At 38.6% G+C, this 72,089-nt stretch overlaps 1 protein-coding gene across 1 annotated transcript; it reads right to left on the reverse strand.

Annotated features, from left to right (window-relative positions):
• Positions 1–2,524: 2,524 nt before the first annotated feature.
• On the reverse strand, positions 2,525–46,989 carry glra4a (glycine receptor, alpha 4a). Its single transcript, XM_079352289.1, has 9 exons — positions 46,221–46,989; positions 19,721–19,851; positions 18,941–19,008; positions 17,108–17,331; positions 15,593–15,675; positions 11,670–11,807; positions 11,155–11,369; positions 9,472–9,621; positions 2,525–3,441 (listed from the first exon to the last, which is right to left on the reverse strand). The coding sequence occupies exons 1-9, from the start codon at positions 46,286–46,288 to the stop codon at positions 3,142–3,144; spliced, it is 1,377 nt and encodes a 458-aa protein (XP_079208415.1). The 5' UTR covers positions 46,289–46,989; the 3' UTR covers positions 2,525–3,141.
• Positions 46,990–72,089: the final 25,100 nt, after the last annotated feature.

A 72,089-nucleotide genomic window follows, 5' to 3' on the forward strand; every position in this document is an offset into this window, starting at 1 on the left:
AGATCCCCCTGGGCTGCTATTTCTTATTCCACCAGGCATCTACCAGACTACAGCTCCTGAGGATGCAGGCACATTTCAAATTTTTGTATCTAAATCTAAAAATGAAAATCATGTACATTTCTGAATTACTACAGCTGTGCATATTGTTTTTGTTTTTGGCAAACAAGTTTACCAATTTTCCTTAAAACACTGAGTATTCTTTTTGCATCTACATTTATGATTCTGTTTTCATGTGTGTAAAAAGGTAAGATGCTGACGCTCTAAGGGACAGTAGTATTGATTGCAGGTCTTTGGCTGCTTTCTCAACGCTCACACATCAGTTTTAGCTGTGACACCACTGACATTCAGCTGAAACGAGGAGGAGGGAGAGCATGTTGATTCCCCACAAGGGAGACAGCAAGGGCAAGCTGGGGCCATGATGACCAGCACCTATCAAACATACATTCTTTACTTTTCCCTGCATATTGTATGTTCATTTGTATACAACCTGATGACTAAAATGTTTACGTCTGATTCATGAAAACAACATTTGTTGAGGAAGGTCTTCAAATGAAACAAAGCGTCAAGGTCTGTAGGTTCTCTGGTCAAACCTTTCTGGACCAGAATCTAAATTTAGAAGGTTGTACTGGCTGCTAAATTGTTGACAGAGAAGCCATAACTTCAACATAGCTTGTTTCCTTAATGTCTGATGATATAGTAAGGTCATTTTTTTTAATTAGTTCAATAGATAGCTTTAATATTGGTCCTTTTAAAATGACACTTTAAAGAGCCACAAGAGCAAAGTAAACCAGTCCGAAATACTGATTGGGCTAGTTTTAGCTTTGTGTTAATTAATAATCCAGTCATGATGCTCATGAGCTATTTTAGTCGCTTCTTTGTTGAATTAAAAAAAGTATTTTTTTATATAATAAGTGGTCAGATTCACTCTTTTTTTTCTGCATGAACTAAGGAGAAAAATGGTCAAGCTGAAGAATAAGAGATAATTTGTAATTTTCAGAGCTATGCTACACAAACGTTGTTGGTACTGATGAGCTCTTGCTAGTCTGAAAGGCCTTTAAACATTTCCTATAACCAATGAATGAAGTCATCAGTGACCACTTTTAAAGTCCCCATGAAATGGCAAAAGAAATGTTCTCAGTGTATTCCAACGTTCCAGTGTTAGATGTTCATTCATCTGCTTAATATATATCAATATAACATTATCTGAGTACTTTTACATTAAAATAACTGTATTTTGTCTTCTTTAAAAATGTTTTAAATGTGTGATGACTCATCCTGCACTAAGGGGCGTTTATCCAATCAAATTAATCACGTTAGGTCCTGCTGTCTATTTTTTCATTGGTTCTATCTCGTTTCAGTAGTACCATCATTATTAATGATTGCATACTTAAGTTGGGTTTTTTGTATCCGTTCACCTAAAAATATATACTTATCTAACCAGTCTATTTGGAGATATGTTTTTACAAAACAGTCTGTGGAAAATAAAGCCAGAGACAAACAGCTTGTCTTTTTGACATCTGCATGGTTACACACTCTGTTTTCTAAATCTTCTTAAGCTGTCAGAAGGACTTCAGAGAATTTGTCAAGCCACTCTGTCCGTACTTGGCAAATCATCGGCTCACTGTGGATAAAGCCAACTCCTCTTGTTTGTCTTTATTTATGCTGTAAAGGTGTGTGTAGCATACACTTTTATACTGCTACAGTTCATTGGTTGTTGACTCTGAACAATAATACGGACCAGTGGATACGTTTAAAAAAATCTATATCGATATACCTGCAGAGAGAGGATAAAAGAGAAACATAGGCATGCTTGAAAACCCACATTCCCTTTTAACACACGCACACCTTTTCATTACCTGGGGAACTGTACAATACAGGGGAGTTGATTAGGATTGCCGACAAAAGGACAGTGGGCTACAGCTGCCTCTCTGAATTTCATTGTCATTAGCTGTGGAACACCAAACCCTTTTCAAACTCATTAGTTGATAAAACAACCCTCTGATTTCCCATTAAAAAACCCATTCGTCCTCCCTCGCTGACTGCCCCCCTACCCCTCCACTGCAGCCCTGCATTGCCTTCCTTTAAAGCCACTCTGGGGAAGAAATATCAGCTCTTATGCAATTTTCTCAACAACTTTGTCCCGATTACGCCAAGATGTATTATGCAAGTGCATTGTTTTACAGCTAATGATGAGACTCCTGAAAAGCAATACAAAGTTCGAGAGCCACTGATGCGAACTGATTACTTATTTTGCATCTGCGGCATTTTCAATTTGCTTTATTGTTGCATTTGATATCCACATTTAGTATAGGCCCTGTCCCTTGATCTGGTGGGATTTGGGTCTGATGGAGGCTATTAAAGGGCTGAATTAGAAAAGTAGCTGTGCAATCAGTTACTCTGTGAATGAATTTCTTTGTCTTCTGGATAACATTTCTATACTGTATCCTTTTTTTTTTTTTTTTTTTTTAAAGAAATCAAGTGAAACTTTAACAAAAGGAGGAACAATTCACTTCAGGTTTCCTGGCAGAATAACAATTTATTTAAATGTAGACAAAGGAAATACATATTTGTGCTTTGTGCAGTTTTAATGAAGCGCTTTGTTTATGTACACTTTATACACAGTTATATATATATATATAATCTAAATTGAGTTATCACCACTTGTTAAATATGAACAGATATCAAAGACCCAGACCTCCCCCCTCGCACATATTTATATCTAATCTAAAGGTGTAAAAAAACCCATAATCTTTTAAATTTTCAAAAACATTCATTCAAAGATGCTTAGTGTCAAAATTCAAGTCAGTATATCTCTTCCAGCCAGGATCAACGCCAACTCCTCTGAACTCGCAAACAAGTCATGTACCCACAAAGAACTATCAGTGTCTCTGTTGTAATCCACTCGACTCTAAAACCAAGACAGAAATGAACAAACAACCCCAGACTGAATCCAGGCAGCTTAACTGGACTTTCTCACTAATCGCTCCTCATCTGAGATCCTGAAAGACGCACCTGAGCACAACGTTTTTAGCAGTTGTTTTTAGAAGCAGATAAAGCCTCTTAACACATTTCTTCACTGTTATGTAGCTCTGACAGGCAGTTTCGGTTCTGAGAAGAAAAAAACCCTTAAAATGTAGCTTTTTACAAATTAGCGTGGATGTCCTCATGTCGCAGCACTTTGTAGGTGATCCAGTAGAAGATGTTGAATATGAGGAAGCTCAGGGGAAACACGGCTCTGGAAATGGTGTCTATGCGTTTGGCCCGGTCCACAAAGCGTTTGTGGAGCACCTCCCCATCGTACGCGGTGACCGGAGGAGGCGGGGGAGGAGGGGTGAACACTGTGGACGCCTCCACAGCGGTACCGTCCTTGGTCTGCAGGCAGTGACCCAGTCCATAACCTCGGAAGTAAAAGCCGCGGCTCTCCCTCACCAGTTCCTCCTCCTGTGGAGTCAAGCAGAGGGAAAAAAGATTGGCCTCTCTCTGACAACATGAATTACTTACAGCTTTTTACATTTTCTCTCAGTAGCTCATTCCCAAATGCATTGGGTTGTAGAGGCACAAAAGGGCAGCAGAGTGCATCATCCAGCAGATCTTTTTTTGATTTAAGTATTTGAATAAATGAATAAAGCTTTTTAATGCAGAAGAGGATTTGTCAACAATGGGTCGTGAAACAGAAAAATACTTTGTATTGATATATAGATCATAAAATGTCATGTTGTATACAAATCAGAGGAAAGTTGACCTGTTTGCTAAATTGTGACTAGAATGTTTACTCCGTTATATGGAACAAATGAAAAATAGTAAAATTAATGATTTTGTATTATTATTATTTTTTGACCACAAGGTTGCAACAATATTTCCCTATCCATTTTCCTCAGTATGTTGTTGTTGTGCAGCAAGTAGTGAAGAAGAGCCTCTGAGTTGAAAATAAGACACCATGACTTAATAATTAGTGTTGTTAAAAGACTTTAGAAAATCAGCATGCTATGATGGGCACTGGTCTTCTACATGTTTTTAGAATCTTCTCGGCTATTTGAGATTTCTTTGACACAGAGAAGGGGTTAAGAGGCCGTCACCATTAGAGGAAACAAAATAAATTATAACTAGGAAGTTTAACAAAATAATTAACCTCCATCTCTCCTTTCTGGCTCTTTTTAAAGTTGCAGAATGACAGACCTTTTCAAAATGCCTATTAATAAAAAAAAGTCATGATCTCAATTGTTGAAAAAAAACCCCATTGCACTTGGCATGATGCTTTGATGAATGGAGAGGTGGCTTGGCACTGTTTTTTCTAACAGTGAATTAGACACTGTCCCGCCCTCTGAAGAGAATATTAATAGACATGCAGCTTAAGTCTGACAGCTGCTCTGACACTTTGAAAGATTCACTTTAGCAGGGGGAAGTGAAGATGTAGGATCTAAATTGGATGATTAGTAGTCAAAGTGAAATGCCCTTAAAGCTCTGTTTCTCTCTCTTTGACCCTGACGGCTCTCTGGTACTCTGCCGGACTTGGCACATTGATGCTGGCTGGACTTGTCAGTGACGGATGCTACCAGCTTCTGTCAAAGGTCCAATACCCCTTATATATCTCACCTTGCTATTTGTTTTACTTACAGACTAGTCCTGCACAGTATTTAAAGTCTAAAAGCATCCTTGTTGTGAATAACTAGATTTTCTAACTAGTTTCCTCCCAAATAACAAATTACTCCAAACAACAGCAACTTTGGAGTTGTAACTCTTCCAGCACAGCTTAATTATCCCTCCCACTTCTTCCTAAGCAATACAATACCTCATGTGCTAAAGGCTAATGGTGCATTCTTCTAAAGATAATAGGTGCTCATCGTTACTGCTGTCAGCAGTAGCAAAACTTTGGGATTTTTGGTTAGTGATTGTGATGACTTATTAGTTTGATGTTTAAGACATTTGTTGCTTTCCTTTTTCTTTCCAATCGCAAGTCAAACCAATAGCCCATAAAACTTTATTTCAGATGTTAGATAGATGTTAAATATTAGATTAGATTAGTGCAGCTTAAATACAGTTTTTTCAAATTTGTGTTCTGCACATCGGATTTTGCACAGATTCAACAAACAAGAAATAAATGATTAATCTGGACTTTTTTTGTATTAACCAAAGCTAACTAGCTACCAGCTGCTACTTGACGCTTTATAATCACAGTACATGCAACAAATCTTTTCATAAAATTCTTATTGAGAAGCATCCATATACATTTTCAAGATAACACATTCATTTACCCTAAAAAGATAACTTTAGAAAATGCACAAATCAAAGAAAATAGTTGCTCCTTTTTTTAAAAACAATAATGGTAAAAAAGGAGGAATAAAAGTTTGACAATGAGTGAACATCCCTTCCTCCATTATCAAGACTGCTAAGCAGTCACTCACAGGGCTGAAACAAAGAACCAACCACACTCACAGTAACACCTACAGACCCACCAATTAACCAAACAAATATGTCTTTAGACTGTGGTTATAAAAAGCCAGAGTACCTAGAGGGAACCCATGCACGATAGGAGAACATGCAAACTCTTCACAGAAAGGCACTGCTGGAAGGGGATTTGAACCAGGAACCTTCTTGCTGTGAGTTGACAGTTATAACCACTGCTAAATGCACAACTGCACCATGTGCAGCACACGAGAAGTGAACTGAAGAAATGTTGCATTTATACCAGCCTTAAAAAAGGAACACACTGGATAAGCTTAAAGGGCAAACATTTAAAGTAAGAAATGTTATTTTAAAAGGGCAGAAGGTCAAAAAGACAGGGTGACAGGACATAATCAGCACAAAGTGGGTTTAGTTGCGGGAAAGTTGCCAGGAAATATTCTCGTTTGAAGTGAAAGTTGCACAACAGAAATTGGGTTTAAAGGTCAGGGTTCACATTTTTTGTTACCCTAGCACAGGCGCTGCAGTGCTGACTCAGATTCCTGTAGGTTGAGTTGTTATCAGGGATGTCATTCTCTTTCCGCAACGACTCAACACTCCCAGGCTGACTGGCATACACCTCCATTGGAAAGGAAGGTAGACAAGTTAAAGTAATAGTTATTTCACTTTATTTATCTCTATTATAAAGAAAGAGTTTGGCATCATTTTCCCTGCAGTTTAAAGAAAAATGAATGTTGAATTTAAGGAAAGTTTTGGACAAGTGCCTTCTTTTTTTTGCAGTGAAAGAGTCCTCCCTGCCTAATTTAAATAAAGAACCTACCTATGCTATGCCAAGTCATTAGAAGTGCAAACTTACAATTCACACAACAAACTCAAGCAGGCGTTCTGCGACTTAATTAAAATGGCACTACAAGTGTGATAATACAGGACATTATTTCTGGCGGTTAGTTTAGAGAGCTGGCTTTGAAGATGAATAAAACATCCTCAAGGTAAAGTTTGAGTTATTTCTGTAAAGACTATAAATGGAAGCTTTTTTTCTTCTTTCTTTCTAGTTTTGAAAGGTGTGTGGAATTACTTGCTGGAGCTGGTTTGGCTTAATAGCAGCAGAGTTTGAGGTGTGTATTGATTGAATTGGTCGGTCTGGGATTTGTACACTCCTTCTGATTCCCAGTCTCAGGTCAATACCCCTCAGATGGATAGTTTGTTGTCTGTAACATCACAGTGGAAGTAATTGTGCAACTGATGTGGACTAGGGAGGTCCCTTCCTCCACAGACCATCATTTTCTCTCTCCTGTATTGATGCAGGAGGACAAACTGCCCGGTAGATCGGCTGTACTCTTCTGCACAGGGAACTATGCCATGAGTCTGCTGCACACTCAGTGAGCTGTTTAATGGGTTTTTCAAGATGTCCTGGGATTTTCAAGACAAACCTCTCTATGTCACAAAAGGTCTGTCACCTCTATGGGAAGCCTATTATTTGTAAACCTATATGCTGCATCCACTCATAAAAGGACTACGTCCTTAGAAGACACGATAAAAACAAATTTTAATAGGTGTACTTTTTGAGGCTTTCATATATGTCAAGCCTGATAGCAAATAGTCTATTTGGCAGACAACAACCTCTATAATTAGACCCTCAATTTGGATCAAAGAAATGAGCCTTTAAAGGGGAAAGATTCCATGACTGACAAACGTCCAACATGGCTAAATGGCAAAATAACAGGATGGATAACCTGGATGTCAATACTATAGGCTCAAGCTGTAGCCTAAAGGCTTTCAAGGGGTACCAAACTAATATAACCTCCTCTCCACCAATATTACAGAAATTAGGTAATAATTAGGCGTAATTAGGTTGCTTAAATCTAAATAAATATTGTTTTAATGTTTAAAGTTTAGTAATAAAGAAATTATAAGAACCACCTCTAGATTTAAAAATGATGTAAATAGATCTTACATGTATATACCATAACATACATCAAATAGTGGTTTCAGTAAGGTCTACTGCCATTCAGATAAAAGAACTTAAGTGATTGTGCTTCTAAACTTCTTTATGAAATAATGAAATTTATTGTAAGAGCAGTGTAGTCGTATTTGGCACCTGCTGTGTGTGTGTAGTGAGAGAACACTGAACTGAAAGGTGACTGGTGTGTCCTCTCCTCTCCCAGGCTGCATCACTGATGGACTTCAGGGTAACAGTAGAGCTGATGGGCACCTAAATATCTGCACAGAAAACTTTTGTTCATCACAGTTTCCTGTCTTTTAATTTAGCTTTTGGCTCTCTGGTTTGAAGTTGGCGGGTCTCAAGTAAAGAAAGGGGATATCATGCACTACTAAAGATTATACACAGGATTTTGACATTATGTAAACAATCCTGGCAAAGCATTAAAGCTGAAAGTTGAGTGATTTAAATCTTGATGGTGATGACATGTTTCATTCCCCCTCTGCACCCTGAACACCTGCTCTTTCCCTATGTAACTTTAGTTGTACGGATATGATTTCCTGTGAGAAATGTGTAACGCTTACACAGCTTGATGAGGCTTTCTGGCAGAGGGACATGGAGGCAAACTTCTCTGGTTACTGATTTCAGTGTAGTATTCTTTGTATGGACATCTTGACAGAGGCAAAAGATGAAAACTATTACTTTTGGGGCACTTGCTTAGCTCTATTGGTATATGCAGAGGCCTAAATATGAACAGAAAACTCCAGGGTCGCTGCACACTCAAACTAGGCAATCTGTACCATGCCCAAGCAGTTTGAATACTGCAGTTCACTTCCTTGGCCCTGGCACAGTTGTTTGTGCAGAACAGTGCTTTAGCATGGTACAGTAAATTCACGAGCACGGACATGAAGCATGGACAGGACAGTCTTCCATTATCAAGATGTCCTGGAGAGTTATTGCTGTATCAGACTAAATGACTCAAAATACACCAAAGAGTCGGTAATAGCTGTCTCTGTGCTGCTCTACGATGTGCAGCCTTGTAGTCAACTGCATGGCCTTTTTAATTTATTGCATATGCCTGCCTTGTAAACCATGAACGCTTCATGATCATGTAAAGGCATGCATGTGTTGTATTACGACGTTATGTACAAGAGGTAACCGTGCTTAGGCCCAGTTAGTCCTGGAGCAGTGTGAGCGCAGGCCAGTGGGAGGGGATGGGGAGGGGGGAGAATCATGCTTCAGCACAGTACAGGACAACAGGGCCTAGTGTGAGTGCGCCCTGAGACTCTTGTCCAATTCCTGCATGTCCTTGTGTGGATTATAGAGACGTCTTTTGACGAAGCTAGATATTTATCTCTTTGCTGATCTTGTTATGTACACTCGAATTGTATTTCCTGACAAAAAAATGCTATTCTAATTTAAATGTGTATTCACATTTTAAAAAAAGTCTTCAGCATACGGTTAAAAAAATTAACCTAAAAATCATCACGCTTTCTACTCACTGATGGTCTGGTTTGAAAAGAACACAGATTTTTGTTTCGCCAACCAAAGCAGTCTGTGTCTGAAGCTTTAACAATCATAACAATATTTGTTTCCCTGTAAACATTAAACTAAATGTGTGCCTGTATTGTCACGACTATATTTACTGCTCCACGCGCACACACACACACACACACACACACACACACACACACACACACACACACACACACGCACACACACAAAAACAAGTAATCAAGATCTTAACATGAACAGATTAAAATACAGCCCTGTATTAACATTGCAGTTTGAGCGCGGGTTTAGTGTACCCCACTGCCACAGGGTTGTTATTATCATATGCTGTTGCTGCGAATGATATGCAGTGACAGGGGAAAAAGATCACAAAGGCTCCTCACAGGTTAGCTGAACAGAAATGAGGAGATCTTCCTCATGTTATATGACAGCCAGCTGTAGTTTGTGGATGTTGTCAGTTCCTGAATATACTGCATGCCATAATAACAAGAGGCATAAGTCAATGTTATAGAGCCTGACAAGGTCTGTAGTGTGTGTGTGCGTGCGGCTTTTTTGTTCTTTTAAGGATCTAATACAATGTGTGTCTGTGTGGTATATGTGTGTGTATGATATACACTTACTATTCTTTGCTGCCGCTGCTTTTTCCTCAGCCTGATGAACTCCTTGTGTTGCCTTGAGACAAAGTTAACGGCAGCGTACTCCAGCAGGGCAGCAAACACAAAGAGAAGGCACACCGCCATCCAAATGTCAATGGCCTTCACATAAGACACCTGGGTGAAAAAAAAGACAGGGCCAAGGTGTCATTGACAGCCAATCAATAAGGATAATGTATAATCTGTGGGTTGTTTACGATCTACACATTCCTCAGCTGTGGCATGTAATGACACACTTCTTTAGGATGAATATGAATGAGTCAGATGGATGTGGGCAGTTGACACATAGCTTAAAGACAGGTCACTGCTCTGCCTGGGTCGTTCATGAAGGGAAGATATGCCACAACAAATCAGCAACACCCCCTGAGCAAGTTTTATGTGGAAACTTTACTCAACTTAGCAGCAGTTTGCACACTGTTGCAGACGCATGCACCAAAGTAAGGGATCACTTACTAACACTGAGGAGCCATTTCACGCTGTATAGCCTGGCGGTTATAACATGCACCCCATGTGCAGGGCAAGGACATACCCTGATATGGGTTGAATTTGACCTGGGCCCATTGCTGCATGTCACCACCACTATCTCCTAACATTTCCTGTCTCTTTTCAGCTGTCCTGTCCAATAAAGGCTGAAATGACCAAAACATAAAATATATTTAGTGGCTTCAGTGCATGACAGTCGCTACTCCAGCTGTCACACATATGACTGTGTGTACATGCTATTTAATTTAAGCCTTTACAATTCCTCCTTTTTGTTACTGTAAAACTAGAGAAAGGAAGTAAATGTACACAAATGTTGTGCCTATTTGCTGCTTAGTAGGTGACAGATAAGACATAATTGTTCTTAGCAGATTGGTGTCAATGTGTGAAGGTAGATAGTCTGACAATGTAAAAAAAATGCATACAAAATGCAGTCAAACTCTACAACCATTGTAAGTATTAACTGGTGGTGTAGAAGCAGCCCGGAGTGCTGTTGCTATGGTTACCAGCAATCTAATACACCTTGTGCACTGATTCAGAACATTGGCTGGAACTGAGGTATTATAAAACACTCATTCTGATTGGATGGCAGGTTTCCATTAAAAATGTATTTACCGTAGTGTCAGTATCATGCAGCCTGTTTCTAACCCTGTCTCCTGCTCTGCACGGTATGTCTTTCACATGCCAGAGCACAGTGCCCTCATCTCACCTGGCCTCATAGTTTCTGCTCCCATGTGAGTCTCTGTCCTAAACCAGAATGTACATCATGCAAAGTCAGCATTTCAAGACCAAATCTGCTGTAATAGGTCATCCCATTCTGAAACCTCCTTCAAATGCCTCTTTTATCCATCTGTGGAAGAACGCACTTTTTCCAGTCCTCAGTCACAAATATCCATCGAGTATAGAATTTGTCTTAAACTTTTCAAAATGTCCCTATCTCAGCTTGCCTTTTTAGGGATATCTGGGATTACGTTTTTTTTTTCATTTAGTCTGAAATTTTGTTGATGAGATTATGTGACACCTGTACTTGCTTGTTGGATATAGAAAACTATATGCTTCATCATAAGACATGTTTATTTACCTCTACAATTAATATGACTTATTCTTTTAGTATAATTGTCAGTTTGTTGTTTGGCTTTTAGCAGCCAGGTAACTTGTACCGAAACCCACCTTGGGCAGTGAGGCTCTTGAACCAGAGCTCTGTGTGGTCATTGTTAGCACTGTGGTAATGCCCAGACCCACTCTGGCTGGTGCAGCATCCATATTTATCCAGAAAGACACCCAGGAGAGGATGACAATGAGGAGGGAGGGGATGTACATCTGGATTAGGTAGTAGCCCATTTGACGTTCCAGGTGAAACTTCACCTCAATGCAGGTGAATTTACCTGCAGACACATATTTACATTATAAAGGATTGTTTTGTTTGATTACACAGTTGGAGAGTCTAAAAAAGGACATGTGAAAAATATAGGATTTAGTTGTGGCATTATGACATTTTAGTTAAACCAACTGTTATTTTAATCATACTTAAGTCTTACGTTAAAGCCAATCAAAAAATCCACTGCACTCATAGACAGGTTTAGCAGATGAAACCAAGGTAACCCCAAAATAAAAATCAGCTGAAGGATTCAATTACATTTTGTGTTCACTTGGTTCTCAACACCTCAATGGACTTTAAGTTGTACCTGTGTTGTAATACTTAGTGCAGTAGCCCAAATCCTTCTCCTCTTTTAGCACAAATTGGGGAAGGGTGAGGTCATCCGCCACCTGAACAGGATTCTCAGACAGCCATTCAAAGATCAAGTCATTCATGGTGTAACCAACTGTGAACAGAGAAAAGAGAAAGTAAAGGGGTGAGACAATACATGGTGGAAATATGAAAGAAATGTCTTCTTGTGTCTCTTTATCTAGATTACATTGAACAGATAGATAGATAGATAGATAGATAGATAGATAGATAGATAGATAGATAGATAGATAGATAGATAGATAGATAGATAGATAGATAGATAGATAGATAGATAGATAGATAGATAGATAGATAGATAGAGAGATGTGTTTTCACAATAAAATGGTAAAATGGTAGACATCAAAATGAGGTACGCTGTTCAGTCCATACATCAAATAAGTTAAACAATGAACCAGCCGTGAAATATTCACTCTTGCTGTCACCCCCCTCTTCCTTCCTCACCTTCCTTTTCTCATCCACTCTTAAAGACTCTTGTTACCATGGTATAAAATCTATGCATAGGAAACATGAAGAACCTTGGCTAATGAGACACCGAGAGAAGACAAGAAGGAAACTTGGAAGACTGTGCTCGTATAATGCAGCTTTTGCCCATCTGTCGAGCTACCAGCTTCCCTCTGCCATCATGTTTGTCACAGTAAAGGTCACCCAACACAGCTACAGTCATGTTGGGGGGATTTTTTTGAAGGTTACACAAGAAGCGGGGACATGAGGAGAATATCTGTCTACGACCAAGGTAGAATAAAAGTGCCCTAATATACATTAAGGTGTTTTCACAATAATACACATGTGCATACATAGTAATGAACATACTGAAACAATGGAATCTATTCCTATATCTACAAGTCAGTCACTATTTTGCTGCCCTTTTAAAGGCTTGCACTCCTTGACACATCCTCCTGACTATAAGTAAATTAAATATGCATGCCACATGCAACAAGAAAGAAGGAATCCTCCCACAGCTGGATAATACTGATGTCTACTGGGACCCTTTAGGGCCTGTGTAACAAATGCATCAATTATTCAAGATGTTATACCCTATCCCGCACCGCAGGACTGAAAAAAACAACACCACTAAAACACACTCATCTTGTTCATGAGAAGAATTCACTGTCATTCACACACCCTGCTGTGACAAGTGCGGAATACCAATGCTTCCCTGAGATAATAAAGCGGCCTTCTTCTCTTCCACCAGATACAGCTTAGAGGTGTTAAACTGTAAGTGTCAAAGGTGGAGTAAAAGAAATGAATTTCTTGGGGCAGATTGTGTGGAATATCCTTGAAGAGCAGCGTAATGAGAGTAAATATCATAAAGCAGTCCACTTAATGAAAGCCACTATCTTAATGTGGCTAGGGTCTTGCATTCGATTTGCTTTCATGCTTTTCACTTACAGATTTGAGGCTACTGGACACTATTGGCTCAAGGCAAAGTGGCGCAGTATAAGCTGCGTATACAGAGCTTTGATGTGTCTGAGTGAGGCAGGATCAGGTGGTTTCTTCTATTTTTATATATCTGTATAGGCCAAGCATGGAGGCCCTGAAAAGACGATTGGCCTTGGCTTTCTCAAACCTAAAATATTCACTACTTGCCTTTTCACACTGAACAGACTGTACAGACTCACTGAACAGACTCCAGCTGTGGTAGTAAAACCTATCAAGTCCTCCTTCACTTTGAGCACTAGCCAAGGTGATCACACCCTTGGGTGGTGTCCTAGCACTTGTCAACACAAGGCCAATTATCCTCACTAGGCCTTTAATCAGAAATAATTACATCTCCTTTATTGGTACTGTGATGTGATACACTTAAAAACAGAATCACACGTACATTGCTGCTTCAAACACACATTTGTCTCACCGTATACTCTTATAGGGTTACATTTTGTTTTTTATTTTGCATGTCTCCCCTGTACACTCAATTTATTGGATTTGTTTTATACATTTGTCCCTGGGTCAATTTGCAGAAATAAATCTTGATGGCTCTTGTAAAATGAGTAACTATAGTTCTATATAAAACAAATAATTTGTTATTAAATCAGATAATGGGTAGAGATACCAGCATTCAGCTTGACTTGTTTATTTGCAAACTGCTTCAAAATATGCAGTGACTTAAGGGTACCATAGTCTTTTTATCTATCTTTTGATGGACTTAAATCATTTTGTCCTGATGATGGGAAATGAGGTCACCTCAAGGCACAGGAAGTGGGTCACATATAATAAAAGAGACACAAAATTAAAGTTTTATTATTTATATCCTGAAAATTGGTTTCATGAGGGCAGTTATGATCCCTTCTAGGGGCGAGGGAAGAAAAAGGAAAACATTTAACTCTTCACCTACCAGTTTATCAGGGTTATCTTAAAGGTTTAGAAACAAATTTTGTACATTTCTTGTTAACATTTTCTATTTGAAAAAAAACATTAAGTCAACATGAAAAAGAATTGGGAATGGTAAGCACTTTTCTGTTTGCTTTGACTCATTACCCCTTTGAGGTCGCAACAAAGCTCAATGTGAAGTTTTGTTTTACCACTCTATTCGTAGTAGTGTATGGTTTCGAAAAAAATTGTAATGACTTAAAACACTGATAAATAAAGTAAGGGTTCCCATGTGTCGCCTACCCTTTACGTATTTATTGTGTCTGTAAGTTGTAGCTAATTGAGCTAACACAGGTTTATTAGCTTGTGTTAGCTTAATTACCTGCAAGCTGTATTGTTTGAACACCTTTTGAGATACAGTTGATGTGAACAGCTGACCCATTTTAAAGTGTCAGAAACACTAGCATATGCTCTGACCAGGCGGCAACCTCTGGTGTTGACAAGTGAAGCCAACGCGCAACTGCCACACTTTTCTGACCTGTTATGTCTTGCCACAAAACGAATTGCCCCTTGTAGACAAATAAAGTTTAAGTTGAGTTGAAATCCTGCAGTTTGTAACCCCTTGAGGCTGCATGGCTCCAAGAGCCACGGAAGTCAAATACACAACTCATTCACATATGCCCGTTTTTACAGCAGAAATGAAGGTTAGATACTTAAAGGGATACTTTATCCATTTTCATTAAGCTTTCTATCATTAGAAACCTGGTACTATTTTTGAATGGTCACGTAGAGGGTGTCAACTACATTGTGAGTTCCTCATATTTTCGACCACTGAAGCTACAGACCTATCACAGATTAGAAGGTTGGACCTCACTGCCAGAATAAAAACTTAATGTCCTCCATATTGCTGGGAAGCTATGCTAATAGGCTCGATTGAGAAAGCTGATAAGAACCTAGAATGGCGGAAAAAAGTATGATTCAACTTCAAACTAATATGGATAAAGGGGATTTTTAAGGTCTTGTGCTTGAATTGGTTGTTTGTGGCTATCTCTGACAGCCACAATATAGAGGGAAGGAGACTTCTGGCTGTCGGCTGCTGTGACGTCAACGAGCCTGGGCTGACTCGAGCTGGGTCAGACTGGTGGAGTATGTGCGCTCACTGTTTGCCTATGGACACAGACATAGAATCCATTTTCTGCCAGGAATTTCCAAGATGCCAATTCCTTCTGGAAAAAATCTCGTAATCAGTTGAGGAAACGCCTGTATGTGTTGTAGTAAATGTCTGTAGAGCACCGCAGCTACAGTGGGAGTAGTCTGTGGTCCGTGTGCATTCTGTGAGTTGTTTTTCATCCACATAAGCCAAAACCATACTTTCTGCCTTTTCTCGGAACGTACCAGCTTCAAATGTTACTTCATATTTTTACTACCTATATGACCCAATTTCATTAAAGATTTATGTTTCAATGGGTGAAGTAACCCTTTAACAAGAAGGTAGAAAATCACAAAAAAGAAGGCGATTAAAAGAGGATAGAGACTAGACGGAAGACTCACAGCTTTCAAGCTGCATGGTACAGGTCTGAATGTCCATGGGGAAATTCTTCAAGTCCATAGGGCAGGACAGGGTAAGAGTCAGCCTGAGATAGAAAATAAGATTGGAAGAGAGAAGAAAAGCAATAAGGGATGTCAAAAGACATGAAAAGGCTCAGGGAGAAAGTACTAACACAAGTAGAAATAATATAGGTTAAGAGATGAAAGAACAGTGAAATACATCAGTGCCAAGCAACTTCGTTTTGCCCACTTTATACTGAAGGCCAATGCAACATAATAGAGCAAATAAAACAACAGAACAGATTTTCCTATAAAAACAGTAAATTGGAAAGCTTATTGATTTAGTTACTCTGCCATTTCATGACTCGACGCACCCCAGTAATTGGAAATTAATTGGGTTAGGTCTCCCTACTTTTATTTGTTGTGGTGTTGATGCATTAAGCCTTCAAGAACCCTCAAGGAAGAGAAAGGGAAAAAGCTATTTGGGACTCTGTGTGTAATTAACTGCTGTAAAGCATCGCCCAGAGGCGAGACAAAGGACGCCTGCAGTATACACACAGGCAGCCATTTGCCATTGTGTTATGATGACACAATATCTTTTTCACAAGCTGAAGAACAAACTACAAATACCCAAGTGATTGACTCTGCAAACATTGACAAATTATGTCATGTGAGAGGTTTGATCCATAATTACAAAAGATATTTAGTAAGCAAGGAAATCTAAAGGATGCAGGAAAAGCAGGGAGGTGGGGGGAGGCGGTGATGAACTGTATTTGAAAAACTGAGTCAGAGTACAACAGAGGATTTATGTTGGATGTCTTTCCCTTTTCTCTCAAATGTTGATGCTCTCAGTTAAGCAAACACTAAAAAATAACTAAATCCTATTGAGAGTAAAAACAGATTAAAAAAATATTGCAAAACTTTTGAAAAGAGCCAAAGAGGGGGCTTCATATTTGCAAGCTTGGAACCAGAATAATGTATTGCCCTTGCATTCCTCACTGAAATGTGCAATTATTTTCAAACATCTTTAGTCAATTGTCAATGTGTGTACAATCTAAAAATGAATCAATGGAGGGTACAATTTGACAAACTGTAACACATAAAAATGGGACTTAAAATAGTTCGACAAACTATGCTGAGATTAAAAAACGACATTCTAACTCACAAACTGTGAGACTTTCATTGAAGAAGTAATCAAACACTTGCCATGAGAAATTGATGTGTATTCGCCCTGCACTCTTTCAATGTGTTGCTGTGGAATTATAGGCAGAAAGGTGTGGTAGGGGGTTGTGATCGGCAACTGGGCTTTCTGCTACAATTGTCTTCAAGAGGTCATGTATGTTAAAATCAGTTTACGATCTTCACTTTATGATCAGCACTAGTTTATACTTCACTCTCTATACTTGGGCAGAAATATGCCCTTAATAACCTCTATGTGTATTATGTCCCATTTTTCATGTTCAAACTCAAATCTTAAAGAAAAGCAACATTTGATGTTGTAATCTTAATCTTAATTACCTGATGCTGTACAGAACGCTGCCATCTTGGAAAATCCTCAGCAGCTTGTTATCAGTGGTAACCTCGTGGAAATTGGCTCCTTTCTCGTTTGCAAAGAATAAATCAGGTTTCCAGATAGAGTCCAACATGGAAGGATCCAGATCAAGGGAGTCATCTGGGTATTCTCTATACGCCAGACGGGGGTCATTCCATTTCTGCCGTAGAAATACATTGAGCCTGTAGTCCTGTGGAGGAACTCAGGGTGGTTAATGGAAAATATAGTTATGTCTATTGTGCAGATATAAAGTTCAGACAGATAATTCTACAGTGATATAAAACGTTTCTGATTTGACTCCTTTAATGTTAATAATGACATAAAGATGACAGAGCAGTGCTTTCATGAAATATTGATCTCACTCCAAAATTGAACATTTTAAAGGAATATTCAATAAAGTCTAAATCTACCCATTTTAGGAATTAAATTGTTTCATACAAAACAATACTAACGAATTGACAAATAGATATACTGTGATTTGCATTTGTTCAATTTGCTTCTTTATACTGTTTACAAGAAAGTAAACTCACTTAGTTTCATCACTTTACTCTAAGCTGGGCAGCGCCATGATGTGTTGTGCTGTCTTCAAAGTCAACAACGAGTGTTGGAAAAATTTGAAAAAGACAAATGAACTCCACCAAGGCCTTTAGCCCAAAGCTAACACTATTTTTTTCTGTGCACTTCTACCAGTGAAATAATTATAAATCTGGATGTATACAAAATTAAGCGATTTCAAAGAGGTATTTGTTGATATTATTGTTTGTTTGTAATTTGGATTATTACTGTCTCGATCCAAAATAGAAATTGCGAGTCAGATTCTCATCTGCTCCAAATTGTATTACGTTCTTCTCTGGCAATTGCATCACACTTATCGCAAGTTTAATGGAAATCAGCCTGTCGTACGACACTCTTAAATTTAGACTTAATGTACCACAAACAAAATCTCTTCAGCAGAAGAATAAAGTGGAAAATACGCCGATGCAAAATGCACAGATGATCAAATTCTGTTTCCTTGGTAGATCTGGTAAAAAGGCATCACTATCGTGGAATTAACCTTCTTCATCTCATTCGTCAGAACAGTTTGACTAAGATTGTGCGCCAATTGATTAAATGCTGCATTCATATGCTGCTGGTAAACAGAGGCAAGGCAGCAAATGCTAGGCCAAGGACAAAAACTGACAATCACTTCTGCCTGCAGGTAGCACAAATGAGTAATTAAATAAGAAGTCTAATCTGTGCAATTAATTCAGAATTCATCTTTGGGCATTGCAGATCTTCCCATTAATAATGTATCTTCATTTCATTTATTGGAATAGAAAGCATTCTCCTTTCTGGCAAACCATTAAATCAAAAGTGTTTTTGTTTTCAACTGGAAGTCTGATCCTTTGGGCCTTCAAACCACAAACACCCTTAAAAAGTGCACTTCTGTATGTAGCTGACCAAGCAGGTATAGCACGGTAAATGCAGACCTGAGGACAGCCATTTTTTCGCCCCGTTCCCCCCGTACCCTAGCCCTCTCTCCCATACTCCTTTTTATTCACTTTCTCAATTTTTCATTTTAATTGCAGAGTGGACAGTTCATTATCAGCATGTCAGTGACCCGTTGGTCTCTGAAGGTTGCACTGCTATGCTCCAGGAAACACAGAAACGAGGGATCAGCTTAGCAAAAAAGGTGGTAAGGAAAAAAGACAAATCCAGCACAGATAAAACTAAAGTGAGGTTTGTTAACACCGTTTTTTAAGCTAAGCCTCTCTAGAATATCGTCTGTACAATTTTTGAAACCTTAAAAGACTCCTTACCATTGTAGTTTCTGTGATAGAACCAAAGGAGTTGATGAAAATATTACAGGTGACATTCACAGGTGGGCCTATGGGAAGAAAAAAAATACTTTTTTGACACATTGTTCTCTTTTTATGGGTTTGAGATCCCACTGTCTTTTAAAAATGATGTATTCTTATAATGTCAATGATTAAAGTAACAATTTATAATAGAGATATTATAATAGTGCTCAAAGACTTTTAACTTTGTTTCTATTATAAATTGTGTTTTTTGAAATATGTTGTATCTTGCTGGAAAATGTAAACATACAATAACCTAGACTCATAAAAAAATGTAATATATTGCACAATTTATTGATTATTTATTTATATATACAACACAATTACATAATGTGGAAATAAAGCAAAACTCAACAGTGGAACGGTTTGCATTAACTCCAGGCTGAACGAAGGGAGACGCCACCACAGTAATAGCAGTTTGTCAATGTTTAGTTTACCACTGGATCTGTATTTTGTTCATCAGGGTGTTCTTGTTTAAAATTGGGAGGGGAGCGAAAAGCCTGTGTTATAAACGCACTAAAGCACTTTATAACTTCAATAAAAATCCCTGAGACATAGAATTAAACAAAAATCTAAGAAGTTGTAAAAAATAGACCACACCATGGTCTTTGAAAGAATATCATTTAATAAATACTAGTCTAGTCTTCACAGCATAGATTTGCTTTTTCTTTCATAGTGCTTATGTTTGCGGCTGGACTTTCTTGAGGGATTCTGTGATGGTCTGCTTGACACACACTATACCTTTGAAGTTCGGTCTGATGCGCGCATCATATCCGGATGTTTTTCCCATGAGCTTGTCCAGGAAGTCTGACGGCGACAGCTGTGGTCCTGTCCTGCCGGGGGGCTTTATCTCCTCCTTACAGGAGCTCGGTCTGACATTTCCCAGGAAGAGGGGAGAGGGGGGAACAGAAGGGGAAAGAGAAGACAAGGTTTTGGAAAACGGCAGACGAAGAGTTTATGTATAATAGGTAGCAGTGGGTGAACCATAAATAGAATCAAACGACTATCACCAAGTTAGTCATCAGCAAAAATAACCCAATGGAGGATGGGAAATGAGGATGAAAACAATGCAACTGCTTATCTCAGCTGGCAACTAAAAGCTTATCCATTTCCCATCATCTTTGTGACATATTAGGCTTATAGGCCCCATAACTACAGAGTAGCAAAGCATACTGTATGCCGAGGTAAACGTGTCCCTCCCCTGTGCTTCCCACTGCTCATGGTTTAGCAGGGGTAAAGCTTGACAGATTGATGGCTCAATTGTAATGCTATGAATGTCACACCGGGGAGAGGAAGGAGTTGATTCAAGCTTTACTGAGGCTCACATAGCCACTGACAGGAATAACCAACAGGCATGAGTGAAGGTAAAAGGAGAAGAAAAAAGGAAACACTGATAGGCAAGAAAAACCGCCTTTAAGCAAGGGTACCCTAGTTCATGAAAGATTTGATTTCTCACCGACCCATGCTGCAGCACAGCTGATTGCACCCTTTGCTTTTGATACAATTGTTAGAAGTTCATGATCTGTCATGATCCTAAACTCTGCAGTACAGATGGCGGGTTCAATCTCCTTCCAGGCACAACTTTGCTGATGTGCTGTGTTTTCACGAGTGTGTGTGTAGCTGGTCACTGATCCACCATTCTCACAGCTTCTTAGCTGTATTTTGAGTTGAATAAACTGCACTGTCAGGGGCTTCAGGATCGAGGAATTTGTGGAGGATATTTTTGGAACTTCAAAAGTAAAATTGAGCTGATCTTGAGAGACCTTAAGTCGTAATAGTGTTGGAATTGTTTGGAAGTTGAGCTTGGGATATATTGACCACTTTGTTGTGTGTTTTACAAAGAGGAGTCGATGTGCTCACCAGCGAATTACAATTATAGATTACATTAGATTGTTTTTTGGCACAGCATCACTTTGAGTGTCCTTGTTCACACATAATGTGTCAATAACTACCAGTCTTTCAAAAGAAACCAGCAAGCCACTAACTCCTCAGAGTTCTGTATTGACAGCATCTTCCCCTCCATGTCGGCCATGTCCTGAATTTAGATGAATGCAGCCAACTGTATGAATCGATTTAGGAGCAATATAATGTTTTGCCATATTAACACTGTAAGACAACCCATTAAACGAATAATTCTGATAGAGGCAAACATTTCTACTATACGCCTTGCCAGGCTGAATGTTGTAACAGGAACACCTCCTGTTTGTCAGGTGGCTGTCTTGGCAAGAGATCATGCATAGTGTCTCAAAAGCAAACATGAAACACATATGATCCTTGTGATTATTTTTCATCTGTCGGTGGATGAAAGATGGCAATTTTAAATGCTGGTACAAAAAAGATGCATACTTCCAACACATTGACATTGTCTATGAGTTTCTGCAGTCCTATAAGAAAGCCAGATGATGTGTCCATGTTTTTGTGTTATTGTTGTTTTGTGTCAATAAGACACAATACACTCTAATATATACCACCCGACAGATGATGATTGCTCGAGAATAAATCAATGTAAATAAAAGTCATTAGAATGAAGTTAAAAAAAAAGTTAACTTGTTAGACAGGTGTTCTACCTCTGTTTCAGTTTGCTTGTCTCTGTAATTAGTTTTGCACATCCTTTTGGATTAATATTTCAGCTTGGTGTTCGTTTGCACTGAATATTTGCCATTTTATTCTATATTTCCTTTACAATTTAACCCTTCTATCATACACGGTGTCAGCACCACAGTACAGTCGCAAAGATCAAAAGAAACAGGTTAAAATTTACAGGTTATCAAATTTCAATTTTATTGCTAGCCCTGTGAGTTTCTATCCCTGGAGCATCAGTGCTAGTACTGCACAGTGAAGAAGATAAAACCCCAAAGCATCTTTGTTTATTTTCCCTGTAGAGCTGTGCACATATCTCAGTCTTTCTTACATTTTTAAAGCCCAACTCTCACTCTCCTGACTCCACTCCATTGCTTCTGGCTATGGTTCACTCATTGTTGCTGATTTTACAGAATGATGTTACCACTTTCATCCTTCCCTCTCACACAAACACACTAGCACAGGTACACAGGGAGAAGGATTTTCAGCCTCTTAACACTAAGCCCTTGATAACAAACTGTCTTGGGTTGTGCTTGTTTTGCGGATGTACAGAACAATAAAGTATCCTGTTTGGTCTTGAGTGTGAGGTTCTCTGACAGATGGTCTCAAGCTCTCAGAGAAAAATGATGTGGACAATAAAGTTTATAGTTTTGAAGATATATTGATGGATCTATGACACAAAGGTATCTTCTCGTGGAAATATGTGGGTGTATTTTTAAACAGATAGCTGAAAAATGATGAAAAGGGCCCTTTACATTTATGGACAATAAAAAGCCATAGCAGTTTTATATTGGTTAAGGAACTCAATTTCACCAAGACAAAGCAAGTAAGACACACTTCATTTTTTACCACTACACTGTACGTTCATGAGTTAGTACATGAAACTATTTCCCCCATACTCCGTTTTCACGCATTGAATTGCATTCTGGATGTGTGGAGCAGTCATCTTTGCTTGTTCATGCTAATAGACAGTGATGAAACAACAGTATGAGAATCCTAATCTGCAACAAATGCTCTTATTTCTGTGACGCTTCTTGAAAATGATTACTCACACAATAGTCTTCATTTACTATGCCTCTGCATTAAATGATCAGACATGGTCTTGAAAGAAATGTTCATTTCGGTCTTTGTCATTGTTTCTGTTTTAAAAGATGCAAGTGTAGAGATGACAAAATATTCTCCATATCCAATGGCTTTTGGAGAGCGACTGCAGATTACATTTCTGAACATCAGGACCATTGGCTTTGTACTGGATAAATCTTGGCTTAATCATACCAGAAGCTTCGGAAATTGGATTTTATTCTCCCACGTTGAAAACAGAAGTAAACTTTTATGCTAAATCTAAGGACTTTGTCGCATAATACTTTTCAGATAGAAAGTATAAATTAAGAGAACTCTTTGTTTTGACGTTAAATGCTAAACTCAACCTGAGCTGTGGATTTCAGCTTTCCCTTAGGACTTCCATCACCTCTCAAAAAGCACTCATGCATGTCTAATTGGACTCCTTTTGTGTATTGTGTCATCAGTGCTTTTATATTCTCATATTTAACAAAGTGTAAGGAACAAACATTCTGTTTGTAAACAAGCGCGTCAAATGATTGACTGAGAGGGTTTTTTGCCCAAACACATCTGTTGGAAGGTAAAAAACTCTCAACAGAGGTTTTAAAGGCAGTGAAGCAAACAACAACTGGACAGATACCAAAATAAATGTTCTCATTGGTGAGCAGTGTGTTTTATGCAAATACATTTACAGTCTTTTGAGGATTAAGTTTCAGTCATTCGTAAAGTTATATCTGTTTCTATAGACTGTAAAACTAATCGTGGAGCTGCACATGGGTTCTTAGAGTTATGGGCTCCTTTTGTCAGAGTGATTCAATTATTAAGATGCTCTTTGCTGACATTCAATGAGCCTGACCTTTTGCCTCTCTTTCATTTTAGCCAGACTGCTCTCGAGAATATTCAACAGCTTTCTTTCCATCCATTAGAAAGCAAGTTTTGGCTGTCACTCTTATGCAAGTGAGGGACTTAATTTGGCTTTGAATGCAAAGCTGAATCAAATACACTTTTAAGTACTGGAAACATGAAGATGCTAATACAAACAGAATTCAAACAGCAGCTCAGAAATGATTTAGAGGCTGTATTTGAAATTTCAGTCTGCCAGACAGCTCTACTGTACTAGTGTGTTAATGTTGTCTCTCTGAGGAGCAGCCTAAATAGACACAGATGGAAACATGCTTCTCATTTTTCCAGAAATAGACTTGGACAAATAATCACACCCTCACAGGTACATATCTTCTAGTCTGGATTGACTTTGTGTAGCAGTTATTCATCATCCACAGAAACTCAAACTAGTGCACCCTTCAACTATGAGGGAGAAACACTGTTATGACAAACCTGTCAGGACTGTGCTGTCAGTAGATTAACCACAGGAAGCCAGCATACTGTGTGTGCAACCCATCTGAAGAGCTACTCTGGATTTGATAACTGTTCCACCCCAGTTGTCCTAAAGCACAAATTTCATTCAGCCATTTATTTTAATCAGAGTATGTGAACACATGACCGATGGCTCAAGAAAACAGCATGTAGTCATTTTCTGCAAACATGGATGAATTGGCCTATGTTGGCTACGGTTGCTTTGTTTTCCAGTTTTATTTCCTAAATAAAAATGCTCTCTCAGCATGAACCACCTTCCTTCATCATTGGAGAGAAAAAACACTTTTAACAGCAAGTTTAAAACAGAGTTATCTGATTGGACAAGAGCAGTCTGGGTGCATAACGTATTCTATAGGGCTTGACCTTGTTCCGGAAGTAAAAAAATCCCTTTCATTTTTCTCCACAGCTGATTTGATTATTAGCCATAATGTCATAACTTAAATGTACTATAATGTACACGAGTATTCACCTAGCTGGTAGTCTAGGTTCCAGTTGCCATTTTCTTCATATAAGGATTTTGTGAAACGTCAAGGGAGGATTTAAATGGGGAAATTTACTTCCGAAACCAGAGCCACCACTCTATAGACTGGCACGGTTTTGACGTTAAAATCAACCGTCACAATGTAGTTCGCTTGTAGCATACCGTTAGCTTTTTACTTCTCTCAACTGCATTAACGCTTCAGAGATAAACAAAATAGCTATGCTTGCCACAGAGCTCATTTTCTTTCTTTTTTTTTTAAACTTTATTTTGCAGTTTTCCATGAACAAACATACAATTGTCAAACATAGACACAAGGAAAGTAAATAAAAGAAGAATATATATATATATATATATATATATATATATATATATACCCACCCCCCACCCCTCAAGGCTCGTAAATAGAAATAAAATCAAATAAACAGTAAAATACAAGAGCAAATACAGAAATAGTCGGACAGGGACCTCTCATCATATGTTGAGTGGATTGATACTTCAAGCACGTTACAAAGCATTTTTAATTATTCAGTACAACTGGTGTTAAGTATGTTATTGAAAGGGAAAACCTTCTACAAATTCTATAAAGGGACTCCAGGTCAAGGTGAAGTTTCTGTGGGCTTTACATATCTTATATCTCAGTTTCTCCAAAGGTAGAAAAGATAGTAGAGCTCATTTTCTGCAATGTCCCAAAATCCAAAAGTATAAATAAATGTGCATCACACAAAACACCTCACCATTATTTTTAAGCACAAAGAAACAAGATCAGATGAATCAAGTGTAAGAGCTCGGTGCAGGCAAATAATGGAATAAGCAACAAATCTGTTGTTGCTGAACATTGTTTAATAGCATTGATTGCAGAACTGTTATGCATGTTGTTGAATGTGATCATCTTCAGGACTCGACCTGCTGCTTTATTCCTATGACTGAATCACAGCCATGTAGAAAGTCATTATAACAGCGCTTCTTCTCCTTGTTTGAGTAACCGGAGTGTCTATCAACTCACAAAATGTGAAATGAACCCATCCAGTCCTTTTTTTGTGATCTGCATAAATCTTACAACACAGACAAAAGTAATCCGTATAATATGTGCTCTCCTTGTGACATCACAGTGGGATTGTGGTAATCCCCTGGTATCTCTACCCATGGACTCGACCCCCAGCCGAGAGTAAAACGTTTGTGCAGGACTGCCAATTGTATTCTTGCTAGCGAAGGAGTGATGTCTATTGGGGAAACTCAGTATTTGCTAATTGCATTGAAAAAGACGCGCACCAAAATGGAGCATTCTGAGAGAGCTGGTTTAAACAGGGTCACAAACCTCCTCTGGTGCTCTATTCATGTTACATTTTGACCAAAGCACAGCACAGATTTGTCATTTAGATCACAGGAGACTGTTTAAAAAGGTAAAAAAGGGGTACAATGTGTTGCCTTAAATACTTCTTGAAAGTGTAACCTAATTTTTTATAGCTGACCATTCAAAAACCTTAAATAATCTTAAAGAGTAAAAATGTTTAATTCAATGTGTTGAATTTTTGTGGGCAGACCGCTGAGGCAAGTTAATCATAGATCATATGTGTTTCCAGTGTACTGCATCATTTAGTTACAAGGAATATATAACCATACACGCCAAAGGAAAAAGCTGGACCTGTCACGTTGTATAGAGTATGTAAAGCGCAAATGTATAAGGACGTGAATGGACTTGGGAGAGGGGTGTAAGGAAGCAAGGTTCTCAAGAGACCAATGTTTACATATAGCTGCAAAATTCCCAGCATCTCACAGCTCTGTATAACAAATGTGTATAACTCTAAACTGCCTTTAGATGTACATAGATGTACATTAAATATACTCCACAAGACTGGTAGAACAGTTTTTTCAATAAATATAAAAAAGGATCGCGTATGTCTGCAAGACATCCTCTTTCTGTGCAGCTTTAACCCCTCTGAGTGTTGGTCTGGGAAGAAACCAATCACATGTATCCCTAATCTGGGTTTCTGCCTCTGGAGCGCAAACATATTCTGTTAATTGCTTCTTCCTAAAGAAGCTGGTGCTTGGAAAAGTTGCCTACATCATGTGGTAGTGCTGTTATTCTCTGATTTCGTTTAAAGAATATCAAGTATGTTGATAGACATCCATGCATGAGCATACTAACTTTTTATTTCCATTAGCATAATGGTAAATAGAACTTAACTACTTTATCTGTCTGTTAAAACAGATTTCTCTATTTTCCCAAATTTCCCATGTCCTCTTCAGTCTACGACGTTGCTCTTACTGAGGTGCACTCAATTGTAGATTAAATACAAGGCCAATTAACTCAACTTTTAAGCAGGCCCTCCAAGCAGTATACTCCTATAAAAATACATCTAACCCACAACATGTTTCATGATAGTACATTTAGATGTCGTATTTTGTCTTCAATGACCTCTGAAGCTCCTGTCTTAACACTACAGTATGGGATGGCCCATGGCTACAGCTATCCTATTTTGATCAATAGGCTCCATGGAGAACAGGATTTGAAGCGCATTACCCTTTCACATTCATCTTCAATGACATGGCCACTGCCATTCCTGCACAGTGACACCTCCAGGTCTGGAAACATAGATATAAACAAAGATAACCTTTACCCTGATCATAGCTTACAGTACAGTATTTAGTACCGCAACATCTGAATGTCTGGTGAAAACATGCCAAAGAATGAAAAACAAAGAAAATTGATCAATCACATTAAGTGCAGATTAAGCATTCAGTGCATGGGGTCTTATTTAAAAGGCAGATTACTAGAAATTGTTCCTTTAGGTTTATGGTGCCATTGTGGAAGCTTGCAGGGCAGGCATACATATTCTATCTACATTAGAATATAATATGGCTCCTTTCCCTCTTGTTTTTTTAGACAGGTCATTGTAGCACCTGCACTCCACGTATAGACTAAATTTGCCAATCTGCAGGACGAGATTAATAAAAAGAAGACTGTTACGGTGAAAAAGACAAATGATCTATCCTTAATCTTTATAAAAGAAAATGTAGATTGATGATTTCTCAATATATGCCATTCAATAGTATCTTATTTTTGTCTTAGCTAGTTACTACAACCCATTTTAACACCTGCAACTTAAAACACATCATCAACAGCTAACACTCAACTCTTACTGCAGAAAAATACCATTCAATGTGTCCTCCACATACTGCAGCTGTCCACAATCATGCACATCTGTCAATACTAGAAACGCTAACACTCTGTCTTAACAGCAAAATAGCTACTGATAGGCATTGGGTAGCCTCAGCAACCATGTCACTATTTTTCTATACTTTGATATACATAAAGAGATAAGCTGAAAGGGGAAAACATGTGGCAGACTGTGCAAACATAAGTAGCAGAGGACCTACATTCCCATTAGATATATTGATGTTTGATTTCATTTTCAGTTCGCTCTTTGTTTTGTTGTGAACCAAAAATAGTGCAGCAGTAAGTCATGTGTTAGAATCTGCCCTCTGCAAAGTATTTAGCTGCCTCAATGCAAACCCCACTGTTTAATGATTTGGATTAATCAATGCTAACCAAGAATAAACCACAACTCTTTGCCAAGCTGTTTACTAATTTGCATTGCAATCTTTAAATTTAAAGGATTGAAAAAAATGTGTTTTTAGGCTTGTATCAAAGTACACAAGTACACACACGTGCACAATGAGCTCGGGCTTGAGATTTATGTTCAAGATGGCCCGTTTCTACTACACTGCATTGCAACTATCACCCCAGGCTTTTCCCATGAAGCCTTAACTAATCTTCAGCACTCTCATATATTCTAGTCTAGGGTTTCAACACTCCTTTTTGTGAACTATACAGTGATATCTTTTTTATCCTGAAGTATCTCCTGTATCTCGCTGAATTTCTGAAGACTAAGTGAAGAAAACTAGATGAAAACAGTAACTCAGAATTGCTGCTCTTGCTGTCAAAGTGTCAAGACACAATGAACTGATCAGCCTACTCATATTATCTCACAGGCTTTCATTTTTCCAGTCTATCTAAAAAAAATTCTTATAATTTAGCTTTAACCCTTGTAATATGAGGACTACAATTTCCACTTCCCCCTCAGAAAAAAAAATCCAAACATTTCTTTCCCTGCATTCTGATTAATTTTTACGCACCATTTTGTGCCTTTTTTTGTACAACTTTATGATTATGAACAAGTCTCTTTCTTCCTCCTTTCATGTCTCTTTTTCATGTCTTGTAGAATTCATCAGAAACATGTTCAAACAATAATGAATGCATTCATCTTCACTCTTTAATAAACATGTGGACTGGAGCGTTGTCGTGTTTCTACATAATTCCAGCCCTGCAGAAAGACACACTCATATCTTCCTTTGTGCACACAGGGTGAGACAGAGACGGATATCACTGATAAACTGCATTAAAGTAATTACTTACCATTCCATTATAAATCTTTGCATATATCTTTGCAAAAAATTTGCCCTCAGATTAAAAATTCGTGCGCACTGATTTTAAAGCAGCTTTTCTCTTTCTTAACTGAGCTTTCAGGGGTTTGCTTCCACACAACAAAACTATTATTTATAAGAGTTTATTTGCGACTGTGTTTATCAATTACGAGGTAGTTTACTTTTCATAAATACCAATTGTATGGGCAGAAAATGTAACTGGACCACCCACCAAGTTGGGAACCATTGCCCCTTGAAATGTCTCTGTGTCCCCCAAACATTGACCAATACTGATTTAAGGGAAAGACTCCGCTCGTGACACTAACACATAGGTCCAACAGAGGCTGAAATAACAGGAAACGTTGAGCTTATTTAAAACTTGGATTCCAAGGCACTTTTCACTTGACTGATGTCTAAAGGATCTATGAGAGTACGAGTAAACTGAATGTGTTTGCCTCAGATTACTTCAGGGAGATGTCACACAAAGAGAAAGCATATTTCCGATTTATTTGTAGTGTATTCCAGCCTGAAATTTAAATTTTATCTGGTGTCATCTGTGCCTCTGCATGGTGGTATACAGATGTTTTCAAGTTATTTAAATCAAAAGCTGTCAACAAACAACTGAGTTTATTTTTGAAACCTCATGAATTTTAATCACTACTGCACCACTCTAAGCAAAGAAAATAAAATTATATATATATATATATATATATATATATATATATATATATATAATACCATGCTGATAACAGGTTTGTGTAGTGAAAAGTTATAGTATCATATATTCAGTATAACTGGTTTTGATAGGTGCCACTCTAGTCAAGTCTTTTTGTCTTGTTAAAAAATCACTCTATTACTCTTTACAAATTGTATTGAAATTATATTATATTCATGAATTAAAACTAAGTCCTCATTGACATTTAAATCAAAGATGACTATACTAAAGCAGTTCCCCTTTCCACCTTACCATCAACAGAAGTTGAAAATACCCATCTAGTGAGTCACGCATTTAACTCTTGTTAGCACTCCCTAAAGTCAAATCAAACAAACACAATGTCTCCAGCAGTGTTAGTTTAAAATGGAATCACTTTGATAAACCCTTAGAAACTGCCATTTTCTCTTAAGGGAGATGAAGGAATCAGAGAGCTTTTAAAGACCTACCCTTCCTCCACATGTCTCTCTGAGACGTTTTGTATTCCAGCCATCTTCTCAGCATCTAAGACCTGATATCAGCACCGATTGCCTGCTGTCAGTTTCTGACAGACAGAGCTAGCCAGATTTCTGATAGAGAAAAGGAACTACCCTATCAGAAAAAGAATGCTTTGGTCTCTGCTGAAGGGCTTTGAGACGAACTATTGCTTTACCCACATACCGTTTAGGTTTGTATTGTCATGTTTCTGGGCAAAGCACCTGTTTAATTGTCCTTTAGTTCTTTTTGATTTTTCCACAATCGAAACATATTGAGATTTCTTTGAGCTGAAGATGTTCAATACCATCATTTCTTTAAAAAGAATATATATACATTTCTGATACTTTGCTAATTTTCTATGTGAAGCTGTTTTATTGGTGTTTCTACATTTTTTTATTATAGGGTCAACCATGTATTTGGAAAGAAAGGACACCTATTATTTATACTTGTAGAATATCTTAAGAATGGCAAACCATAGAAAAGGCTGACCTAAAGAACAGCAAAAAAAATGAGCTTAGTGGTGGATAGGTTTGCACTTTTTGTTTCTGCCCAAAGCATTGGCGTAAAATATATTTAATTGGACTCTGCTTAATTCTATGTAGCTCTGTCTAATGGAACTTTTTTGCCAGCATCACACCATTGTTGTTGTATACAATATTGTGATAAATGAGAGGAAATTACTTCAGCGTTGCTCAAAAGCCAAGTTACCATTAGCAGCCATTAACCCACTTTGGTGGGGAGCAAAGTGTTGTTTGGTGTTGGATCGGTGTACAGACTGGTATTCTCATAGATACCCACTCCTACGTTTGGCCTGTTTGTTAAAATGCATGCCAATTAAGGGTGTTGTTACAAACCAATCTGTAAACTACCAACAGCTGTGTTGCAGGGTTTTTCAAAACCATGATCAAAACCTTTTATCATCTCATCTTGCCATTTACTGTTGGCACGTTAATGAAATGCAGTGATGAGAGAGGTCAGATTGGATTTCCTGATGCCACTAGACTGGAATGGTACTTGTATGCCATATTGAAGCACTACGGCATGTGTGCATGTACATTTCCAGTGTAAGCATAATGAGAATTTCATCAGCTCTGTGTACTTCCACATGTTGGGCTCTGCAGAACCACCCCTCCCATTCTGCTTATGTTTTAAATGCCACTGGGAAATCACTCCAGCTGGATTATTACAGAGAAGAGACCAGCCTGTGTACAGTGAACATATAATTAGACGCCATAGTCTACTTGAGTGTGATGATTAATGCCCTCCATTTGAAACAAATATGGATAGAGGTTTCAGCCCCCATCATTAGCAGTGTAAATCAGGGGTACTCAATTGGCGGACTCCGGTCCGGATCTGGACTCAAACATAATGAAATACGGACCGAGACAAATATCAATATTCCAATTTTGTTTACAATCACACATCTATCCCATGCCCAATAGTAAAATAACGTGTTTTTTTCCTCTGCAGGAAGTTAGTTTTAAGTTGGATATTTGGCAGACGTTCGCTCCGGGTAAACGAACCTTGAACCTCCAACATAAAACTGACTTCACCGCGATCACACAGGTCATCATTAGCTACAACAATGCAGTCAGATGTGCAAACGGTACCTGTTCCTTAATAAAGCAAAAATCATGCCGTGCTCCAACCTTGACAAAAAGCGAGAGGTGAAATCTGAAAATCTTGAGTTTAAGACAGAGTGGAGCGACAAATATGCATTATGCTGCCTGTGGGGAGCACGAAACCGATGTGTTTCATCTGTACTGAGACAGTTGCCCTTGTCTAAAGTGGAAATGTAAAACGTCATTGTGTAACAAAGAGCAGAACTACGCACACAACTAAAACCAAAACAAAACTTACACCAGTGTCTACGCCTGGCCCTCACACCTTTTGTGCCCACATTAAAAGAACTAGTCTCACAAAAAAACTGTCATGTTTCACACTGCTGTGGACAGAACACATCATGCTTTGCTCATAGTTCAGGTGTTTTGTGGATTTACTGCCTTTTTTGTTCGGAGTTCTAATTTTGGAATTACATGTCACTGTTCCAGACCCTGGACAGATTGGAAATTTGGTGAGTGGACCTTTTGAGTATCTAATTGAGTACCCCTGGTGTAAATCATATCCTCTGATAGTATATGCTACCTGCGAGTAATTTCCAGCAATCATTAGCCATTGGCTAACTATTTCCAGCAACTTATTATTACAGTCTCTTTTCTATTATGCTATTAGCTCTTGGTTTGTCTTGCACAGTTCTGACTTTCTTCTGGCTGGTTATTGACAGCTAAAGGTTGCTGCTTGTGGAGCAGGTAGGGTTCATTTCTCATCTCATTTGGCCCTGAACGATCATAGCAACATAGCAGATGTTGCATAATAAAGAGACACGAGAAAGCCAAAGGGCAGTGGATGAATCAGTGTTTTTGGTCCCAGTTATGGTCCTCCTTTACTTTTATACCAAAGAATAAAAACCTCCAGGGGGTTTGCTGTCAATCTGTACAATGAAGTCAGGTTTTAGCCCTGAAAGAATAGCATATATTCTTACTGCATTTTTTTCGAACAAATACACACATGCACACAAAGACAGCTACTGCACTCTATGTGACCCATGTTTTGGATAGGGTGAGGATGAAGGAAGTAGGCATAGCTGCTGGCCTGTTATGTTTGATCAAGCTGCTGGATGCAAAAAACATAGTCAGGACAAAGACAGCATGAAGCGGAGTTTGAAGCATTTTCTGAATGCTTCTGGTACTGGAGGAAGCCTTACAATGCTTAAAAGAAAAGATGTTAGTTTTTGATCAAAACTTTGTCTGCACAGTAAGACGTCAATATTTTTTAAAGTAAGGTTACCCATGTTAACATTATTTTAGCTGTATAATTTGCAGGATACCCACATCACCATGAAACATATAGCCTTATACAATGTCAGCTACTAATCCATTTTAAGGGCAGAATTCAGTACGAGAAGAATTTACTATTGATAAACCCCTCTCTGACTTTAAGCAACATCTTAAATGAGGATTAACTAGTTAATTTTACTTCTAAAAACAGAGAATCTCCATCATCTTGCATATTCTTTTGATGGTTTTAGTTGTCTGCTGCATTATTATCTGTGTCTTGGTGCAATCTTGATCTGGTACAATCCTTCAGACTGATACAATGTTCACCCTAAATGTGTGTTCAACAAATAAATGATGATATTATGGGTTTTTTATCTTTGTGTGGATAGAAAGTAGTCAGCTGAAAAAGTTACCACAGGCTCACTTTGATAAACAGAAGTGATTTGCTATCCAAGGGGAAATAAATTCCTAATGAGGGGAAAGTGCCTCGCTACATTTTTACTGCAGTGTGAAAAAAAGTAGTTGTCAGAAAATGTTGTTTTATGATGGGAAGCCCAAAAAAAGATGCAGACAGTATACATATATCTAAAAAAAGGAGGGCCTAATCCTCCACTGGTATTCACCCCAGTTCTCCCTGTATCCATTGGACTGTGTCGGTACTCTCAGCATTGAATTAAGTGAGAACATCTTCACCTCGAGGCTCTCTAAGTAACAGTTGTGGGGTCAAACGTATGAGTTACATACTGAAGTATAAACAGCTTTATTAGTAATGACACACCAGTTGTGTTCATTCTTATAAAAATCAGTTTAAAAAAAAAAAAAAAAAGTATTGGCTGCTTTCTTTTTAAATGTAGTTAAACCTACTATCCTATTCGTATGCACATACAAATCAAAGCTCCAATAAAATTAAGTGTGTATACATTGACAATAAAAACATGCACTGGCAAGTTCCTTGTTCATATTTGACAAGAATGCCATTTATTTAATGCGCAACATTTCTCAACCAAAGACAACCCCTGGATTTGACACTGTATCAGAAAACAATGTGGGCGTCATGTGGGGAAAATCAGACAAATGCAGGGAATCTCGGTGGTCAAGCACCAAATTGAGAGAAAAAATGGTTCTGGACTTGCACAGTGTCTGTTCAAAATGATAAAGACGAGCCCTGTTATGGATGATTTGGAAGCTCTGTGTTGCCCGAGATAATCATGAACAAAGTATGGCCATGCATGACTAACAGTGTGAGTCACCAGCTAGAAAAACACTATAAAATCACGTTTTAAAACACAGAGCCAGACATTCAAGTCGAGTCTGAATGTCAGGACACGTTTAATGTGACCGAGACGTCTTCAGTTTAAACCCAATGTCAATGTGACTCCAACAACCGACGTCATTAAGCTTTGAATTATTAGCTGGATTACCTTGAAATGACCACTTCAGCCTTTGAGCCAACAAAGGCTTTCACAGAATATAACTGTGAACATGACTCAAAAGCTTGCAGTTAGCTTTAGTGTCTTTTTTTTTCTGTGGCGGCAACAAACACGCCCCGAAATCCCCCCCCAAAAAGAGACAAAAAGTCAAGTATTGAAAGCTGCCAAAAAAATCGAATACAGTGATTATGATTTGTTAACGGTGGTCAGTCTGCTCACTCATACAGTTTACTAAGAAATGAATAGGCAGGTGAGTAAACCGTTTAATACAGGTGTTACAGTCAGTACATAGCTAAGACATTTTTAAATTAAATGTAATACTTCTTGTCTTATCCATGTAATCTGGTTCTGCCTCATTCCCAATCATTGGTTTTATTAATAATCACCAACATTTGGTTCCAAAAACATTTATCCATCGATTCATAGACTTGTGACAATGATAATCAGCCTGGCCTACTGACATTATTTCAGCTCCTAACATCAGCTTGTCCTTTCAGGGAAGGAGACAAATGCCTGTCAGGCCATGGACTGAATCAAGGAAAGGCTGAAGAGTTAATTAAAGGCTCAGGATACAATCTAATGGACTCTAAGTAGTAAACTTGACATTTTGCACACATTATGTAAATATGCTTAGTATGCTTTTCCAACCTTCTTATTAAAATAGGACTGCAACAAGTCCGTGGACGGTCACCTCTGTGTTTTGATGCACGTTGTTGTATCTGTTTTTTAAATTAGTTTTATGTCAAGATATACAACGCTCTTTTACCAGAGAAGAGCTTATGAACATAAGGTCTACAACTCCACCAGACTTATTTCTCACTTTCCTGGCAGAATCCGTGGAATTCCAACTCTTCAGAGCGGGTCGAGACACACAACTTTGGCGGATTCTGTTTCTATGTCAATAGTGGCTAATGTTCGGATCTCACAGTGATCCAAACGTACTGTTCTCCTGAATCGTTTTTCATTCATTGTGAAACTTTTTCGCTTCATTCATTCTGATCGTCAACATCCAACCGGAAGTCGTCATGCAGGAGGAACAGTGCGTTCTCGCCGACCAGATACTGTGTGCAAAGCGGACAAACCCGGAGCGGCTGAATAAATTCAAGCCACCAAAGACCATCATCTCTGGTGGGATGAGTCGTCCTACAGGTGGGAAGCTGACCATCTAGTGACCTGGTGCAGCGACAACAACCTAGAGCTTAACATTCTTAAGGACAGTGGACTTCAGGAAAAATGAAGCCTCCCCCAGCCACATCACCATCGGTGACTCCACTTTGTCCACTGTGGAGTATTTCTGCTTCCTGGGGACCAGCATCACCAAAGACCTCAAGTGGGAGCTGAACATCACCTCCCTCATCAATCAAGGACGGCAGAGACAGGCAGCTGAATAAGTTCAACCTGCCAAAGAACATGATGGTGGACTTCTACGCAGCCATCATCGAGTCCATCCTGTACCCCTTCATCACGGTCTGGTAGCATGTAATTTGCTCTGCAGAGAAGGTTATCAGCATTAAGCTACCATCTCTCCACGACCTGCTCATCTCCACGACCCTCAGACCCTCCCCCAGAAAACATCATAGTAATGTGAAGGCTAAAACTTTATGCGTTACATTAAGGCCGACTGGATATTTATCACATTTTGTGCACCAAGACAAATTCCTCGTATATTTTAATATACTTCGCAATAAAAGCGGTTCTGATTCTGAAAACTGCACTTCACCTGTCAAGGACAGCTAGTCATCTGGCTAATGTGGGGAGAGAAGTCTGCCCGTGATCCACAGGTCACAGTGCAAGGGATTTATAAAGGAACATGATCTGTTGTGTTTTACCCTTGAGACACATTTGCACTGTGTATAATAGACACACTTAATTTAAAAAATGTCAGATAATGGACAACTAGTATGCTGATCAATATGGAGCTATTTCTGCAGAAACTGATTATAGGAGACTTTATTGGATCTCTTGCTACAAAAATGAAGCAATGGAAATGTCAATAAAGGAAACAAGTCTGCCATGTACAGTATACAAAACAACCCATATCTATCATTGTACCATACTGGTGTTAAAGTGGAATTAGGTTTTGGGCGTGTAATTTGGTTCTTTCTGTAGTGTGACAGTTGTGTGCACAGACATCTGACACCAATTCATTCTGTGTGCAGCAGAATTACACACGTTCCTGCATTTTATCCAACATGGATCCATTCCCTTTTTATGCCCCTGGAGAGGAGAGACACTCTTAAAGCTCTTACTCTCTCATGTGCTTCTTCCACAAACACACATGTAATCTCCCTCTCAACGACCCTCTCTGCTCTCTTTCCCACCGACAAATTCACTGGTCATCTGTGATCTGATGGCGTAAAATCGAGGAGGAGGAATCATTTCTTTGGCTTTTATTTTCATTACATCTCGACCTAACTGTACTTTCATAAAAGACCTTGGTGTTACTATTCATCTCTGAAGACGATCACAATGTGTAAATGAGACTTCTGAAATGTTTGTTGTTCAGTGAGGATCAAAATAGCAATGCACAACTGATTTTTTAGGAAAAGTTGTTGTAATATGTAAACTTTAATCATCAGCTCGTACTATAAGCCTAATGAATACACAAAACATGAATTGAAAGTCAAGAATAGTTTTTTTTCCACCAGCCTAAGACTTTAAATTAAATGACTAAAACTTCTCAAACACAAATGCAACCTAATCTGGCAATGTATACTCTTGGATGTATATTTCTGTTTTAAACAACATCCTATCATTTTTTTTTGTTAATATTTCTATATTTCAATATTTATATTGTATTTATGTTAATACCTGCCCCCTTTAAATCAAGCCTTCCAGCAAAAGAATGTCTCATGATACGTCAATGTATCTTTACAATTTAAACTTGTATTAAATTGCAAGTTGCTTATCTAATCACACTTGTAACCTAACGTCTTCCTTTTCCAATTTGATACTTTACACAATCATTTGAAATTTTCAAAATAAAAAAAACTCCTTTCTGTACTGACAGAATGCTGATTCTGAATCATTCACTGTTGGACTCAGGTCAAATCTAACTTCTAGAAATTGCCAACATGAAAGTGTGTGGATTTGGTTGAGGTGTAAATCTTTTATTTAATTATTAATAAGCAAAATGTGTTCTATAACCATTTTTCTTAGCCTTAACCCAGAATTTGGCTGATAAATTACCAGACTGTGTAATTACTGATTAATTGCAGCACATTTATTCTTAATGGTTAATTTACTGTGATTTTGATTCAATTACAGAGCTAAGCTTCAGTTTGACTCTATTAGTTCTTTTTGTTCAACCATATACTACAAGGTCAGGTTTTGCATGCCAGAGCTTCCCTACCAACCCTGAAAAGTGAAGTTTAATCAGCATGGACTGTATGGGCAGACATAATGGCATGATGGAGGGCTTCATAATGTTCCCCCACTTCATGTTCCTAATTGCAGAGAACATAATGACCTACAGCAGTGAACCTCTGAGCCAAAGTGCTGCTTTAGTCAATAAGTGGCCATTTTAATCTGCCAGGGCCAGAGAAGAAGAGTGGAGAGGTCCAAATGATTGCATTAGCTTACCAGTGTTACACATTTTGTAACCTGAAGAGTGATGAGACTAGCAAAGCATGCTACATTGGTTTTATCCTTCTACAGAGTCAAAGAGGTCAGAACAACCTCCGGTAAATTTTCGGAAGCAGAAGTCATTCTTGACTGCAGCTATGATAAGCTGGTGCTGGAAGGTGTCTTTCAATGTTTGGCAGTTATCACTATTGATAATAAACAAGCTGTGATTAAAATCAAGTAAAAGACCAAAGTGTTCAAAACTGACCAGGCAGTATTTGTTGTTCTTACATTAATTGCTTCTGAGAAGAGTTTTAAGCTGGTTATGAAAAAAAGTCTGAAATCAATGCTTATGCCCAATTGAGACATACGAAAGCAATCAAAACCATCAGCATCAAGAATGATTGATTCAGTTATAATGATTGTACTGCTGCAAGAAAGGTGTTAGATCAAGTGATTACAGCAAGCTGTCAAAACCGCCTTTATCTACGTTTTCCATCGCAAAGAAATCTGCGCCAGATTTTTCAACTGAAAAATGGACAAGACAGGATCAAAAAAGAGACGTCACCTGGTCCACAGGGGGTGCCAAAACTGACACAGCCCAATTCTGGAAGTTCATCACAGGAGCTTGGAGTTAAAATTCAGAATGATTGAAGCCTTTATTGTTCACAAAATAAAGGGAAGCGAGTTTGTATTATTAAATCACCTATAGGATCTTTAACCCAGTGAGGAAGTTTGCCTTTTGTTTAAAGTTTAAACAATGAACACAATGTTCCTTTAATTCAATCCAACCAGATGTTGCCTTATTAGATTTTTAAGACCTCAGGGTTTTCTGGCCACTTGCTAAAAGTCCACCAAAGTTGTACATATACAACATCAACAACAATCAATATCACTTGAAAGCTGATATTTGTGAAAATGACTAATACATGTCAATGAGACACATAGCTCCATTAGCATCCATTGACATTAGTGTCACAGGATTATATTTAATTTCTTTCTAGTTTAGATTTGGTCACTAGCACCTCCCGAGGCAGAAATATCCATTCGGAACTACTGGAGGCTACACTATGGTCACCAGCTAGTAAAGGATTTGGTTAATCAGGACAAAGAGCATACAGTGGGCGCACAAGAGTGGCTATACTCTCCTTACATTGTTTCTGCCGTTTAGCATGGATTCAGTCTTCTCACTGCAGTTTTTTACAATTTGTAGCCATGAGTCGTAGTTTGCTTTTATTGTAAAATGAGATTGTCAACGAAATAATAAACCAAACTAAACCTGTGGTATGACTCTGCTGCTGCATGTGTGTGAAAGGGAGTGATGTGCAGGAAGCGTAAAAACACACTTGATCCAAACCTGTATGAATGCATGCCTCGGTGGTTTTGCTGGAACCCTGGATGAACCCATGGACAATGTTGCATTTTAATTCTCTCCCAGCACAGCATTTGCTGTCCACACGGCTGTAGAGATTAAACGTTTACCCTGTGTTGATGCTCATCAGTTACACTTCACGATGCATTTATTATTTAGAAGCTTCGTAGTTTTGATTCCAGCAGGCACCAGAGGCAGGTCACAATTACATGGTTTAGTGAAGGTGAGAAAAAGCCATGGGGAGGCTACAGTTTCTCTTCAAGAATGACAAAACATATTTTTGTAAGATGTCAATGATTATAGCCTTCAACCTTGATAAAAGAAAAGAATATCTGCATAGTTCGCTTCATGTTGCTGTTTTTATCCTCCAGAATTGGATTATTACTGAAAATGACTATGCCTCAACGTTGTAGAAGAGGTTGTTTTGCACATTTCAGAAAACAGAGAACAGAGAAAGGTCATACGTAGTGTGATTGAAATGGGCCGAAAACCATCAGTCACATCTCTCAGCCTGAGGGGTCAGCTGAAAACTGAAGGCGCTGGCTTAATGCTAGAAGACCATCAGTAAGCTGTCACCTCCACTATATATCCAAACATGAATCTAAAGCCTTCTGAAGAAATGGGCAGATCTGTGGCAGAGGCTAATTTCTTTATAGGGATTTAACAATGTGTGGCCAAAAACACTTTTCTCTTTAACTTCCTTGATAAAAAAAATAAATAAAAAAAATTGCTGTCAACAAAGATATTCACAGCTCTCCTCCTCTATAACCCAAATTGATGCATGCATTGTAAGACATAAAAAACTGACACACAGCTCGCCGGAGATTATTAAGTTTACCGCCTCACATGATCTTATATATTCTCACTGGTAACAAATGTGAGGAAAAATAGAGACTGACTACAACTGGCTTTAATAACTCTTTATTGTTGCGATGGTTCATGTTTGGAGAGAAGTGATAAATGTTGATTGTCTATTTTAGACAAACGCAGTTGAGATAAAACTAGTTTGTTTTCTGTCGATTACAGAGTTTTGGCTAACGTTAGCCGCAGGGCTAGATCATTTACACATGCTTGGAATCACTGACAGCAACTTCATCTACTTGTCTCTCTTAGTGGCCATCTATTGAGGAATATCCACCAAGATGATCCAGGTTGGCTCAATGGCACGATGCAGGTGAGGTGACTTCACGTCTGGTTATGGCGATTGCCTCAGTTCACTGCAGTACTCTTGCTATAATGTGGCTATCTCTCTCCAAAAATAAAGATAAAAACATCTAGAACTGAAATCCTGATTTATAAAATGGATACCATTGTGAGCAAGTCATTCGGCAGGTTTAAGACTTGATCTCTAAACCCATCATATATCTGACAATCTTGGCAGAATATTGACACTAAAGACCAGACGTCGCCTCCAATTCTCTGAGAAATGAATCCCATATGGATAGTACAAAGCTTCTGATGGCTGAGCCCAACCTTAATGTTGCTACTGCTGGGTGTTTTAGGGTCTTTTTCCAGCTGCAGAGACGATTACAATGCAAAAATAAAACAAGTATAAAGAAAAAATCCAGACATTCCTCTGAGAAGGAGCAGAACAAATTATGGCTAAATTTTAAAGGTTTTTTGTGACAAGCAAAAAATGTAATCTTCCACATATCCTCCATTGAACTCAGAGATCACCAGAAAAAACATATCAATCTTTTTGTTTGTCTTTTGATAAATATAATTTGTGTCTGCAGACTTCACATTTCATTGATAAGTACAATAACTGTTCACTGAGGTTATGGCTGTGTAGAGCTAACCGTCTGTTTCACTTGTCTCCAGCTTAGGCCTCATTTTTTAGTCATTAACTCACGTAAACTTCCCATCTGTCCTTTTTTCACGCTTTCTTTCTGTCAGCCCCCCTCACAGCTCCAGTCTGTGTAATAACCCAGTGTGTGGGGATTTCCTGGGTTTTTGGTAAGGATCAGAAAGCTCCAAAACTGTCTGTGACAGTCCAAGTCATGGTGAAATCTCTGTGTCTCAGTCAGTTGATAATGTTTTCCCACTGCTCAATTCGAAATTCAAAGCTTTTCAGATTTTGTTGAGAGGTTGAATTCTTTGATTTTCAACTTTGCATGCACTTTTTTTTTGTCAGGAAAAGACCACATTTTCAAGTCCTTTTGGGATAAGGAACATTTAAATTAAAGTACAAAATGTTGGCTTTCCTCTCCTCCACTGTTTACTAGCCTCCAGATATTACACTGCTGTAGCAGATACTTCTATTCCAACTGGGACTGGGCAACCATCAGAATTTAATTAAACAGAAAGATTGTGTCCTCGCCCAACAACTAAGCTTTTGAAGTTTGGACTGGCTAAATTGTGTTTACTTCTTACCAGAGTGGCTCTTGCAGAAACAGCATTTGTCTTTTGTATTAACAAGACTTTTTTATAGAGGCTCTCATCACAAAAAGTTTTTAAACACGCATTTTAAATGAAACACTTTAAATGATTTTAGTTGTCTCTGAACAACTTTCTTACAAAACCATTTCTTGATAACTTACAATATTGTACATGTCCAGCAGCATATGCCACTGATGAACAATTTTGATGCCAATCACAAAATTGCCAGTATTAAAACAGTCACTATGAATTTTTAATTCATTGTGTTCATGAGCTTCAAGTCATTATGTGGAAACAGCATGCCACAAAAAAGATTATTATGTTTCTGGAGCTAGAAGTGGTAATATTTGGAGAAGAAGGCAGAGCTAAATAAGAGCTTGGTATTGGCCAACCGGATAATAGAAAATTATCAAAGCTAAACAGTCATTGCGTTTGCTAATTCATTTGCTGGTGAATGAGTCTGTTCACTTTATTTTTAAGGACCTATGGTTGCCATTTGATTTGGACAATGCATAAATATGACAGCTAAGAAAGAAGATGATCGCTACAATCAGATATACGACTGCTATCAGCTCTGTTGATAAAACAAAACTGTCTTGACCCTAAATTTTAGGTTGCTGTTTTAAATGAAAATAACTATTGGCTACATGGGTGATGGCTGGCAGAGGAACATATAAGAACACACAACCCAAACAAGATTGGTGTGCTCTCTGAGCTATTAGCATACTTCAGGTTTTAATAATTTGGTTCTTTGATTGACTGCACAGTACACCATTTTTAAACAGTGGAGTAGCTGGAAAACCCCTCCATCTGTGGTCTAGAAGCAAAGTTACAGCTTTGTTCTGAGATTCTACTGGTTCAAGGCCTGGTATAAAACTTTATATAGCCAGTTGCTTTGGGATATATTATTAGGGCTCATTATTCACACTTTTACAAACTTTCATTGAAATTGCTGCACTCAAAGTTGTTCGACTGCCTGCTGCAAGGGGAGACACTCCTCAACACAATTTATTTGAAACTAGATCCAAAACAGAAAATAATGAGCTCTCAGTTTTAAAAAGATATTTTTGGAGATTGGAGCAAACTGGAGAACTCTTTTTTCACCGATTCAAAAAGTTTGACTTTTATGACAAAAACTGTTATTTAGCCGAACAGTTTTCCGTTGGTAAACAAAACTGTTGTAATACTAAAAGTGTCTTGTTGTCGTCATCATCATCATAATTGGACATCCATGAGGATTCAACTAATATATCACGTCTGCGAGTGAAAGCATATGATCACAAAAACAGTACCACATAATTTTAAACTAAATTGACAATCAAATCTCTGCATCATTTCAGTATAAAATAACTTTATCCTGGACTAGATTTCAGCATCTACAGATCCTCTTTTCTTTTAAATAATTTATTTTGATAATTCTGCAGAAGCATTCTTTTTTAAATATTGCAATTAATGCATTATATCTCGTCAAGCCCTGGGCCTCTTCAAAATCTATCTCTTACAAATACACTCACCCTCTATCAAATTGACAACTAATAACCAGGCCCATGATGGCACAGCTCCATCAGATGATATTCTCTGATATTTCCATATCTGACTCATGATCTCTCACTGACCAGAGGCAAGGACAGCAGGAATCCTTGGTACCATTGTGTGTCCTTCACTTCAAAACAGTTCACAAAGCTTCACTTTTAATTTGCTGATCTACAGACACATCCAGTGACCAGAGGGTACATTGGCAAAGTTTGTGTGCCCATACTGGTGGGTCCGCTTTTGAGTACAACATCTCAATCAAATGCACAGGTTGTAAAGTTCTATGTACTGAGACACTAAGTGGATCAAAATTCTGTTTGAGACCTCACTGTGAACACATGCAGCACAACATGCAGCTCTGCTTGTTGATGATGCTCCACACCAGATGGTGGAGCTTGTAAATCTGATTTCACCAAATGTCTTTAAAGCCCTTAATGAAATGCTAAATACTTAAACTGCTGTTGATCTAGCTCCCTCAATACATTTTGAGACAACAGTTGTCAGAGTGATTCTTTAAAAAAAAAAGACATCTTGTGACTGTAAGCTGGCATTGAATGCTTCCACATGTGTCCTTAAAGGAGGTTTTTTTTTCCTGTCAAACTTCTTGGATGGCACATTCTGTTCAGGTATAATACCTCTACAAAAACTTCTGCTGTTAATGTGTTGTTATTTTCACAGCTGTTATTGTGACTGATATTTGAGTAGAAAAGCACAAGTGTAACTGAGGTATAAAGCTCCTTTGGCAACAGTCAAAGTTCAGCAGATAAGCAAGCCAGCTGGTTCTGTGGTAAATGAATGCTTTGTTTGTTGTGATGTTCTATATCAGGCAATCCCTTACCAGAAGCAGATTACTTTGTGTGGGTGTAAAGTATGACTTCAAGCACAGTCTGGACAATGTCTGCATGTCTAGCCTGGACAATTCATATTATTTATTTGGGTAGTGCCCCTTTTTCCCATAACCACTTAACACTCCATTGACCTTGTTCAAAACGTAATTGAAATGGAATTGGGGGGAAATGTGCAGGATATTCTGAATGGTTTCAGCTGTTATTCAAGTTGTTCTGGAGGGGTTAGCATTTGATTACCTGTATAAACTCAATGATCTCACCAAGAAACAACACTTGTAACGGTCCATCACATGAAGAGATGGCTGTGCTTGTCAAATAGCAGTGGTGGGATTTGAATGCAGCCCAACAACATTAATGTAGAATGCTTCCACCTTTGAGCCAAATTTCAATCAACTGTAAACAATGGGAAACTGAATGTTGCACACAACAGATAATCCTGTTCAGAAGTAAAAATGAAAGCCAATCTATAATTACCTTGGCTAAAACTACCTCAACGCGTGTGAGAATGCTCAAAATATTTCTATCAGGTTTCTTTCCTAAAAGTTCCTTTGTTGAATCATTTTGAGAAAAAAACATATTTAACCAAAAAATTGGGAGAAAAGGTTCAGAAAATCCGATAGTGGCTTTCCTTTCCTGTTGAAGTTCAAGCTAAATAAAACAAAACACATTGCAGTTTCTTTCACACACCCAAACCCCTACAGTAACTGTCTCCATCTCAGTCTGTGATATTAACTTTATTATTTATACCTTTCTGTCCTCTTTCTCATTTCCTCTTGCGGAAGACTATCCAATTGCAAACTCACCTCGTCAGTCTAGCTTGAGCACTACTCTACATGACAATCTTCTTTTAAAATCTCTGACAATACTTCCTGTCTCTCACCCCACTCTCTCTCCCCAATCTCATCTCCTCTTATATGTGAACCATTTCTCTCCATCTTTTCTCCAGTTTACTAAACTGCCCGCTGCCTCCAGCTAAATGAATCACCATCTACATTTCTTTCTTCTCATTTTGTTTGCTCCCCTCCTCCATTTTAACCCTCTATCTCTCCCGAGACCTTCATCCGACTGTCTTTTTACACCTGCCCTCTTCACTCACTTCATTTTCCCTTATAGCCCTCCCTACATGGAGCAGATAGGGCTGGCAGGAGAGCATATAATTTCTCAGAGGAGGAGCTGTCAGTTGACTGCTCTTCAGGCAAAGAGCTGCTACCCTTGCCCCTGGACTCACAGAGTCACAGTTCTGTTCTGCTCCTGGATTATGTAGATCCTAATTCCCACACCTGAGGGTGGCAGGGCACGAAATAAGTAAAGTGTTCACAAATTTAAGTTTTTGCCACCAAGAAGGAGAGAGATAGGAGGAGGAAGCAAGAGATAAAGGTAGGCTTGGTTGCTAGTCTGGGAGAAATAGAAAGAGGGGGAGGATGGAGGGAGGTCTGTTAGTTTTGCTTGTCCCCAGACACACTAGACACCTCTGACTGGAGCTCTCCCCATTTTCTGACTATAATAAAGCTTTTTTTTTTTCATGTTCAAGTAAGGAAACAATGACTGAGACGTTCTGATGAGCTCTTAGTTCAAATGTTGCTATTGTAATTAACCACCTCACGAATGAGGTATTACGCACCAGAGCCTTAATTTTAATCTTAAATATATTTTAACGTTTTTCAAGAAGAGATAGTTTGCAACAGGTAGTTTGCAACCAAGGCAGGTTTTTCTGAGCGCACTAAAAACAACACGGTAAGATTTCTGATGTTTCCCCCCGCAATTTTGCACAGGAATTTTAACCGAAGTTACATTGTCTGCCAATTATGAAATTGCAAACGCATATCACGGTGGGTTACCAGAAATTCCAGATTTGTCTTTGCGTAAAATTTTGGATTATGGTGGAATCATGCCCGCGTCGCTCGGCTCACGCTCCCTTGCAGGCTTAATTTAAAGCGTTGTTCCTCGTTAAAAACACAAGATAAATGCATGTTTCTTGAGGGTAAGCTTTATCGTAACTCTACTTCAACCATAGAAACTTGAAAAACGATGTGGAGGGCTGCTTAAACGTCTAATAAACGATGACGTTATTAGTTCCTTATGGTCAGAAAGTTCATTAAAGCAACTGATGAGGGAAAAGAAAGTCGCACGAACACAAAGAGAATCACAATGTAATGTTTTCACGCCTCACCTGATAAAGCCTCCTTGGAAAAAGCAGAAAGACAAGACATACAGAATCCGCATGACCTGTGGGAGCATTCTCTGGTTTAAAGTCTCTCCTCAGTCCCGCGGAATAAGTTGGAGAAAAAAAATAAATTCGGGAAATCAGCAAATCCACTGAGCAGCTTGTGAGACTCGGCTGGAGGAGAAAGGCATCATCTCTCTCTCTCACACGCACACACACACACGCACACACACACGCACACACACATGCACACACACAAACACACACAGTACATCCAAGTGCGTCTTTGGGGAAACTTCTCCCCCTCCCACCAAGTCCAGGGGGGCTGCACACATCCAAACAGCAGGCGCTCTGCTTCAGGCGGCTGGACTTCACTGGTCGGTCACTTACTGAAAGTGGTTGGTGCCCATTGTTAAGGGGAGTGTCGGATAGCGCTTTAGGTTTTTTGTTTTTTTTTGTGAGACAGTTTAATTTCGCCTGCTGGAGTTCTTTTTTTCTCGTGTATAATCCTCCCTCGCTCTACAAATTAAAAGAGGTTCACATTTAAAGCAACAGAAGCTTTCGTTTGGATTGTTGATTCCTATGTAATTAAGCCTCATTAGGATAGAGGGAGTGTTAGCTGCGCTGATAAATTCAATTGCAGCGTTGAATACATTCCGTTGATGACCAGTCTTAGTGACAGTAAAGATATCGTTTTAGATCTAGTAGTCTACTGGGAGGAGAAAGAAACGGAGCATGACGTCTTTGTGAAGACGACCAGGCTACTTTAATGTGTCTAGAGATAATGATTCTGCAAAGTGTGTTTTTCTGATTTGACTCACACAGAAGCCAGTCGGTTAAATTTTAACCTATAGCTACTGGTTTGTTTGTATCCAAATGTCTAGTTTTTTTTGTGGTTCTTGATTTTTGTTTAACAGCCTTTAAATAGGATCGTAATGATGAAAAGAGTTCATACCAAGCCCCCTAACTTGAGCTCAGTTATTCTCATTCTCGTGAGTGGAAGTTTTCTGATGTTAAAGTGAAGTAATGTGTATTGAAAGTTAGCGCTTAAGGTAAGGGCAATGCATCTTCATTTGGTAGAAGAAAGGTTAAATAGATTTTCGTGATATAGCCTAGACGGCTTCTTAATAATTTTAAAATGTTTGAGCAAAAAAAGCCATTTCTTTATGAGGCTAAAACACTTTCTGCTTTACGTTACCTGCTTGTTAGTCATAAGGAGCACCCAGTTATAAGCTCAAGAAGAGATTTCAGAGCATTTGGGTCCAGAAGAAAGAAGTGTTAAAAATAGATGAATAAACTTGACTTCAGCTTGACCAAATGAGTAGATAATTGAAAGCAGTCAATCAAAGAGACAAAAACAGATGATTACCAATCAGGTGTGTGGTTTTCTTCAACAAAGTGTTTTCGCATCTGATAGCAATTTCATTTTCTCCTAAAACTCCATTTTAGGCCTGTTCAGGGCACTTTAATTAATGTCAGTATCCGAATCTCAACACTAAACATTTAGTATTGTATTTGTCAATAACGTGTCAATTTATTTATATTTTACTCTTAAAACAGTCAAAATTATGTCTCCTTTATCCTACCAATAGCCTTATGGTTTGAGACAGTCAAAGACTAAGTTCATTGGTTTAAAAAGTTATTTAAAGGTCTGCCAGCTTTTGCAAGTTCTTCAGTCACAAACTATTCCAACTCCATAATGTGTGCTGAATCAAGTTTGATTTGGATGACGAAAAAGGCTTTGACCTTCCAGTAAATTGCCAGAAGTTATTAATAATCTGTGATTAAACACAAACTAAGCGAAAACTAAATTTGCTTTCTTGTCACTTACAATTTCATAATTTTACCTGCAACAAATAAAGATTCCTATTTTGTCAAAGTACTGGTAGTGTCATGACCACTGCTTAATCCTGGCTTGCAGTGTGTGTGTGTGTGTGTGTGTGTGTGTGTGTGTGTGTGTGTTCTTGATTGCAGGAGTGGACTCAGGTGTGTAGGAGTTCGGCTGCATCTGCTCTTCATCTTGAATCAACTCTGCTACAAATACTGGGCTTCAACTCCACCACTCTGCCAGATCTTAGCCTCTGTTTACACAGTCAGTCTTGTTCCAGCCGCTTATTTGAAAATCTGTTTCCAATTGTTCTCCTTCGTCTACAGTTTCCCGGCGCTCAACTCCTACCTCCATCCCACTCCTGCATCTATTTGGATTCAAGATCGGTTCAGCACAAAGTCTGGATTCCTCGGTCAGCTCTTCACTTCAGCAAACACAAACACAAACACACCCGTTTGACTCGGCCCCTGACCTTCCCCTGAACTTCAGGCTCTACAAAAATTCCTGTTTGTCAATAAACATCTCATTGCACCTGCTCCCTGACTCTGTGTTCTGCATTTTGGGTTCTCAAAATCTTAGCTCTGCCTAACAGGTAGGTCAGATAACGTTACTTTGTACGAGTGGCAATGGTCTTGTGTCCATCAGAGTATAAATGTCTGTCAGATATCTACCAGTGTCTGTGGTTATAGATCAGTGTATGTGTATCCACACTTTCAGAACCTATTAGTGTCTCTGTATATTAGAGATCCCAGGGCAGTGGCACAATGTGACACATCATTTGCAGGTCTGAACATCAAATTGCTTCTGTTACACTCATTCGTCTTCCTGAATAGATTCCACCCAGCAGATGGAGTGTTTCCTATAGCAGGCAGAGGTGTCACTCTTTTCTGTCCTCTTTATGTGGAAAAACACTGCAGATTAACCTTTACTCTTACGCAATTACTCAATCTCCTTGTTCCTCCTTCACTGAAGCATGGGCATTAAAGATGCATTGCTTTTCTCTCTTCTTATCCCGGGATGAAAGACCATAAGCCTCCCTGGCTTTTCAATTATATAATTCATTTAAAAAGAGGTTGTTATTAATACAATTCAAAACACTACTGTGTTTGGCTTTACTTGCGAGCTGGCTGGCTGACTTTCATCACTGTAGTAGAAGTCAAGACATCTGAAATCTTATACTTATCGAAACAGCTGTCTCCCTTAGTTTCTCATTGCTGAAATGCCAAAAGTGTACTCTGACACCTTGGTAACCTTCTGCACCTTCCCTACTGTCATGCATTTTTATTTATTTTCTGCCAGCAGCAGAAACCTGAGAGACCAGCTCTATAGTCTAGCAGAGCATGAGGAGAGTGGAGGTGGGGTGAGAAGATGTGGAAGTGATGGTGGAGAAACAGAGTAAATGAAAACCTGAGGGCCTGAGTTGTTGGCAGTTACTGCTCTCCTAGACAGCTGGCTTGCAGTGGAGCTCTGACATGAGTGCCGAGGCTTGAAGGTTTTCTACAACAAACCATCTCTGCCTCCTGGGTTTTCATAAAAGGAAGCAGTTTCTCTGTAGATGAATCTCAATGTCATACGTCACATTGACTAATTGCGATCTGGCCAAAAAGTCACATGTATGCAATACACAATTTGTGTATTTTCACCTTAATAAAACGGTCATTGTCTGTTGTCAGCAGGGCCAAATATATGACAGCAGAGCCCTATTTTTTCTCTGCTGAGTTATATTTCTGTCTATGGTGGAATGACCCTGATAAAGACAAAGGCAGTGATACTTGTAGTAGAATTAAAGATGTAATGATGGTAACATACAGAAGGAGATGTCAGGAGACATGAAGAGCAATTTAATGAGATGATTTGGGTAATGGGTGAAAAAGAAACAACTAATTTTTACGTTGAAGTTGTGAGTAGCTGTTCGTGTAACTTCTGTTCCTCCTTTTTTAGTTTAGGTACCATGAACACTGTTTTTTTGGACTTTCTATGAGAGACTTTCTATTTACTCAAGACGAGTTGTGCCTTATTAAAATGTAATTACTATTGACTTTTTATGTTACCTGGTAAATGTTCAAGTTGAAATAGTATAAAGGATTGAACGTGTGTATGAAAAGATCATGATAAGAAATATAAAGCAGAACAAATCCTTATCTTTATGCGCCTCATGAGGACAACCAAGCATCAATGCATTATTATTTTTTCTTAATTATAAATCAAAGTTTTTTTTCAGTTGCAGCATGGAAGTATACATCTCTTCAAAATGAGAATGATGAGCAATTTAAGTATCAGAAGTGAATGCTGATAATGTCAACCATTTCATCATGTCTGACGCTGAGTAGCCTCTCACCCTGAATAGAGCTCAGCTTCTCGTTTAATGCATGGCATGCCTATATGAAAGGTCAGGTTTCAGCTGTGGTGATCATTCTGGTCTACCCGCTTTCACCTATGCAACTGCGTGCAAAGTGTTCTTTGACCAACACTTTCCTAATATAACCAAGAGCTATGCTTCTGTTTTATTCATGGACACATACCGAACTTGACCTTTTCACATGGGAATATAAGGAGGCATTGCTTTAGATGACATGGTCAGCTTGTTTCCTTAGCTGTAGACTGTGGAGAACGAACCACCGAGATGGTGATTTAGACAGGAAAACCGTCTGCTCTGTTACACAAGTGAACATTTTCAACCATTCTGTGTAATTCCCTATCAGTTATCCATTGTGTTGTCATTGTGTCCAACATTCTTACATTTGCTGTGAAAGTGGTTATAGCTGCCTAAGCTGTAATATAGAGTTTGTTTTTCACTCCCTCAGTTCCTGAGAAATGGCTGATCAGCCTGGCACAAAATCCCAGACTGGAGCCCGTCCCTGAGGGATTGACCTGTGGCTGGCGTTGGCTGTTTGTCGCCGAGACCTCTTCCTTATCCTCAGCTGCAGAGTAAATAAGATTCTGCATGGCTGTTGGTTTGGGTGAATACTAACAGCTTTGTGCAGCCGTCCATGCTGTTTATGGCCTAAAGAGGTGATTTTTCTCGAAATGTTAAAGGACACTAAACATGTTAGTAAAGTTAAGTTGCCATCTTTTTCAGTTGTAACTCAGTCAGGATTTGAACAACTGTCCTCTTCTATCAATGAACGCGACAGTCTATCTACAGTTTTGTAAACACTTCTTTGTCAATACATTGTTTTTGGTACTGACATAACTCACAGTGTTGTTATAGAAGTGACTTAAACATTTTTCTAAATGGGATTCCAAGTGATTTGTTTGCAGTTTTTGTGTTGGAAGTGCAGGAACGGATCAATCAGGTGACCCTTTGTGTCACATCGCCATTGTTGTAACACTGTCATAGTGAAAAGATCACTAAGTTGCACATGGCATGAATTAAATGGGTAACATGACATGACATGCATATTTTCTCAAGGTTGAGTTTTTAATGCTTTTATTTAGAGACAAGATTGTGGACAGAGTCAGAAATAGGGGAAAGAGAGCGAGGACTGACATGCTAGAAAGGAGCTACAGGCTTTCCGGCGCCCCCCTTTTCATGTGTTTAAGATTTAATAAAAAAAAGTGAATACATTTTAAATTGAGCTGGTTTATAAGTGTCATGTGTTACTTTATTCAGTTTGGTTAATGTCCTCTTGTGATAGGTGTTTAAAATTGAATACAGGTTCTACGTTAATTTCAATTACCATGATTTGTTCTATAAAAATAACTTCACAAAGGGTTAGGGTCACAAAAAAGCATGTGCGTGTAAAATGTGATTTAGTGAAGAACGAAAAAGAATAGAAACGAGACCTTTAACAGAATTGAACACAAAACCAAGAAACTTAAAAGTTATACACACAGTGGATTTTATTCTTCATATGTGAAAGTCTTTTTGTTGTTGTTTTGTTGTTCCTGCATTTAAAATGTGTATCTTTGAAAACTTTACTTTTGTTGGTCTGCTGACTCATTTGTCAATGCTCAGACCTGAAACAGACACTTCAGTTCTTGTTTTCCTCCCTAAATGAATAAAGGTTAAAAAACAAAACAAATGTATAACTGTCAGTAATGATCAGCTTCTAATAGAAAGAAGGATAAATGTATTCAAGAGGAACCCACCTTTCAATGAAGAACGTGCTCGGTAATATCTAACCTCCTCATACATAAATATGGGACCCAAGCCATTCCAGCCTAATCCTCATGGCCTTTGCCGTTTGCACAATCGTGTTTTAAATCCAAAACTTGACTTAACAAAAACTTCATTACAAGGAAAAGTGCATTTTTGGTTGGTGTGGTTAAAATAAAAGCCCATAATGATACATTCTCACCGAGTAGATATGTGTACATGTGTGGATAACCCCGAGATATTTTAAAGTAAAGTGATCATCCAGAGAATCCTAATCAGTCTGCATTTATTGAGCATTGATCCTATTTATACAACCAGCTACAGCCAATCCCAAAGTAAGCTTTGATTGTGGGATATGACAACGCACCTGTGAGAGTAAGTCAGTCAATTTATTAGAAGATTTAAATGTCAAAAGTAGATTTGACAAAACAGGCAAAAGACTCTGATGATGGTCACATAATTCCCTTCAGCATAGAGTACATATACAGTATATTTAATGCCTTTGACATATAGTCTTTCATTGCTGCAGTGCTTTGCTGGGCGAAGCTCACACACACCACCAGTAACATTTCTACTGCACAACTCCATTTCGGATGTCTAATTTGATATAAAACGTATTTCAGAGCTTCTTTTGTATGACGTCATTCATTGTTTGAGTTTGTTGTTTGAACATATTTCTTACTTTCCCTTATTTCTGTTTTTTTTGTGTTTTTTTCTACTTTCTTTTTTAATTTTATTTTATTTTCACATATCCGAAATAAACCTCAAACTCAAAGAGGTTGTAGACACTGGCACTCAAAGTCAATATTATACCTTATCAGTCGACGTGGTTCTTTGACTTCTCTCAACACCGTCACTTAGCTTGTCAACAACTTCACATTGTCTGTAGGGGGAGTTGTGAGGAAGGCTTAACAGCGCTGTGTTTTACAACATTGCAGTTGCACAGTAGGCACCAAAACGAATACTTTCATATTCTGGCATTAAAACAAAGGTCATTGCCAGAGCTGCCTCCTCGTACAGTACACTTGTCCCAACCTGCTTTTCCAAGTTTTACTGTGATATCCTTTACATGAAAATACTGTGATATATTCAGTGTTTAGCTGCATTGCCATTTCAACTATAATGGATGAGTTAATATATCTTAATAAGATCCAAACACAAGCGTTCACATATGGACAGAATTAAAACATGTATCTTACAGTATGTGTTTAAGTTTCTTTGTTTCTCCGATTTCACTGCATGCCAGACTGTAACCCTGTCATGAGGGCATGGCATCTCTTGATACTGCCCAACAACTGTTCATAGCTTTACACAGGCTGTAACCAATGCTTTAGCAAGTGCCTGCAATATTTAACACAAGAATAAATAGCTCAACAGACTGATTTAAAAGCAAAGGTCAGACTTTATGCAAGCAGAGACACGGGTGAGTTAGGTCACCGAGGGAAAGGCCTCTTCGTGAATGTCATGGAGGACTGATCAAAGAGTGTTGATGTCATCTTTAGATGTTTTGCATTTACATGTTATTCACCCTGCATGCAATGGTATACATTTAGCAAACACTGATTTGTTTAATCGTTGTTTCGTGTCTAACATAGCTTGTTGTTTTGTAGAACAGTTTCCTTAGAAAACCTTCCAAGTGCTTTGTGGTACGTTCCTCCAAGTACTGCTTTGGTCCTGCATACAATTGCGAGGGGAACACTTTGCTCAATTCCAGATAAGAGCTTCAAACCTAAGCAGCTGCTGCTCGCTACTCTTTTCAGTCTCTCAAACAAGAAGTGCCCCCCCCCACCCCCACCCCCCCACCACACACACACACACACACCTTTTTACTCTTTCCCAGCCTTATTTCCATCTGCAGGAGGAAACTGTCTCTGCTGCTGATAACAGCCTTTTTTATCCAGCTACATATGTGGAAGGACTTAAAATAAAACTGGACCCCATCTGAACCCGCTTTTGAATTCCATCCAACACGCAGCAAAAACGACATCCCTACACTAGCTATTGGGCTACAGAAATATCCAGATTTTTTTTGTTTTATAGTAGAAAATAGTTGATTGATGAACTTCAATTAAAGACCAAAAGGTTTTACTAATGCTTCGAAAGGAGTCTGTCCCCCCAAGTGCCCCGTAATGATGTATGTTCATGTGCATGTGAAAAGCCCTCTAGTGGCTGTAGTCATATGACAGGATCAAATGGGGAAATGACTGATAACAAAGTCTGCTGAGGCAAAAGGGTTCAGGGGTTCTACAAAGCACGATCACAACTGATCTATATCAATTATAATGTAAATCCTGTCGCCATGTAGTTATTTTAACCAAAACCAAGAGGTTTCCCGACTCAGTACAATAGGCCTACTTGTTAAAACCCAATCAAGCTGTCCATCTGACGACCTTTTTGTTTTCAACAAAAATGCAAACCGAGTGTGGTTGCAACTTAAGACGGATTAATGTAAATATTGATTTGAAATTATTTTGGATGCATAAATCAATGATGTTGTCAAGCTGATGGAATTTAGATCAGAGAAGGCCTTGGGGTGTTTTGTGTGTAAGTTTGTGATTAAATTTGCAGGACAAGTGTTGAAATATGCCTGTTTGTGTCAATAATGTCTTTTTAAAACGACCAAAATGTTGATTTCTGATTAGCTGAGGAGCTGACAAAGTGCAAAACTTTTCCTTTTTACAATTTGTAATTAGTTCTTTTTACCTGTATCAATGAATCTACATACGGTTAAAAGAATAATTCCACCTTCAAATTGAACATTGACCCTTGTATGTGTTAATAGCATTCAATAGTATTTTCCAGATCATTAATAAACAGCATGCTTGTCTTTGTGTTCAACATACCAACATACATACTTGTTTATTTCACACAGGGCCACCGTTCTCCACAGATCAATTGTAATGATTTGTACACGCCGCTGGTTGAGCTTGCTGTGTTTTGAGTCATGTTACAACCATAATGCTGTGGGCTTTCATTGCAGTGTATTTTATGATGCATGAGCCGTCGTATCAAAAAGTTGTAACCATGAAATACAACTCTGTGTGTTGACTTGTCAGTGCAGCTCTGTGCAGCTTCATAATGCACAAACGTGAAGTTGCTGCAATAAACAAGGTGCTCTGTACTGTCTATGTTCTCCTTTAACTTACTCCGGCTAAATGTACTTTAACAGGCGATGCAACCATTTCTCTGGGAAAGTATGGGGGGCTTTTTTCATTTTATTTGAGACATCTGATAAAAGACGTTTGAAGATTTCCATTTTGAACAGTGTGTTTGTGAGTCATTTCTGTAAGAGTGGCTTTGAATGAGCCTTCAGTACTTGTCCTATTTTCCTTGTTGTGCCTGCACCATCAACTGTGAGATACAAAAACACTGTACCCTGTGGCTTCTTTTATGTTTCTTTTGTGAGTTTGTGAGGGAAATGCATAGAACGCAGTGCACTGTGTTGATGCATTAAATTTTAATTAGCTTACAAAGGCATTGAAGATATCTGCCTCTAGGTTGTAGTTTTCCTTTACAGTAAGAAATATTTAGGTCTTTGGAAATACAGCAGCCTCATTTTCTATGGACTGTCTTTAGAGTTGTATTGGACCTTTCTCCCTGCATCCTTTTACATAAATCATGATTTTATGATCAATCATGAATGCTCTGATGTTCTCATCGTCTCCAATGTTTGATTCCTATCAGCATGTAACAAAGACACTAAAGTATGCATCAATTTTTTAACATACAGCTCTTTTGTAACAGTCATCTAAGCTGAACACAAAACATCTATTTGTGTCTGTTTTAAATTTACTCTAGAACATCTAGTTTTTCCCAAAGCACCTTGGTATAGTCTACTGGTTTTATGTTTATTGTTTTGCACAAAAAAAAGCATAAAGTCACATGACTTGTATGAGTACACATCATTGGCAACATTGGTGGCCTCATTTTCTTTTGTGAATTAGTATTATCTTCTGTCTATTTAATAGTATTACTCTGCTTGGTAGCAGGTGGCTAGATCTCTGTGTTGTGTAAAATGTTGAACAGCAGCACCATTGAATTTAACACAGAAGCTAGCTACCTGACTTTTGTTTGTATACAGTGCTTCATACAGTAACTCACTTCAGGCAGGTCCTTTTTTACTAATGGCAAAGCATAACGGCTGACTATTGAGTATATGCATCACAGCTGAGGGAGGGCACCCTTGAGCTACAGATACAGACTAAATCTCACAGTATGCAAGTGGAATAAAAGACAATATAAAGCTAAGTAAAAGGTTCAGCAAAAGCAACAATATATCAACCTCTTTGGCCTCCTCTGTCACAAATGTTGTGTTAGCTTCAGCATTAGCTTAAATGACTGGTTTAGGTTCAGGTTCAAAATGTCCTTTTCTGAACAGACTTTTAATGTTGTTTTGTTTTGAGCAGCTGTCCCAGTGAGTACGTGGGCTGGGATTTTAAAACATGACTAATGATCATGCATGGCCATGTAATGCTGCAAAGATAGAAGAAAGTACCATCTGATGTTTGGGTTAATAAGGTTTGTCTGTTTTGTACTCACTGTCACAGACTGACTAAAAATGTATGAGTGCTACTCAAGAGAGAGATACCTTTCTATTGCAATGACCACAGCACAACAACAAATGGACAGGGGTATATGAAACGAATGTCTATTAAAATGTAAATTATTAATGTGAGTTCACTTTGATTAGGCTCCTCTTTATTCATATTCTGCCAGGGTTGAAAAGTGCATCCGAGTGCATGCATACTGAAACGTTTTCATAATTGATCAGAGGCTCTACGCTGCAATACGAATTAGGTAAATTACTCAGGGTGAAAATTGAGCCAATTAGCATCCAGTTGATTGACCCCTTTGAGGTCAGAATCCTTGAATCTTAACAGGTTCATTTGTCACCTCTCAACTGTTATTGATGCAATGTGGAAATCTTTCTCCGAGTTAATGGGTATGAGAGGGATTTGAGGTACGTTACATAAGGTAAACAAGGCCACAGCTCATCTCAACTGCCAGAGGTGCCCAGACAAAGACGAGTGAACCCTCAAAGTTCAACAAGAATGTCTCAGACTTGAGGTATGATGAAACCAGGAGCAACCACATCTTGTCTTTTTATAATGAAAAAGGTTGACATTGTTGTCTTCAACTTAGGCAGGTAACAGGCCCAAGAGATTACCTTTCCCCGGAATCCTGCTCTGCACATTATATGCCAGCTGCTCAAGGGTAAAGCAGGGTCAAAGACTGTTAACTCATGTTGCTCATTTTAGAGAAGTCAGAGGGAAAAGGTGGGAACCAGCAATTGCACTTGCAACAAGGAAAAAAACAAGAGCATTAAGAGGGGAGAGGATGATTCATAGTGTAGGATCACAAATGTGCTTACGTGAGGTGGCACGGGATGTACCAGGCCTCCTATGAAGGTTGTAGATTCATTAAAAAGTTGTTACATAGCTTTTAGATGATTCATTACATTTCCAGTAGTGTACTGCAGGAGAAGTTTAAACTTTTCCTCTTTTATAAATACATTTACCAATTATAGGACCTATATATCTTAATTTGGACATATACAAATACATTTGAAATATGTGCCCTTTTTAAAGTGAGTGTTCAGAATTTTTCAAGAAGGGAAAACTATTGTGAACACATCCAGGAAAATGCAAACAAGTGCAGGACAAAATTGCAGAAATAAAGAAAAAGGTCTACACACCATTTAGCTCCCTAAAATTGCTTTGAGAATCAATTTTTTTTTTTTAATATAATTTCTTTGGTAGAAACTGATAGCAACATGTTGAATGACTGATATAAAAATGGGATTGAGAAAAGTTTATATTTCCTGTTTTCTTGTTTTTTGGAACTGCTGTAACAACCACATTCCCTCCCTTGGGGGATCAATAAAGTTTATCCTTATCCCTTTGCAAAGCTGCAAAGGACTCTCATTCTTGAATCTCCTGTTTTCCAACTGTGGGCTAATTTTGATGTAACAGCATTGCAAACAACACAAGTTTGAGTCCATGGTACTCATGGTCACTGGTGTTATATAGGGGGAGAAATCATTCTCTGTTGCAGTTTGACATAGGGAGTAGAGTATGTTTGTACCAGGTGGTATTCTTTGGCACATGTACCGAGCACATAATGGTGTCTTGTTGCCACATTTATTCAGTTTTATGCACCATAGATTTAGTTGAAGTTTTGAGTAGAGATTTTGTGCTACATGAGGTTTTTATAATCTTTAAAATGATTTTTTTGTCAACTTTTCTCTTCCTCTTATTGACTCAGTTTTAATGTTTCATTAGGGTCTTATTTTCTCACACAACAAAGTCCACCAATGGAGTCTGGTGGCTCATAGAGCTCATCTGGTGTAACACTGGCGTAGTTTTTTTTTTTCTCTGGGAGTGTGTGTGCTTCTTTGCCCTGCTCATCAGTTTCTCCCCTCTCCCTGGTTATGAATATTTAAGAGAACTTTAGACCAACAGCCAAGGGCACATGAGAAAGAGAGAGGGTGAGAGAGAAAATAATGAAATATGTTTTGGACAATCGGGAAGGCATTACAAGTGAGGAGAGAGAGGAAGCTAAATTTGAGTTATAGGACTTGGGTCAATGTCATATCGTCCATATTAAATGTCCATTTCTCTACAGTAGGTACAAAAACAGCAACATTTTTACAGCCAGGTACAAAAAAAACTTTTGGTCTTCACATTTCATTTCATCATGGCTAAAAACTGTACAGGATTTTTTCTATACCTCATACTTTTTCTTTTAAAGTAAGGTTAAAAGTTTTGCATACATACGCACCAGTATGCATCCTATTGTGGGGTGGGCTAAGTTGACTGGCAGGAAAGAACATAGTAGCTCTTTAAGGCCCAAGAGGACCGACTCAGCTACACCTTGTTTCCTGTTTCTAGATTGATTCAAAGTAAGTTTGAAAAAGTATTTCCAATATTGTAACAGCTTTTGATGGGAAGGGAATTAAAATGTTACTTTAGAAACCAATGGTGGACATCACTGAGACAATGACTGTTACAATTAATATTTTTCCATCACCTGTATCTTTCACAACAGCAGTTCTGACTGCACCAGCTCTTGAATAATGTAAGCATGGGCTCCCTTTTCTTCTTGCATGGAGCTCTGGAGCTGGAGGGGTGTGGATGCTAATTGGTTTGACTGGTGGTTGAGTCAGTGGGAGGGAAGGTTTTACCAGTAGACCTAACCGCATCTCTTTCTCTTGCAACTCAGCTTTCATACATCATTGAGTCAAATTTGAATAATTCATCAGCATGTTGTGGGTTTATTTTGTCAAAGCGTCACCAGACATGATGGAAGGCAGGGTTTGGGTGTGGGAGGAAGTAACTCTTGGGGAATGATCAACTCAATTATTAGTTCTTGTCAGAAACTTGTCTAACATCCATCATGGCCGATTAGGTTTGTGACATGCGAAGGCACAACATCTTTTTCTGAAAATTAATGGGGAGGGAAACCAAATTTAGAGCAACCTCTGGAAACGAAGACTTGTTTTTTCAGACATCAAACTGATCTCAGCTTCACATTTCAGATTCTCCCTTTGAACTATCTTTGGTTGCTGTCTCTGTTATGTAATACGAATAAGACTGATGGAGGAAAAAACATTTTCCGGGCAGTCAAAATAGGGTGCTTATATTTAACTATGAATCCTTTTAAACAAAAAGTGCAAACATGAACATTCAGGTCACCGTCTTTTAAAAAAAAAAGTTAAAAAAAAAAAAAAAAAAGATGCCGCCCTGCAGCAATAGTCTCTTTTGTAGAAAACACCACCCACTCTAGTGGACAAATAAAGTGGAGCACACTCTTGTTTTGCATTATGTTTACAGTCTTTGTTTATTCTTGTTCTTTGCCTTCTCATATAGTGTCTTTACTATTCAAATAACACCCACCTGCCTGCCATGTATGATTACCATTTTTTGCATCTTCATCAGAATTTCTATCTTTCTGTCTTGTTAAACTCACTAGAAATTAGTTTTCAGGTCTCCAAAGACACGATTTATGAGGTCCTGCAAATGACAGGATCCCCCTGGGAATTGTCTGGCTGTTGCTTCACGTCAAATTTGCAAAATGAATCCTACTTTGAAAGTGTTAAGAAGTTGCACATTTCAATCATTGTCTCTGCTTGTGGCAAGCGTGACAAAGCGTACATTTCCTTCTTTCTCGCTTCTTGTGGACTTTTGGTTCAGCTGCAGTTTCAAGGTTCACAATAACTCCTCTGCACTCTCTTTTAAACCACACTTGCTCAATGCCCTGGCTAGATTTTAAGTTTTTTCTCTTTGAGGCAGTGTCCTACTGAGACACCTGCAGTGTCTTCTGACACTCACAGTCTCGTCCTTTAGGCTCATGGTGAGCTCTCCAGGGAGGCTGAAGAAACAAAAGCCCACTGTGGCATGGATCCTGACAAAACCAGCCACTGCCGATGGCTCCTACCCTCCCTGTTGAGATACACTGGCAAGGCCATGGAATTAACCTGACGTGTACTACGAGCAAAATGATTCTATATAATAAAGCCAGACCAAATTTACCTATGGGTGCAAATAAAGTAACCTGAAAATGAACCTAAAATGATACTGGTATTTGCTCATCAAAAGCAAATAGGAACAATGTTACAGGAGGATTGAAAATGACACACGCTAACATCCATTTGGCACTCTCCTTTTTTTACTTTTGTTAATGCCTTGTCCCTCCACACGCTAGTCAAGTTGTTTGCGGTAATGCGCTTGTAAACTGGTCTGCCAACTGCCAATAATCAAAAAAGGTTTGTCTGAAATCGCACTCATTCCACACTCCTTAGTATTCTCTGTAGGCTGCATATAGTGCAATAAAAATGTAAATAACACTGTTTATTTGTGAATTATTCATTTGTATTACAACTAGAAATAAACTCCTATCATTACATTTAAAAAAACCCATCATCTTTAACTCCTCTGGCATTGCAACAGCATTCTTCAGTGCTAGTGAAATAACAGATAAATGTCGTTATTATTATTATTATTATTGTAGTATTATTATTCTTACATACTTGCAAAGCATTTCAAATAGGTTTTGCTACACAGCAACAACAGAGGTGACTGGAAACTGGAATTTCTGGAATTGAAGTGGTTAAAAACCAAATGCTGTGCAGTCACGATTTATATAGGGATTGCTCATGTTATACAGTACATGATGCTCTCCAACCCTATAGCCAAAACTAAAGAATAGAAATGTATCTGACACACTTAAGGAGCAGAGCCCTGAGTCTCTGCCAGGCACTCTGAGATAGAGAACGGGGGAACATTGAGATGTTAATGCAGGCAGATACTTATCGATCAATGCTCGAGCAGAGATACTTAAACTCTGTGTAGCATTGTTTAGGATGCCCACTGACTCTCTCTGCTGCCCTGTAATGAATACAAACTACTGCAGAAAATTGGATAAAACCGCAACAACGCAAACGAAAACCCAATAAGAAGAAATAAATGAGGCTTTTCTACAATACCAGGGAAGTGTATCTAATTCCTTAATTAGACAGAATGTCTGCAGTGTTTTTTACCATGTGATGGCCATATAGAGAAGAGAGAGGAGTGTTTAGGGAATTAATCAAATAAAGTAATGGCCTTGGGTTCAAATCCGACCTGCTGCATGTCATCCCTCACTCTCTCCTCCCAACTCTTCCTCTTTCCCTTCAGTTGTCCTATTCAATGAAGGCCCACAAATATCTTTATTAATTTAATGCGGAACACAACAGGTACTTTTTTATTTTCATTTATTTGAAATTTATTTAACCAGGAAAACCTAATTGAGATTAACAATCTCGCTTTATATTTTTTATTCAGGTAACACAGAACAGAGACATTTCTTCCACTGATTACTAAAAGCAGCCATTTATTGCTTAATCAATATCTTCTGTTTCACGTGGACTATGCCTTTGCTTCTATGTCTGTGTCTTTAATATATTGAGTGTGTGTTGGTGTTTTGTTTTTTTGTTGTTGTTTTTTTTTTTACCATGAATCACACTTTCCTCATCATTTTAATAAAATAGAGGGAGTCTTGGAATGAGGGTTGGTCACGTTAACGTTTACACGTTTCCTCACTGGTATTGCAATTCAGTGAATGCAGCACCCACTAATGGACGCCATCAAATCACACAAAGGACCAAAATGTAGCTCAATCTGTCAAAAAAAGGGGAGGAATTATAGTAATAAATACTGTTAATACAGACACAAACTGGCACTTATGAAAGGGATAAAACATCAACAGAATACTAAATAATGTGTAACACTACACGACGCAGGACCTGAAAGGTGTTTGGAGGTCATTTCTTACTCTGAAGATGTTAGAACAGGCAGACAACGACGGAGGAGAGGGAAACAGATTGGAATAAACACTACACAAACACTGGTGGTATCTCCCTTAGCGCCTGTTCCACCCATAATTCTCAATGCTCGTCTCCATGGCAACCGCTGGCTTTTGAAGCCCACCTTAACACGGACACAATTGCACACACACACACACACACACACACACGCACACACACACACTCACACACACACACACTCACACACAGATGTTTACATGGACACAAACCGATGTTGTTTTCCTGTACAGGAAGGTGATCTATGTGCGGGGGAAAGGGTCTCTTTTAATTGGTTTCTATTTCTGAAGCAGATAACACATTTCTTAAAGGTTAAGAAAGGATTTTTATAAACAATTTTAATTTGTGATGCTTTAAATTGCATTCATTCCTTTGATTTGCTGAATTCACTCAAAGCTCATTTGTATAACTAATGATTGCATATCTTGCATTGAATACAAAAAAACCTGTCTTATCTGACTGATATTAGGAAAAATACTACAATGTTGATATAATCTAGTCAAGCATGTTGTGGCTTTCTTTCATGATGGTGTATCTTTGACTTGGGTTGCATACTTCATAAAATCTCCAGTGGGAGCTTGTGTTTGAATGTATATGTTGAGGAATGTGAGTGGCCTGTGGGAGACCAGCTCATGGTACCATCCACAGCCAAATGGTGTGAGTGAGGTGAGCAGCAGCGAGATGTAATTGTTTAGCTTCATCCATGTGCCACTCCTTTGTGGCAGTTGTGATGGAAACAACCTGAAGAGGGACGCCCAATAAAAGCTTGCTCCCTCGACGGTCATAAAGAGAGATCTGTGAGATCCAGTGTTGGATAGTAAACAAGGTTATTGTGATATGTTCACTCCAGTTGGGATATAGATCCTGGAGGACGTAGGTTGAGGTAACATTTTTTAAGTCTCACATCTTCTTCAAAATCAAATGCATGGTTTTGCTTAAAATTGGCATTGATAAGAGAAAAAAAGTTGAATATTGTTTGAACAGATTTTTAGAGAAGGAATATAAGGATGAAGTAGGACAGCATTAAATAGAAACTGCTGTTCTCTGTGGTCTAATGTTTACTATCCCTTTGGGGCTCAGGCTCAGGTTTTAACAATAACCATCCTGCTGACAGCTTTATTCAGTTATCATTTCACTATGAATGCCTTTATTATGAATCAGTGTTTCTGCTGGTGGCGTGCAAAATAATTTAGAGACGCTCTAGCCAAGATCAGCTTCAAAGGTGTTGCCACAACTACTGTATTTTTTGTGTTAAATGTATCCATATTTCACATTAAGTTATGCACAGTAAACCTGAAGTGCTTTATGTTTTTTGAAGGACCTTAACAGCTGCTTTACAGCCACTTCAACGCTCGGTAAAGCTACAGACAAGGTTAAAACTTTCTCATTTAGGTGAGACATCGAAGCCAAATACAGCTATTTCTTCCATGAGGTCACATCCAGGCTCCCATAACATAAAACAAACTGTACATGTCAAAAAGGGGAACTATAGGTTCATAGGAGGCATTGTAAATATTGTGTAGGGAAGGCTCAAGGTTGTTTGTTTGTATGAGGCTTCTATCACGTGCAGTATTTATGTGCAGCTGTATATACTTTGTGTGCTTGCTGCGTATGATTGGGAGTTTGAGAAACATCAATATCACTTGTGTTTTCAGTGTCTCTCCCACTGCTAGCATCAATGGTATCATGAGTGTTCCTGTGCAAACGTTATCCTTACATGGAGGAATCCTGGAAAATAAACTGCACATAGCTTTTACTCAACCGTTTGTATTTACAGTTTGCCTGCAGAAAAAGTAAGTGAATCCACAGAAAGACCAAATGAGATATGACATTACTGAAAACACAGCACAATCACACACCAGCACACATAAAAGCAGTTATCCTGTAAGCAGATATTTGTCCTGTGTGTTTCCAGCCCAGCAGCATGTCTCCAAACCAGGATTCAACACCAGCTGTTATTGAAAGTGACAATAGTGACTACACAGATTAAATACAAAAGCAGTCAAATGTGTGCAGCATCCGATTTAACACGAAACCTAAAGCAAATGTGCCAAGGCTGGTGCACACAATTAAAACGCTACAAAATGTCCCCATTTTCCGCTGCCCACAAACTCAGTTACTTGCATAGACGACTGAGCAGCCAGCTTCCACTTTCTGTCACCATAATTGTCACCTGGAACAATACTCAGGCTTGCAGACTCCAGGCAAAAGTCTGCAGCGCTGCCATCTCTGCCTGAGCCAAATCAACAGAAACTACACAACCTGCAAAACAGTCACACTGTTGCAGAACCACCGTTAAGAGAGAAGGAGGTTTGTATTTGTTGGACTCCATGCTTGACACAGAGTATGAACCTGCAGTGGATTACAAGTAATGTCTTGAATAATGAAAGGCCAAGACTCTTAACTCCATTTAAATTTCATCAATTATTTTATGAATAGAGTCATTGTTTTAACTTTTAAACATTTGTAGCCTTGATGTTGGGATAATTTTACTCAAATCCTCTCAAACAATTCAAGATGATTTTCCTTTCTGTGAAAATGTGTTAAGTTTTGAGCATTTTTCATACTCATCATTTGTAACCCTATAAACAATCCCAAAAGATTTATTGAAATAACAAGTTAATTATGTATTATTATACATAAGTTAATAATTACATTTCCATGGCCTGGTGTGTTTGAGAGTAAATTAATGAAATACAGCTATTGGATGAGGAGATATTAAAGAACTCTCATTTTGTTCCCTTTGATAAGAGTAAATAAAAAATCATTCTCTACCTCACAACCTTTTCACACATGCTTAAAACTCCTGAAAATGTCCTGAAATTTTCAGGGTGGGCTGCGTGTTTGGGTGCAAATGACCAAATCTTTCCCCCTGACTTTTTTCCTACCTATCCCTTAACCTGTCACATTTCCATGACAGATTCAGTTTGCACAGCTATAATGAAGCTTCTTCATACTGTTTTTTGCTTGTTAGAATGTACAGTATGTGCCAAAATTCGTCGTCATAGCGTCAGACTCTGTTGCTTCACCAACCGTCTTGGATGCACGGCCCTTTACATGTCATGTCCTGCTTCCTAAGACTCCTCCCACCTGTATGATCGGGTAAACTACCCGCTGTGAGGGAGATATGTGCACTCCAAATATGTTCAAGAGAGCATGACCCTGCAATCTTTCTGAGGGCATGAGTGGAAAAAGGTTGACCACCTGCTGCTCCTGCTAATTATAACATGAAACATAAAGCCCCCACATTAGAAAATTAGAAAATAGAAATATAATTACGTAAATATGGTGTTTAGGTAAGCTACAAGTATTGGATATTAGTGATGTACAGTATATATTTGGTATATAAGTATGACTCGTGTGCTTTTATCCAAACAGGGAAGTACCCTTAGAAAGTAACCTATAGTACCTCTAGCTCATGAAGGAACAAAATAAAAACATCAAAGAACAGTTTCTTAAGGAAATATCTTAGCTGTAACTGTGTTACTCACAAAGGGAAAAACAAATAACCTGGAACTCCTGAAAATTGCAGATGCTGTAGCGTTAACCAGTAGACCGTGTTCAACATTTTGGCAAAAAAAACCTATTGATTACTTGCAGAGTTAGATGAGATACATGGCACTTGATTATCTTCCAAAGATTTAGCAAGGCGTGGTATTTTCACCTGTCACTCTCTGTATGCTAGTATAGAGGATAAGTGAACTGCCTGATCGGTGTAGCTTTACATTTAAAATACCGCCCACACTGGATGCCATCAGCTCATTAGATGACCCATTATCATTCCTACCCTTAGAAAGCCTTAAACGGGTCAATTGCACCTACCAGTGCGCAGAAGGTGCATGCTCTGCTGCAGCAACACACTCTGTTCTCTGTTTATGCTCACAGTCACAAACTGGGTCAAACTTCAACGTATTACCATCTCCGCTGACAAAATAATTGGTCTCCCCACACCCAACCTCCCAGCATTAAATAGTAAGGCCATCACACGCATTGTAACCACAATAGAACAGGACATTACACACCCACTAAATCAGGACCTCACTCTTCTGCCCTCTGGCTGAAGGTACCGAGCACTGAGGTGCAGACTCGCCTTGCTAAAAGCTTCATCCTTGCAGCCATAACTGCACTTAACAACAGGCCTTTTTTCATCTGTAGTGTCTTTTGTGTACTGTGCAATGTAAAGTGTTTTTTCTGTGTTTTCATTAGATGTTGGTTATTGTCTAAGCTGGACAGGGCTGTGGTGGAAAATGTCCCGTTGGTGACAAAAAAGTTCAAGTCTGTTCATTATTATCAACATGTTCACAGTGGCAGGTTGAACATTTATGGACCTTTGTGGGCTCAGTAAATAACCCCAGCTAAGAAATGTTGCGAACATTTACACAAGGAAAGTGAAGTGAATGCTCTTTACTTACTGTAAACCTCTTGTCTGCTATGTGTCATTTGAGCTTGACTTACAATCTGTTCTTATCAAAAAGACTTAGGCCACAAGGTGTTACTTCCATTTATGAGCCAGTTCACAATACCAGTAGATGGCCAAGGCCTGCACAGCTTACTGACTCGGTAAACAAAGGCCCAGCTAGATTAGAAAGAGGTAAAGGCTCTAAAACTAATTGTCACCATTGACAGATATAAGACCACTACTAATAAGTAGTAACAATTATCGTAACAACAATTTCTCCAAATAAAGAAAAACTGACTTCAAACACTGTTCTGTACCACTGAGAGGGCACTCTACAGCAAGTTAAAGCATTTTACCTGTCCAATGTTTATTACAAATACAAGTGAGGGAGTTTTTTGCGGGAATGCATTTTATTAGAAAGGAGGATATATTCCATTTCCAGTTTGTCAGAAATCAAAATGAAAAGTTAAGCAATTAATGAAAGATGACTCTGAAAACTGAAGAAAAATATCTTTAAAAAACAGCCACAGTGCAGCTATTTTTTGTAGAATTAACTCCTTGATTGGCAATTTACCAGTGTAAAAAACATCACCCAGTCGTCTATTTGCAACACATGTTGAATAATTTGACCTTGTCACTTTCTTCTGGCACACAGCTAGATGTTTGAAGCCCCTTTAACTCACGCTCTGGCATTAAACGAGTTAATCGCCTCCCCGGGCAGCATGCAGCTATGAATAAATAGCCACTAATTGAGTCATTTCTTAATTCCAAGTCATCTGAAACCACATTGGTTTTAACCAGGCTCCTGCCGACATCCTGCCGCGCTCATGAGAAAATTCTATTTGACCAGATGAGTCAAACCCACAGAGTACGAATGGCACAGACGTCCAATTAAAACAAGATCTTAATCTGGTACGCCTACGCTCTCACCACGTTACATATATTATCAAGATTGGTGCTCTTTAATTCTCCCATACTGTCACAAATCCTATATCACCAAGTGAGCTGTAACCTTGAACGGTTGGTAAGTAATTTTATTTTGCCCTCATGGAAATACTTCCAATAGTCCCTCAACCTTAAGGCAATAACACTGATGTCACTTTTATTGTACAATGACCAGCACAGGGCACAAAAACTAGACCTATGAAAATATATTAAGGGATAGTATATCATATCACCTGATGTCTGGTTACAGAAAACTGATAGTCAAACCTTTTTCAGTATAGATGAAAGGATTCCATTGACAAGTTAAAAAAAAAAAACACTGTTCATCTTAGGATAAAACAGAATAACTCAATATTGCACTTAATGATGATAAATGCATCTTTTTTACTCTTGAGCAGACCCTCAGGCGTCAGATGCTCATGTCTGAGGCAAGACTGATTATTTTGCTCATGAGAACATGTGGGGTTTTGTAGCTGTTAGAAAATACAAATAGATCTATTTCCTTTCTCTTTTGTATCGACCAGAAACCCTTTAAAACGACTGCCCTTTCAGAGAAGTGTTTAACATAATTCCACTCTATGCAAGTACAACCTGGAAGGCCTGCAATTCAGCGCAGGAATGGCAGGCAAAAAGAGGTTTGCTCAGGGGGCAGACAGTGATGGATGGCGAGTGTCTGGAGCCATCGGCTTAGTGTTAAGCATACGCTGCATCTCTCTCTCGCTGCCCTTAAAGGAGCATCAGTAGGCGTCCCATAACTCAGTAGCGTATTGGACGGGGAGGACACTAGGACACAACACTGGTCAGCCCTGATAAAGGTGTGTGTCCTTGAGAGGTTAAAAAAAGAGTAAACAGCATACGATAATCCTCACCTTTGTCGTGTGGACATAAGACTAATTGTGCATGCTCGTGTGTGTGTGTGTGTGTGTGTGTGTGTGTGTGTGTGTGTGTGTGTGATCAAGTAAGTCTAATCGGGCTGCCACTCATGTGAGTCCACATAGATCTAATCAGGGTGGATGGAAAATTCTGGATTTAAATGACCTTTACTTTTGTAACTTTAAATAATTTTCTATTTTCATCATTGGTGGACACTGGAATCTGTTTTTTGTTTGTGATTAATACAAATATTTTTACCGAGTATATAGCCACTCTTGTTTAGCACAAACACATGAGCGAAGTTGTCCAACAAAGGAAGCAGAAAAAACATCTGAACGACCAACAGGGAACAGCTGAACCTGGGGGTAATCATCCAAGAAAATGTTTCATCAACTTGTGCGCTCTCCCTTCCTCAGCATATTTGCATCCCCTCCTGTTCGCCTCATCTTTCCAACTTTCTCTCCCACTCCATCATTTGACGAATGACCCTGAACAGCTGTCAGTGTAGCGACATTTAATGGCTTCTGCAATCACCGTGACACGTCTGCAGTAAACAGAGACCCCTCCATGCCCCGTGTCATACTGAGCAAAACAAACAAACAAAAAGTATGAACGCTTCACTCAGTCATTGGGAGGCTTGAAAGGGCTTTAGATACCACATCAATTAGGCCAAAACCAGTTTGTAAATGGAATATATATATATATATATATATATATATATATATATATATATATATATACATACATATAGATAAAGATATATAGATGATCAAATTCAATAATTTCATTAAAAAGTCCTTAATTTTAGATTTTTAAAACTGTATTTTAATTCATAATGCTGCTTCAGGGCAACAGTAAATAAAAAATCATTCTCTACCTCACAACCTTTTCACACATGCTTAAAACTCCTGAAAATGTCCTGAAATTTTCAGGGTGGGCTGCGTGTTTGGGTGCAAATGACCAAATCTTTCCCCCTGACTTTTTTCCTACCTATCCCTTAACCTGTCACATTTCCATGACAGATTCAGTTTGCACAGCTAGTAAAGTAATGTAAACTAACAAAACACGTATAACATATATTTCTGTGTTTTTGTCCATTTGCATGGCTCCTATAATGTTGCTGCATGGACTCGTGCAACAAATCAATGTACACTTATACCGTAGACTATTAACACCCACCATGCTTCCTTATATACTGGAAGAGTACCCACTTGGAGGTGAAAATGAAATGAAAAAGAAACAAATAATCCCAGTTCTTGAGGTGCAGGTTTCCTGCTCATGTTATTCTCACGAGTGTCAAGTATTTCGTGTGGTTAAAAAATGCCTTATCTTTTGAAATAGCACTATATCATCCTCCAAAAACTTTGACTCCAAACTGAGGTGAGATTTTTAAGGGAAAAACATTTTCTTTTGCACCCACTCATGTAGATGTAGGCCAAGGGCTGAAAATGTTCCTTTTTTTGGCTGCTGCTCTGCATTAAATAGGCATCCATTTGTGAGTGCAAACATGTGTCTGCTTTGACTCTGTTTTGATCCTGGACTTGAGAAAACAAAAATGCTGTTACTTAAACTGATGTGCAATGCCAGGAGTGTTTTCAAGCAGTAATGGAGCTTTGATAACTGCTTGTTTACATGTTTGGTATTCACCTGGTAAATTTCTCTTAAATGTTTGTTGCATGAAAGTAAAGAAAGCAGATTACATTGAAATATTAATACATCCACTCTGTTTTGTTCAGATGCGTAGCTTGCAGGGGGAAAAAAGGCGGCTGAAGTGTCATGTTTTCATGCCAATGAGAGATGAAAAATCAATGCACATCTTGCAGAGTATGATGAAATCATGACAGCATATATAGATCTTTTGGATGCCTCAAGGCTTTCTGCAAAGCTAATAAAATTCTTTTTCATTTCAGTGCTGTTTTAATGCTGCGTTGTATTTCTCTCCATGGGGGTCTTAGCAGTGAGAACTGACACTGAAAACAGAATACATCATTAAAGAGCATCAGTCAGGTTATCATGTTGCATCTGTTTTAATAGAAAGAATGTCACAGCTGTTGACTAATGGCAAGTCTACCGCCATGTTCTGAGCTAACATCTAACCTGCTTTTAGAGAATCCAAATGTGCAAAAACATTGACTCAAACATGATCCTGTAAATCAGCTTTTCAGATACTCTCTGCTATTAAAGTTAATGTTCATAACCGCCTCTACATAACCTTTAAGAAGCAAAAGTCAAACAAAAAAAATGTTATTTTGACAGCCAGGTGGGCTTCAGAGAGAGCAATTCACAGCGTTCATAAAGTATTTGCCAGAAGAAAAGAAAAGGTGGAGACGATTCCTTCCTTAGAGGTTATTACACACACATGTAGAGGACAGGAAGAGCAAAGAGAAGATGCTTTTCACTATTCAAAGCAGCTGTCAAAAAAACATGGATCAAAGTTCTTGATCGCTGAAACTACAGTTAAGTTTGAAATCCCAGCTGCGTACCTGCAGAAATGTAGCTCAACACCTTGTTGAGGCGGCACTCGTTCCTCTTGACTGACTATCAGAATTAAACTCATGGTATAAAGTGCAAGTGGTCATAAACAATGACACGTAACAGTTTCAGTTTATGATATCCCAGAGTTGTACGGATATAGATACCTGTGTCAGCTGGTCAATGAGCCACAGGTTCACTGGTGTGTATCTCCACAGTGTGATGAATGGAGCAGTGACATCTCTGTGTGTGAATGTTTCCGGTGCCATTCCATCCCGCAGCTAGTGGCTCATTGCTCGTTGGAGATGTGGAGTTTGGATGGGCAGCAGGAACAGCAGCATCTGAGGCGAACAGGCCTCAGGGACAGAAGGGGCATGTGGGACAATGTTTAGGGTACATCTGGGCAGCAGGCTGTCCGCTGTATGTGAAAGCCAGAGTCAGCTGAAAGTCCAGATGTCACTCCTGCTGCAGAAATGTTGGTTTCTCTTCAAGTAGCAGCAATTTCTGCAATATATATGTCAAACACTCACAATCTATCATTTTCTCTTCCTTACCTGGCCTTTGCATTCACTTGAAGGTGCATCCTATGAATATAAATATCACAAGGCCAGAAACGTAACCTGAGATATCTTGTTCATTCAAACGTCCACTATCCCTTTCTAGATGTAATGTTTTGCAAAAAAAACAACAACTCTTCAATGCTCTTTTGTAGCTTTGTTTGGACAATTTCTGAACTGATACTAAGAGATAAAACATCCTCTCTCGCATGATTGCTCCATATTTGAAATAATAGCCTCATCACAGACCCAAACTACACAAAATTGCTTATGTCCCATTTCTTGTCACAAGCACAATTTCATTTCTCCAGTCATTTTTATGTTGTGTTTTTCGTGTTCTAA

The sequence above is a fragment of the Symphodus melops genome (assembly GCF_947650265.1).
Source record: "Symphodus melops genome assembly, chromosome: 9".
NCBI lineage: Eukaryota > Metazoa > Chordata > Actinopteri > Labriformes > Labridae > Symphodus > Symphodus melops.

Coding starts and splice junctions, on each gene's coding strand:
- glra4a (XM_079352289.1), bottom strand. CDS start 46,288: ATGCTCCCACAGGTCATGCGGATTCTGTATGTCTTGTCTTTCTGCTTT. Junction 19,009..19,720: donor CATCAGACCGAACTTCAAAG/GTATAGTGTGTG, acceptor TTCTTCCCATAG/GCCCACCTGTGAATGTCACC. Junction 11,370..11,669: donor CACTAAGTATTACAACACAG/GTACAACTTAAA, acceptor ATGTGTCTGCAG/GTAAATTCACCTGCATTGAG.